Source organism: Heterodontus francisci, unplaced genomic scaffold (genome assembly GCF_036365525.1).
Source record: "Heterodontus francisci isolate sHetFra1 unplaced genomic scaffold, sHetFra1.hap1 HAP1_SCAFFOLD_51_2, whole genome shotgun sequence".
NCBI classification, from domain to species: domain Eukaryota; kingdom Metazoa; phylum Chordata; class Chondrichthyes; order Heterodontiformes; family Heterodontidae; genus Heterodontus; species Heterodontus francisci.
The window spans coordinates 5,096,045-5,168,133 of NW_027141369.1; the positions used below are offsets into that span (position 1 = coordinate 5,096,045).

The window sequence follows — 72,089 nt, forward strand, 5'->3', positions numbered from 1 at the left end:
GCAGAAAGGAATTTTTCCTCAAGTTCCTTCTGGTTTTGTGAGTCACCTTAAATCTGTAACTTTCGTTTTGGACCGTTCAGCAGTTAGAAACAGTTCTTCAGTATTTACTCCACCTCAAACCTTCAAGGAAGCACTGTAAAGTAACTGAAAATCAAGTTGTCAGAAGTGGGATTTAAACACATGCCTCCAGTTAAAGCTGCAACCTGAACAGAGAAGCTGTAACCGCTCAGTCACCTCAACTGTTCAGACCTTTTTGACCTCGTCATCACTTCTGTACTTTGAAAGTTCACTCAGTTCAGTAACTTGTTCAATGTTACTGGAATGCTCAGTGACTGGGATATTAACTCCCCCGGGTTTTCCTGAGCTTGTTCTCGGTGTATGGGGATGTTTGTCCTGGGCTGTGGAATCTTGCATGCCTGTAATGGACATTAACCCACTGATTGAATCTGTATTCACTGCTTTCCGCTGGTGCTGGGTAATTGCAGAGTGTGGGGCTGGAATGTTGCTGCTTGTCCCGGCCTCACTCACTCTGGGAAAGAGTGAATAATTGATGCGTCTGTTTCTGTATCTGAAATGTGACTTCGATCTGCTGTTATTAACCGAGGCAGCGCTGCAGAAGGATACGTTAATAATCTCTCACTAATCAACTGCAAACAGTCAGAATGTGTAACTTTGAACAGCGCTTTCTGCACCGTCAGGGCTGGAAAGTTGAGGGAGGGAGAGACACTGACAATATCTGAGTGTATACAGCACTGGACAGAGAAAGAATCAATATAACGGGGCTGAGACACAGTGCATCTTTTCACATTTAATCACAATAATATCCACAGTCAGGAGCTGAAAAGGATGAAAAACCGAATAGCAAGAGCAAAAGTAAGAATACTAAGCAATTATAGATTAGCTGATAAGCTTTCACTGTGTTACCTGGTCGTCTACTGTTTTATATTCAATGCTTTCTCCACTGTGGCCAGGGAATGGTTTCTTCTCAAGGGCTGAATATTAACAAAACTTCTTAGAATTAAAATCTTTTAAAATTAATTCCATGGAGCTAATGGGGAAAAGTCAAATAACTGCATCAATGATAGGCGAGTTGGTTGGTGATGACGTGGATGTGTCTGCAGTGTGCAGGACCAGACTGTTTCTATAGATTCACAATGAATGTTCCATCTTTATTTATAACAGTAAAACTGATAGTGGACAATGGCTATTCTGGTTGCAGCAACTTGAAGATTTAACTCATTAACACCCTGCTTGAGGGTAATTTAGAAAGCACAACATGCAGCTCTGTCAGTTAGTGTGCTTGTCTGTTCACCCACAATTTGTTGGTTTGAACACAAAAAAGGATGAGGCTTTATTAACTTAAACTCTTCTACATCTGCTGTATTACTCTTGCTGTTGATTCTTCAAAGATAAGGTTAATCAAGTCTTTCTTTGTGAAATCTATGCTGACTGTGCTTTATTATATTTTCATTTTCATATGTATTTTCTACTTTTGGGAATTATTGTCTTTTTTATTGATTTTATTTTTATTTATTGCCCATCCCTAATTCCCTGAAGAAAGTGGTGGTGAGCTGCCTTCTTGAACCACTGCAGTCGATGTGATGCTGCTCGGAAGGGAGTTCCAGGATTTTGACCCATCAAAAGGAAGAGAACAGTGATATATTTCCAATTCAGGATGTTGGATGGCTTAGAGGGGAACTTGCAGGTGGTGGTGTTCCCATGCATCTGCTGCCCTTGTCCTTCTAGGTAGTAGAAGTCACGGGTTTGGAAGGTGCTGTCGAAGGAGGCTTGCTGCCTTGCTGCAGTGCATCTTGTGGATGGTGCACACTGCTACAACAGTGCATCGGTGACGGAGAGAGTGAACATTGTGAATGAGGTGCCAATCAAGTGGGCTGCTTTGTCCCAGATGGCGTTGAGCTTCTGAAGTGTTGTTGGAGCTGCATCTATCCAGGCAAGTGGAGAGTATTCCATCACACTCCTGACTTGTGCCTTGTAGATAGTGGACAGGCTTTGGGGAGTCAGGAGGTGAGTTACTCGCCGCAGGATTCGTAGTCTCTGACCTGCTCTTGTAGCCATGATATTTATATGGCTACTGCAGTTCAGTTTCTGGTCAATGGTAACCCCCAGGATGTTGATAGTGGGAGATTCAGCAAACGTAATGCTGTTGAACGTCAAGGGGAGATGGTTAGATTCTCTCTTGTTTGAGATGGTCATTGCCTGGCACTTGTGTGACTCGAATGTGAAATATCCTTATTGTCGGGTATTGTATTGTACTGTACAGTGAGAACACTTGGAAAGTCCTTCATTGGCTGTAAAAGGCTTTACAAAGTCCTGTGGTCGTGAAATGCATGTGTTGCTTTTTCCATTGTTATCAGTGTCATTTTGATCAAAAGATAGGATTCATGAGCACAAAGGTTAAATCAATGTTGATTCAAATAATGTAAAAGCATCTATATTTTTGCACCATACTTAATAATCACCATCTTCCCATCCTTACAGAGTACAATGTCTTTGACCCTGAAATTGATTCCACAATCGCAGTCCCTCAGACAATTTCAGCCCAGTTCTGATGAAAGATCACAGATCTGAAACGTTAACTCTGTTTCTCTCTCCACAGATGCTGCCAGACCTGCTGAGTATTTCCAGCATTTTCTGTTTTTATTTCAGAGTTCCAGTATCTGCAGTATTTTGCTCCTGTGTTACTTTGAAAGTTAAAAGTGACCCACCTGTCTACAATTCACACTGGGGTCTCCCATGAAATGATTCTGTATAATGTTGATGTAAGGAATACAGACTCCGAGCACAGAGCTTCCTGTGGGGAATTGGGGATATGAAAACCAGCAGACTCTGCAGGAATTTCCACTGGGAGCACAAATTCACAAAATCTACCTTTTACATATCGATTCATTTTGATTGTCCTTCTTGAAAATTATTTTGAAACAATTTAAACATCAACCCACAGCTCCATGACTTGGTCAATTATGAGGTCATCCTCTGACAGGTCATGTGACAGCTGGAGCCACAAGACATCAGAACCAGATTTGTGATGGATTAAAACCCGGAATCCTGTCCCAATGGCTTTTCAAATAAAGCTGTTGCTGTTTGAAAACACAGCAGTGAAACTTTCTGCCTGACCATGAGGGGAGCTCGGGAGAAATTTACAAAACTCAATCCTTCAACAAAATAGTTCATAAACCATTAATATCGAAATCATGTGAGGATTCATATGCAAGAGAAACAAGCAGAATACAGAAAGTACAGAGGAGAGCTGAAAAAGGAAATGAGATCAGCAAGAGAATGTATGAGAAAAGATTAGCAGGTCACAGAACTGGGAACACTGAAGTCTTTTACCAACATATGGACGATCAAAGAAAGGGTGGGTCAATTAGGAGATCCTGTGGAGGCAGAGGTTGTAACTGAGGTACTAATTAAGTACATTTCATCTGTCATCACAAAACAAGCAGATTGTGCAAATGTCACAGTAAAGGAGGAGGTTGTGGAGAAATTGGAGGGGATGAAAATAGATAAAGAGGAGATAATTACAAGGTTAGCAGTGCTCACAGTAGAAAAGTCACCCGGTCTGGATGGGCTGCATCCTGGGTTGCTGAGGGAAGTAAGGGTGGAAATAGCAGAGACTCAAACCACAATCTTTCAATCCTCCTTGAATATGGGAATGATGCCAGAGGACTGGAGGATGCAGGTAAGCTTAGGTAGTTCGATCTCAGTTTAACTTGACCATTTTTATAATGTATCTGTTGCAATAACTAATAAGGTCAAGGAAGCCATTTTACAATTAACACATGACCAAAGGAGCCATTTTGTGTTCAGTACTAACGTTTATATCCTGTATAATTAATGCGTAGCTACCCAATGAAAGCAATGTGAGATCAATGATACATTGCTTTCATTGATCTCACCAAAGCCTTTGACCTCGTCAGCAGACGTGGTCTCTTCAGACTACTAGAAAAGATCGGACGTCCACCAAAGCTACTAAGTATCATCACCTCATTCCATGACAATATGAAAGGCACAATTCAACATGGTGGCTCCTCATCAGAGCCCTTTCCTCTCCTGAGTGGTGTGAAACAGGGCTGTGTTCTCGCACCCACACTTTTTGGGATTTTCTTCTCCCTGCTGCTTTCACATGCGTTCAAATCCTCTGAAGAAGGAATTTTCCTCCACACAAGATCAGGGGGCAGGTTGTTCAACCTTGCCCGTCTAAGAGCGAAGTCCAAAGTACGGAAAGTCCTCATCAGAGAACTCCTCTTTGCTGACGATGCTGCTTTAACATCTCACACTGAAGAATGCCTGCAGAGTCTCATCGACAGGTTTGCGTCTGCCTGCAATGAATTTGGCCTAACCATCAGCCTCAAGAAAACGAACATCATGGGGCAGGATGTCAGAAATGCTCCATCCATCAATATTGGCGACCACGCTCTGGAAGTGGTTCAAGAGTTCACCTACCTAGGCTCAACTATCACCAGTAACCTGTCTCTAGATGCAGAAATCAACAAGCGCATGGGTAAGGCTTCCACTGCTATGTCCAGACTGGCCAAGAGAGTGTGGGAAAATGGCGCACTGACACGGAACACAAAAGTCCGAGTGTATCAGGCCTGTGTCCTCAGTACCTTGCTCTATGGCAGTGAGGCCTGGACAACGTATGCCAGCCAAGAGCGACGTCTCAATTCATTCCATCTTCGCTGCCTTCGGAGAATACTTGGCATCAGGTGGCAGGACTATATCTCCAACACAGAAGTCCTTGAAGCGGCCAACACCCCCAGCTTTTCCACACTACTGAGTCAGCGGCGCTTGAGATGGCTTGGCCATGTGAGCCGCATGGAAGATGGCAGGATCCCCAAAGACACATTGTACAGCGAGCTCGCCACTGGTATCAGACCCACCGGCCGTCCATGTCTCCGTTATAAAGACGTCTGCAAACGCGACATGAAATCGTGTGACATTGATCACAAGTCGTGGGAGTCAGTTGCCAGCATTCGCCAGAGCTGGCGGGCAGCCATAAAGACAGGGCTAAATTGAGGCGAGTCGAAGAGACTTAGCAGTTGGCAGGAAAAAAGACAGAGGCGCAAGGGGAGAGCCAACTGTGCAACAGCCCCAACAAACAAATTTCTCTGCAGCACCTGTGGAAGAGCCTGTCACTCCAGAATTGGCCTTTATAGCCACTCCAGGCGCTGCTTCACAAACCACTGACCACCTCCAGGCGCGTATCCATTGTCTATCGAGATAAGGAGGCCCAAAAGAAAGCTACCCTTCATGAAACAGATGTTTGTAAAGGTAATGGACCTTGATTGAGTTATAAATAATGAATCAATAAACATTTTAGAGAGAATGGGTTTTCATTTAAAGTTAGTTCAATCTAATTACTGTGAGTTTCTGTGTCTGTGTGGGAAAGGGCAGTTTCAGCGAAACGTATTCAAACAATGGACCTTTCTCAGACCCCTGATAAAACCCATGGTCTGGTACATCGTGACCGTCAAGAGTCTCGATTCAATGAATAGGAAACTTGTTTCAGATCAGATTGGGAGACAGTGTGAAACCACTCCATTGTACTCATGTCTGAGATTCTGAGGACAGGTGACTGTTAGTGGAAGACATCATTAAGAACTTATTAAATGTACCTAGCAACAGCTCGGACCAAATATTATTTTGCAAGGTGGTGTGATGGCAATCCAGGGGTTAAAAGTAGGGATTTTGTAAGGTTTCAGTGCGCAGGAACACTAGAAGATCTCAGGGGTAAAGGCTCAGATCATCAACCAAGTTCTCCACCTGATGAGGGATCTAGACTGGACAAAGAGGACCGTGACACTCTGAGACCAAGCTCGACCAGTCCACACACCTGCTGGAGCAGTAAAGTTATATTGTCCAAGTTGTTAACGATAATTTTGCTTTCAATTATTAAGCACTATTTTACTCTCAATAAAAGTTCTGGACTTAGTAATCAAGTATCCTGTTGCTTTAATTGGTTAAAGTCATGCCCAAAGAGATTGTCCACAATAGACTTTCCAGAACTGAAAGATAAGTCTGCAAGGATTGCTAATTTTACAGCCCTGTTTAAAAAGAGAGATAAACCCAGGAACTAAAGACCAGTTAGTCTAATGTCGGTGGTGGGGAAACTTTTAGAGACAAATATCCAGGAGAAAATTAACTGTCACTTGGTAGAACATGGGCTAATAAATGACAGCCAGGACAGATTGGTTAACAGAAGATTGTGTCTGAAATAATTAATTAATTTCTTTGATGAAGTTTCACAGAGAGTTGACCAGGGTGGTGAGGTTGATGGTGTGCGTCTGGACTTCAAAATTGTGTTTGAAAAAGTACCATAAAATAGACTTGTTAACAAAATTCGAGCAGATGGGATTAAAGAGGCAGTGGCAGCGTAGATACAAAATTGGCTGAGGGACAGAAAGCATAAAGTAGGGTGAATGCTTGTTTTTCAGAATGGAGGGACTAATACAGTAATGTCACTGTTGTTGCAGTGTGTGCAGTGTCTGACCCTGAGCTGTCCTCGGGAGGGGGCTGTTTGTGATGTTCCTGTGGGGTGCATTATCATCAGGGTATCTCTCTGAGCTGTCACAGGGATGGGGCAATGTGTGATATCCTTGCGCATGTCATGCAGGCCCACTGGCGTGTGGTTCCATCCTCATGCCAAGAAACAGAGCCCCATCTGTGGGCAAAAAATCTCACTTCCCTGTGGATGGCTTGAGAGAGAAGAAGGCTCAGGGAGTAAACCTGGACAGTAAATCTGGATTGGAGTCCCTAAGGCAGTTACCTGTTACTTATCAGGTAGTTTTCCAGCAACTCCTACAGCAGAACAATACCAAACAGGACTGTATTTTTCCTTTCCTTTGGACAATACTCGCAATGCTGAGAGGGTGTCCTGATGCTCAGTGTCTCCATACTATTTGCCCAGGCCTGTGCCCTGGAGAGTATACTCCAGCTTTGTGTTTAAACATTAGCACAACACGGGAATAAACAGTTGCTGATTGTAAGCTCTCACTCAATTGGTGTAGAGTATGAGCACCAGGGGTTACTTCTGACAGAGGGAGAGATCATCATGTCTCATTGGATAGCTACCACCCACTCAGTTAACTGCTGTCCTGCCACGACCTACTTGCTTCAATGGGTGCTTGGAGCTGAGAGAGTCATCTCTCAACAGGCAGTTCGATAATCTATGCACCAGGCAAGACAGACTTAACAAAGAAGACACCAGTCCTTCGCATCGCAAGCTGGAATGTGAGGACCATGTGTCCTGGCCTTACTGACAACCTTCTGCAGGTTGATGACACACACAAGACAGCTGTGATCGACAAGGAGCTCACAAGGCTCAATGTGGACATTGCTGTGCTGCAAGAAACTAGACTCGTTCAAAGTGGATCCCTCAAAGAGAAACACTGCACCTTCTTCTGGCAGGGGAAAGCCCAAGAGGCAACTCATGGGTTTCACAGTAAAAAACACGCTACATGTGATGAGTGAACCACCCACAGTAGGCTCAGAGAGACTTCATACTCTTCACTTGTCAACAAGCGTGGGCCCAGTTAATCTCCTGTGCATCTATGTCCCGACACTCAACACCACCCCAGATGTCAAGGATCAATTCTATGAAACACTTGACGCTGCCATCAGTAGAATTCCCAGCACTGAGGGATTGTATCTTCTAGGAGATTTCAACGCAAGTGTGGGTACTGACTATCGCTTGGCCAACGAGCAAAGGGCACCAGGGGATTGGCAAGATGATCAAAAATGGACAGAGGTTGCTGGATCTATGCTGTCACCATGGACTCTATGTGACAAACAGCTACTTCCAGTTCAAGCTGTGCCACAAGGTGTCCTGGAGCCATCCAAGATCACGCCACTGGCACCAGCTAGAACTTAACATCACCAGATGTACCACCCTCAGCAGTGTCCTCATCACTCACAGCTATCACAGCGCTGTCTGTGACACTGACCACACAATGGTGCGTAGCAAGGTCAGGCTTCAGCCAAGGAAGCTTCACCCATCCAAGAAGAAAGGTCCTTCATGGATCAACACTTGCCGAACCACTGATCCAGAAAGGACCCAGGAGTTCCTCAACATCATTGATCAGGCTCTTTCAGAAAACACCCAAGGCGTCAGTGCGGTGTCAAAGTGGAATCATCTGCACGCCACCATCTATAACTCTGCACGGGAAAAGAGATGGGAGGAATGCTGACTGGTTTGAGGCTTATTGGACTGAAATGGAGTCAGTTACTGTAACTAAGAAGAGAGCCCTCATGAACTACAAACCAGACCCCAGCAGACAAACTCTCGACACTCTCAGAACTACCAGAAACAAGTCTCTGCAGACTGCTCGGCACTGCACCAATCAATACTGGTTAAAACACTGCAACAGTATTCAATCTGCCGCTGAATCTGGGGGATGCTAGAGGGACATGTGAAGGAATTCAACACACCAAGGTTCCTTAGACAGCACCTTCCATACCCGCAACCTCTACCAACTAGAAGGACAAGGGCAGCAAATTCATGGGAACACCACCACCTGCAAGTTCCCCTCCAAGCCACACACTATCGTGACTTGGAACTATATCGCCTTTCCTTCACTGTCGCTGGGTCAAAATCCTGGAACTCCCTTCCTAACAGCACTGTGGGTGTACCTACCTCACATAGACTGCAGCGGTTCAAGAAGGCAGCTCACCACCACCTTCTCATGGGAAATGAGGGATGGGCAATAAATGCTGGCTTAGCCAGTGATGACCACATCACATGAATGAATAAAAAAAAAAATTATGGAAGCAACCGGCCCAGCACTAACTAAATCAGCACCTTTGAAGACAAAGACAGGGACAATCATCACTGAACCTAACAAGCAGATGGAAAGGTGAGTGGAGCATTACCTTGAACTCTACATAACGGAGAACATTGTCATTGAAGTAGCTGTCAGTGCCATTCCAGACTTCCCTGTCATGGAGGAGTTGGACAGTGAGTCCACTATAATAGAGCTCAACAACGCCATTGACCGTCTTGCCAGTGATAAAGCCCCGGGAAATGATGGTATACCACCTGGAATCATCAAAAGCGGAAAAGCGGCACAGTTGTAGCATCTCCATGAACTTCTGTGTCTCTGTTGGAAGGAGAAATCTGCGCCTGAAAACATGCGTGATGCAAACATTGTCACCTTGTACAAAAATATAGGAATCACAGTGACTGCAACAATTACCGAGGCATCTCCTTGCTAAGTATTGTGGGGAAGGTCTTTGCTCACATTGCTCTGACCAGATTGCAGACCCTGGCATCACACATCTATGCTGAGTCTCAGTGCAGCTTCAGAGCTGGTAGATCGACAGTCGACATGCTTTTCTCACTTCGGCAGTTACAGGAGAAGTACTGTGAACAGTACAGACCACTCTACATTGTCTTTATAGACATCACCAAGGCCTTTGATCTTGTCAGCAGAGACGGACTCTTCAAGCTGCGATGGAACATAGGCTGCCCTCCTGAACTCTTGGGCATCATCTCTTCTTTCCACGAGAACATTCACAGTTCCATCAGTTACCATGGAGCAACATCAGATGCTTTCAAGATCAGCAGTGGGGTAAAGCAGGGCTGTGTCCTGGTGACAACTCTCTTAGAAACAGAGGAACATAGGAGGAGGCCATTTAGCCCGTCGAGCCTGCTCTGCCATTCAATTAGATCATGGCTGATCATCTGCCTCAACGCCCCTTTCCCATGCTATCCCCATATCCCTTGATGTCATGAGTATCAAGGTCTCTACCAATTTCTGTCTTGAACATGCTGAAAGACTGAGCTGCCACAGACCCCTGTGGTACAGAATTCCAAAGATTCACCACCCTCCGAGTGAAGAACTTCCACCCTATCTCAGTTTTAAATGGCCCTTTAAATGAAACTTTAAGGAATGCAAGCCCAGTTTCCTCATCCCAGGGATTAGTCTGGTGACCCTCCATTGCACTCCCTCTATGGCATGTATATCCTTCTTTAGATAAGGAAGCCAAAACTGGACACAATACTCCAGCGCGGTCTCACCAAGGCTCTATACAATTGCAGCAAGACATCTTTATTCCTGTACTCATGACCCCTCGTGTTCAGGCCAACATACCATTTGCCTTCCTAATTGATTGCTGCACCTGCATGCGAGCTTTTAGTGTCTCATGAACAAGGACACCCAGGTCCCTTTGGACATCAACACTTCCCAAACTCTCACCATTTAAGAAATACTCTGTCTTTCTGTTTATTCTACCAAAGTGGATAACTTCACACTTCTTCATATTATATTCCATCTGTCATTTCATTCACTTATCCTATCCAAGTCCCCTGGAAGCCTCCTTATAACCTCCTCACAGCTCACATCCTTTACAATTAGCATAATCTTCTCCATGCTGCTATTGTACACTTTCAGTGACTCAGATGGGGGTGTCCACCTGCATACCAGAGCTGATGACAAGCTGTTCATCTTGGCAAGACTGCACACCAAGACCAAAATGAGTCAGTTCCCAGTCTGTGAGTTGCTGTTTGCTGATGACGCTGTGCTGACATCCCATAATGAAATTCACTTGCAGCAGTTTGTATATCGGTTCTCCCTGGCCTGCAAGGAGTTTGGACTGACGATCAGCATCAAGAAGATCAAAGTTATGGGCCAGGACGTAGAGACTCCACCTTCCATCAACATCGACAACCTCACTTTGGAGGATCAACAATCACCAGCAATCTGTCCCTTGATACTGAAATCAGCACCAGGATTGTCAATGCTGCAGCTGTCATGTCAAAGTTGAGAAGACCAATGTGAACCAACAGCAAACTGACCAAAAATACAAAGCTCCACATGTACCAGGCTTGTGTTCTCAGCACCCTCCTTTATAGTAGAGAAGCATCAACAACTTATACAAGCCAAGAAAAGCAGTTGAACAGCTTCCACCTCCGCTGTCTCAGATGGATATTGGGCATCTCCTGGCAGGACAGAGTGCCGAATGCAGTAGTACACCAGCGTGCAGGGATCTGCAGCATGTTTGTCCTCTTGAGTCAGCGGTGACTCTGTTGACTGGGTCATGTGTGCTGAATGGATGACGGTCACTTTGCCAAAGACACGCTCTTTGGTGAGCTTGCTATCAGCATGAGACCAACAGGTCACCCACGTCTGTGATACAAGGACATCTGCAAGCGAGATATCCAGCAGACTGGGAGTGTAGTCGATGCATGGGAATTCCTTCCTGCTGACTGGAATTCCTGGAGAAAGGCATTCAGGAAGACCATGGGAAAAGCAGAGGACAAAAGAAATGACCAGTTGGGGGGAAAGAGAGCTCAGAGGAAGGAAAAATTGTCAGTCGACATCGGACCAATGATATTCATCTGTACCAGCTGTGTAAGGGATTGTCACTCACGTGTCGTCCTCTACAGCCACAACAAACGATGTTTAATACAGAAGTGACGTACACCCCGGGCGTAGCCCATCGTCTTCCGAGACGGACGGTTGCCTATTACTATTACAGCTACAGCTACAACTACAAGAGCGGGTCGGAGGCTGGGAACTCTGCGGCAACTAACTCACCTCTTGACTCGCCAAAGCCTGCCCACCATCTACAAGGCACAAGTCAGGAATGTGATGGAATACTCATGCCTGGATGCTTGCAGCTCCAACAACACTCAAGAGATTGACACCATCAGGTCAAAGCAGCCCACTTGATTGGCACCCCATCCACCACCTTACACATTGATTCCCTCGAGCACCAGTGCAGAGTGGCAGCAGTGTGTAACATTTACAATACGTACTGCAGCAACTTACCAAGCCTCCTTCAACAGCACCTTCCAACCCACAAACTCTACCACCTAGAAGGACAAAGGTAGCAGACGCATGGGAACATCACCACCTTCAAGTTCCCCTCCAAGTCACACACCATCCTGACTCGGCATTATACCGCCATTCCTTTACTGTTGCAGGGTCAAAAACCAGGAACACCCTCCCAAAAAGCACTGTGGAGGTGCCAGAGGACTGAACAGTGGCAAATGTGACTTCCTATTTCAACAAAGGGTGTAAGGATCGTCCGGGTAGCTACAGGCCAGTGTGATTAACAGCAGTGGTGAGTAAGGTTTTAGAAACAATATTAGGGAAAAAATCAACAGTCACTTGGAGAGATTTGAGTTAATTGAGGAGAGTGAGCATGGATTTCTAAATGGGAGTTCATGCTTGACTAACTGCATTTTCTGATGAACTAACAGGAAGATGATGCAGCGAATGTTGTTGATATGGATTTTAAGAAAGGATGGATGGATGGATTAAGAATGGATTATGAGGTACCACATAAAAGGGCGGTTAACAAAATTGAGGTTCATGGAATAGGAGAGTCACTGTCCAATTGGATAGAAAATTGCCTTATGGACAGAAAATAGCGTATCGTAGTAAATGGTTCTTTGTCAGACTGGAGGATAGTCGACAGTGGGTGTTCTCCAGTGGTCACTGCGAGAACCACAGCTTTTTCTGCTATTTGGAAATGACTCGGATCTTGGAATATCGAGTAGAATATCAAAATATACCGATAACACCAAACCTGGAGGAGTGGTAAACAGTGAGGATGATATGACCTGCCTGCAACAGGACAGTGAAAGGCTAGCAGAATGGGCAGACAGGTGGCAAATAGAATTTAATAGCGACTAGTGTGAGGTGATGCACTATCGCAGAAGGAATTGGGAGAGACAATATATACTTAATGGCACAGTTCTAAAGAGAACTAAAAATAATGCACCTTGTAAGTGGCTTGCTGGTCCAGGGGTATGATTCCCGCTTTGGGTGTCTGATTGGTTAATATGCGAGAGGTTAACAGACTAGCCCTTCTTCATTTGTGTTTTTAGTTGAAGGTCATCAATTGGTTGCAGCCTTATAGAAAGCGAAATTGACGTTCATACAGATCCTGTTTGAGGACCAGAGAACTGGATTCAAAGAGCCTGTCGACAAAATTGAAATGAACAAAATGCGCAGGTCGCCAAGTGGGTGTCTGAAGGTGGAGCAGTAACTGAGAGCTGGATACAAAAACAACACGACTAGTATCTAGTATGGAATGGAATTCTTCTGTGTTTCTGTTGTTTGGTTCGGATTAGGGCAGCACAGTGACGCAGTGGTTAGCCCCACAACCTCACAGTCTCAGGGGCCTGGGTTTAATTCTGAGTACTGCCTGTGTGGAGTTTGCAAGTTCTCCCTGTGTCTGTGTGGGTTTTTGCTGGGTGCTCTGGTTTCCTGTCCCCTCCAAAGACTTGCAGATGATAGGTAAATTGGCCATTGTAAATTGCCCTTACTGTCGGTAGGTGGTAGGGAATATGGGATTCCTGTAGGGTTAGTATAAATGGGTGGTTGTTGGTCGCCACAGACTTGGTGGGCCGAAGGGCCTGTTTCAGTGCTGTATCTCTAATAATAATAACTCATCGATTTTCTTGTTTTTCTCTTTTTTGATGCGTTTGAATAATTGCGGATCCTTCTTCAGGGTGTTTCCATTCACCAGGAAGTTCTGACCTCTGATGATGTTGATTGTAATAAGCTTCTGATAGTTTTGGAACTGAGCAAATTTGCTTTGCTTGAGTCTGCAAGATGTAACTCAGTCTGACAAGGGAGGATTTGAAAGCCACCCCTGCATTGGAGCATACAGTTGTATCCATCCAATAAGAGACTGAGAAGAAGTGACAGTTCAGTCAGTCGAATATGAGACTTTTAATCTCAGGGTTGTGAGTTTGAGTGCCATTCTATATTTCCCTTTTTTTAGGCTTCATTAGCAGAGAGTACAAGGAGTGTTTGAAATGAAATTCAACAACAGTATGCGCAAGTCTTGCTTTGATTCAGGACTCATCTCTCTGCAGCATCTTGCGATGAAAGATTGAATTTTATCTCATTTAATTCTCAGCTGGGGGTCTGTGCGTCTCAGTGGGACTTCTGGCTGTCTCCCGCTTCACAATCCATCAGAGCTGAGAAAGCAATGGGGAATATTACTCCCATGTTGTGTTCTGTAACCTTTCAGAAACAATTGAATGTATGTATTTTCTTCCAAAACAAGGACACAAAGACATTAACAATGTGGGGCTGAAATAGCTCAGTTGGGGGAGTGTTAGATTGAAGATCTAAAGGCAATTTCAATTCTTTATGCGTCCCATGCTTTTGTTCTGATTTTCCAGTTGTACAATTTACTTTGAAATTATTTACCAAACACCAGTGGATTGGATTTGAGAAACAACACAGAGTCATTTACAGCATAGAAGGTGGTCGTTTGGCCCATCATGTCCATGCTGGCTCTCCCCGGAGCAATCGAGTCAGTTCCACTCACCAGCTCAATCCCTTTCCTCCTGCAAGTTTCTTTCCTTCAAGTATCCATTCAATTTCCTTTTCAAATCATTGATTGTCTCTGCTTCCACCACACTCGTGGGTCAGGACATTACCACTCACAACATAAAAAAATTCCACCTCACCCAAGGATGGGAAATATTTATATCTTCTATATTTAGCTTATTCTTTATTTCTATGAGAAGAGAATGGCAGTCAACATGAAAGGGCACCCAAAGATCTTTGAGCAGTAGATAAGTAATCAGTGGGTAGCAAGAGGTGGAGTGGGCCTTATTAAGGACAAAGAGGATAGTATATGCTCAGAGGTGCTGGGCAATGTTAATATATTTAATCAGTGCTTTATATCAGTGATCACTAAGGAATTGGAATCTGACAAAATATCAGTAGAAGCGGAGAGAGTAGAGGCAATGGATAGGGTACAAATTGAGAGAGGGAGCTACTAAAAAGGCTGGCTGTGCTTCGGGTAGATAAATCACCTGGTCCAGTTGGCTTACATCCCAGATTGCAAAAGGAAATGCGGATGCAGATAACGGAAGGGCTTGTTATAATCTTCCAATCTTCCCTGGATACGGGGGAGGTGCCAGAGGATTGAACAGAGGCAAATGTGACACCCTTATTCAAGAAAGGGTGTAAGGACAGTCCGGCTAACTACAGGCCTGTTAGATTAACAGCAGTGGTGGGTAAGCTTTCAGAAACAATAAACAGGGAAAAATCAACAGTCACTTGGAGAGGTTTGAGTTAATTAAGGATAGTGAGCATGGATTTATAAATGGAAGTTCATGCTTGACTAATCTAACAGCATTTTTTGATGAACTAACAGAGCAGGTTGATGAAGGGAATGCAGTGGATGTTGTTTATATGGATTTTATGAAAGTATTTGATAAGGTACCACATAAAAGGGTGGTTAACAAAAATGAGGTTCATTGAATAGGAGGATCAGTGTGCAATTTGATAGAAAAGTGGCTAAAGGACAGAAAACAGTGAGTCATATTAAATGGTTCTTTGTCAGACTGGAGGATAGTCGACAGTGGTGTTCCCCAGGGGTAAGTGCTAGAACCACTGCTTTTTTTGCTACAGATAAATGACTTGGATCTTGAAATATAGAGTAGAATCTCAAAATATGCCGATAACACCAAACCAGGATGAGTGGCAAACAGTGAGGATGATATGAATTGTTTGCAACAGGACAGTGATAGGCGAGCAGAATGGGCAGACAGGTGGCAGCTGGAATTTAATAGTGATTGATGTGAGGTGAAGTATTTTAGTAGAAGGAATAGGGAGAGACAATATATACTCAATGCTCCAGTGGTGAAGAATGTGCAGGAGTAGAGGGACTTGGGTGCATGTCCATCAATCTTTGAAGTTGGCAAGACATATTGTGAGAGCGGTTAGCAAAGTGTGTGGGATCTTGGGCTTTATAAATAGAGGCATTGAGTACAAAAGCACGGGAATTATGCTGAACCATTATAAAGCTCTGGTTTGGCCCCAATTGGAGTGTTGCGTCCAGTTCTGCTCACCACACTTTAGAAAGAATGTGCGGATCCTTGAGAGGATGCAGAGGAGATTTACCAGAATGGTTCGAGGGATGGAGGATTATAGTTTCAAGGTTAGGCTGGAAAAGCTAGGGTTGTTCTGCCTGTATCAAAGGAGATTGAGGGGAGAATTGATAGAGGTGTATAAGGCTATGACAGTTTTAGATAAGTTGGCAAGGAAAAACTGTTCCCATTAACTATTGGTACAAGGACTAGGGACACAGATTGAATGTTTTGGGCAAGAGATGCAGGGGGGATGTGCGGAAGAACCTTTTTACACAGTGATTGGTGATGATCTGTAACTCGCTGCCCATGAGGGTGGTGGAAGTGGAAACAATCGATGATTACAAAAGGAATTTGGATGGGCCCTTGAAGGAAATAAATTTACAGGGCTACGTGGATCGAGCATTCGAGTGGGAATGACTGGATCGTTCCCTGGAGAGCCGCCATGGACTCGATGGGGCGAATGGCCTCCTTTTATCCCACAAATGACTCAGTGACTCAATGACTCCAGGTCACTCGCAGAGTCAAGAAAACAGAGTGATGGATTTAACACAACATTATAAGTTATGTTTGTTTTGACAAAATGCAATAATAACTCGTCTCCACTCCTCGTGTTTCGAAATCCCACACATTCACTATAATGTGAACAATTATTTCCTGTTGTGTCTCTCTCAGATTTGTGAACTTCACTGTTTTGGAGTGAGGTGACATCTACTGGCAGGAAACAAGAACTGCAATCAAGCAGCAGAAACTCCACAGTCTGTCAGGGTTAAAGAAACATTGCAATATGAGGACACAGCGAAGTGGTTTGATTGGGTAGATGGAGACATGATTCCACTTGTGGTGGTGTCCGAAGCAAGGGCCGGAAATACGAAATTGTCATTCATAAAAGAAATGAGGAATTCATTAAAAATGTAATTATGTAGTGAATGGTTAGAATGTGGATAGAATAGAAAGTGAGATTGGATGGACAGAAGCAGTCTGAAAGGATGGCTGAGACAAAAGGTGAACACCCTGAAACGTTAACTGTGTTTCTCTCTCCACAGATGCTGCCAGAGCTGCTGAACATTTCCAACACTTTCTGTTATGATTTCAGCATTTACAGGATGTTGCTTTGATCTGAAAAAAAATGGATGAACAGCTTTTCCAAAGGAGCTAAAAACACATGCATTGTAAGTGGCTTGTTGGTCTAGAAGTATGATTTTCGCTTTGGGTGTATAATTGGTTAATATGCGAGAGGTGCGGGGTTCAACTCCCCGACGAGCCCATTGTCTTCTGTGTTTTTAGTTGAAGGTCATCGATCGGTTGCAGCCTGACAGCAGGCGGAATTGACTTTCATGCGGAGCCTGTTTGAGGACCAGAGAACTGGATTCAAAGAGCCTGTCGACAAAATTGAAATGAACAAAATGTACAGATCACCAAGGGGGTGTATGAAGGTGGAGCAGTAACTGAGAGCTGGATACGGAAACAATACGACTTGTATCTGGTATGGAATGGAATTCTTCTGTGTTTCTGTTGTTTGTCTTGGATTAACTCATGCATTTATTGGTTTTTCACTTTTTTGATGCGTTTGAAGAATTGTGGATCCTTCTTCAGGGTGTTTTCTTTCACCAGGTAGTTCTGACCTCTGATGATGTTGATCGTAATCAGCTTCAACTCACTGATAGTTTTGGAAGTGAGCAGATTTCCTTTGCTTAAGTCTACAACATGTAACTCAGACTGACATGTGGATCCATGGGAGGATTTGAAAGCTGCCCCTGCATTGGAGCATACAGTTGCATCCATCCAATAAGAGACTGAGTAGAAGTGACAGTTCAGTCAGTCGAACATGAGACTTTTAATCTCAGGGTTGTGAGTTTGAGTGCCATTCTGTTTTTCCCTTTTTTGGGGGCTTCATTAGCAGAGAGTACAAGGAGTGTTTGAAATGAAATTCAACAACAGTATGAGAAAGTCTCACTTTGATTTGGGACTCCTCTCTCTGCAGCATCTCGCTGTGAGAGATTGAACTTTATCTCATTTCTTTCTCAGCTCGGGGTCAGTGCGGCTCAGTGGGACCTCTGGCTGTCTCCCGTTTCACAATCCATCAGTGCTGAGAAAGCAATCTGGAATATTACTCATATGTTGTGTTCTGTAACCTTTCAGAAACAATTGAATGTATGTATTTTCTTCCAAAACATTCATTCTCAGTACAGAGAAAAATAGAGTATATGATTGCCTGTCTCAGTAAGTGGGAAATATTTAAAATATGTTGTGACCAGTGGAGAAATGGGATGAGAATATAGTGCCCTCTTCTGATTTCAACTGTAGAAGAATTTGTTGTTTGGCTCTGTAGCTTAGTTGGCTAAAACACCTGCTTATTAAATAGGAGATCCTGGGTTCAACTCCCAGCAGAGCCTTCTGTCATTATTAGCAACATGCTTTAGAAGTTCACATCTGCGTCTTGTGAGCTTGAACTCATAATTCAATTTACATGATGAATTTCAGTCACAGGAGAAAACAACCTTTGTGAAGGATGTGAGTTTGGAATGGCTGTTCCTCCTTGTCCAGAAATTCAGTCCTGATATTTCAAAGGTAACTTCTTTGATCGAAATTTGTTCACCGTTCCATTCAACCTGGAAAACAGCTTGACATTAATCTCACTGAAGGAACGTGTGACCGCGTTCTGTGTTGCAGAGTGTTTGTGTCATTATGTGTTGCTTTTAACCGAGACTGGGACATGACGCAAGTGGGAGGGTTTATCTGAGGTTTGGAATATTTGTCAGTCAGGAACAAGAAAAATCAAAGTAACCAGATAAGAAAACCTATGTCTCGTGGTGACCGAGAAAATGTCACAAGATATTAAACTTTGTTCTATTCAATAGAACTGTGTGAACTTTGACCTTTCCTGCCTTTTATAAACAGTATTTGAAGTGTCTCAGTAAAAATGTTCAGTGTTGATGAGAGCGGGGTCTGGGTGAGCATCTGCTGAGTGTGACAGGGTCAGGACTGGATGCAGGAAGTTCTCTGACAGTCTCTCTCTCTCTCTCTCTGATGGGTTGAGTTGATTTTCAACTGGCAGCTGTTGGTGTTTCGATCAATCAAGTTCCCTCCACTGATTTTTTTGGACAGACAGTGCAGTATAAGGATGTAAAGGGTTAATGCTGAAGACAGTGGGATCAACCCCTCCCACTGTCAGAGTGATGATGTAACAGTCACATGGGATGAGGTTTGGGAGAAGAGAGAGCAGCACCAAGGATGCGAGCTTAGGAGGCTTGATGAGTGTGTATATAGTATTGAGTAAATTAGAAAAGAGTTCTTAGTTCTTTCAGCAGGAAATTTGTCCCGAAAATATCGAGAAACTCACAATTTTATTATTCAGGAGTCGGAACACAGATATTACACCAAGTGACAGTTCTGGGTTCATTAACAAAACAAAGGTAGCGAATAATATTTCTCACTGATTGAAATCCCCCAGTGAGGAGACAGTTAAACAGGTGATCTGTTGGGACATCCTTCGATCCAAGCTTTCAGCAGCGTTTAATCTCCCTTTTTGGTGAAATTCTCTGTTATTTGCAACTTTTTTTAATCCAGCTTTGATGGGCGAGTGAAAAAACAGAAAAAAATTGAACAGTTCCATTCTTTCTTTTCTTCCTTCTTCCCTTCTTTCCATCAGTTTCGCTTTTCTCTCTCAGATCAATATAGTGATGAGAATCCCAATTTAATCTGTTGTTTCTGGTGTTTTATCCATTCCAATCAGAATTCAACATTCCAATCTAATATATTTGTTATTCCACAGTGTCTCTCCATGTGTTTTATTCTGTTGCGTTCTCTCACAGTCTGTTTGATGATCAATGTTATATCTCACTCTCTGTTCTGGTGAAGATCAGAAGCAGTGATATCTGTTTACACCACCCGACAAGTCGGTCTGAGGCTGTGCCTCGCTGATCATGTGGGGTTCGGAACATAGGAACAGGAGTCGGCCATTCAGCCCATCGAGCCTGCCCCGCCATTCAATATGATCATGGCTGATCATCCACTTCAATGTCCTTTTCCCCACACTTTCGTCATATTCCCTTATGTCATTTGTATTTAGAAATCTGTCAATCTCTGCTTTAAACATACTCAATGACTGAGCTTCCACAGCCCTCTGGGGTACAGAATTCCAAAGATTTACAACCCTCTGAATAACAAAATTTTTTCACATCTCTGTCCTAAGTGGCTTCCCCCTTATTTTGAAATTGCATCCCCTGGTTCTCGACTCCCCAACCAGGGGAAACATCTTAGCTGCATCTACCCTGACTGTCGTTTAAGTATTGTGTAGGTTTCAATGAGTTCACCTCTCATTCTTCGAAACTCTAGAGAATACAGCCCCAGTTTCCCAATCTCTCTTCATAGAACAGGCCCACCATCCCAGGAACAAGTCTGATGAACCTTCGTTGAACTCCCTCCATGGCAATAATATCCTTCCTGAGGTAAGGAGACCAAAACTGCACACAGTACTCCAAGTGCGGTCTAACCAAGGTTCTATACAATTGAAGCAAGACTTCACTACTCCTGTACTCAAATCCTCTTGTGATAAAGGCTAACATACTATTAGCCTTTCTAATTGCTTGCTGCACCTGCATGTTCGCTGTCAGTGACTTATTGACATGGATACCAGGTCACCCTTATACTTTATACCTCATTTTAGTACCTCCCTCTCTCAATTTGTACTCTCTCCATTGCCTCTCTGATATTTTGTCAAATTCCACTTCCTTTGTGATCACTGATACAAAGTACTCATTAAGTAGATTAACATTGCCCTGCACCTCTCAGCCGATATTATCCTTTTTGTCCCTAATAGGCCTTACTCAACTTCTTACTCCCCACTTATCATTTACATGCTGCTCGAAGATTTTTGGGTTCCCTTTCATGTTGACTGTCAGTCTATTCTCATAGAAATAGAGAATAAGCAAAGAGAAGATATAAGTATTTCCCATCCTTGATGAGGTGGAACTTTTTTATGTTGTGGGTGGTAATGACTTGGCCCACGAGTGTGGTGGAAGCAGAGACAATCAATGATTTGAAAAGGAAATTGGATGGATACTTGAAGGAAAGAAATTTGCAGGAGGAAAGGGATCGAGCTGGTGAGTGGAACTGATTCGAGTGCTCCGGGGAGAGCCAGCATGGACGTGATAGGCCAAATGACCACCTTCTGTGTTGCAAATGACTCTGTGTTGTTTCTCAAATTCAATCCACTGGTGCTTGGGAAATAATCTCAAAGTAAATTGTGCAACTGGAAAATCACAACCAAGGCAAGGGACGCAGAAAGAATCGAAATTGCTGAAACCCGGGATTGAAGCAGGGACCTTTAGATCTTCAGTCTTACGCTCTCCCAACTGAGCTATTTCAGCCCTACATTAACAACGGCTTGGTGTCCTTGTTTTGGAAGAAAATACATACATTCAAGTTTTCGAAAAAATTAAAGAACACGACATGTGAGTAATATTCCCCATTGCTTTCTCAGTACTGATGGATTGTGAAGCGGGAGACAGCCAGAAGTGCCACTGAGCCGCACAGACCCCGAGCTGAGAATGAAATGAGATCAAATTCAATCTTTCATGGTGAGATGCTGCTGAGATGTAAGAGTCCTGAATCAAAGCGAGACTTGCTCATTTCAAACACTCCCTGTACTCTCTGCTCATGAAGCCTTAAAAAAGGGAAAAACAGAATGGCACTCAAACTCACAACCCTGCCATTAAAAGTCTGATATTCGACTGACAGAACTGTCAAATCTACTCGGTCTCTTATTGGATGGATGCAACTCCAACGCAGGGATGGCATTCAAATCCTCCCATGGGTCCACGTGTCAGACTGAGTTCCATGTTGTAGACTCAAGCAAAGGAAATCTGCTCACTTCCAAAACTATCAGCGAATTGAAGCTGATTACAATCAACATCATCAGAGGTCAGAACTACCTGGTGAAAGAAGACACCCTGAAGAAGGATCCACAATTATTCAAAGGCATCGACAAAGTGAAAAACAAGAAAATCAATGAGTCAATGCAAGCCAAACAACAGAAGCACTGAAGAATTCCATTCCATTCCAGTCCAGAACACAGTCCTGTTGTTTTTGGAGTCAGGTCACAATTACAGCAACAACTTTATATTCCCACTTGGCTATCTGTACATTTAGTTAATTACAATTTTGTCGACAAGCTCTTTGAATCCAGTTGTCTGGTCCTCAAGCCAGCTCCGTTTGGAAGTCAATTCCACCTTCTGCAAGGCTGAAACCAATAGATAAACTTAATCTAAAAACGCCAGCAGACCAGGGCTCGTCCAGGACTTGAACCCGGGATCTCTCGCATGTTAACTAACCATACTCCCAAAGCGAAAAATCACACCCCTAGACCAACGAGCCACTGCCAAGTCAGGCTTTATTAGCTGCTGTGGAATTTCACTGGAACCCCCCAGCCAATCATCCATTTTTTTTCAGATCAAAGCAACATCCTGCAAATGCTGAAAGAAAAACAGAAAGTGCTGGAAATGTTCAGCAGCTCTGGCAGCATCTGTGCTGTGAGAAACACAGTTAACGTTTCAGGGCACTCACCTTTTGTTTCAGCCATCCTTTCAGACTGCTTCTGTCCATCCAACCTCACTTTCTATTCTATCCACATTCTAACCATTCACTACGTTGCTACATTTGTCATGAATTCCTCATTTCTTTTATTAATGACAATTTTGTATTTCTGGCCTTTGCTTCAGACACCACCACAAGTGGAATCATGTCTCCATCTACCCAATCAAACCACTTCGCTGTTTGCTCACATTGCAATGTTTATTTAACCCTGACAGACTGTGGAGTTTCTGCTGCTTGATTGCAGTTCTTGCTTCCCGCCAGTAGATGTCACCTCACTCCAATACAGTGAAGTTTACAAATCTGAGTGAGACACAACAGGAAATAATTGTTCACATTATAGTGAATGTGTGGGATTTAGAAATACTAGGAGTGGAGACGAGTTATTATTGCACTCTGCTATTACATCTTTTATAATGGACTCCAGCATTTTCCCCACGACTGATGTCAGGCTAACCGGTATATAATTCGCTGTTTTCTTTCTGCCTCTTTTTTTAAATCGCGGAGTTACATTAACTACCGTCCAATCCATTGGAACTGTTCCAGAGTCGATAGAATTTTGAAAAAAGACCAGAAATGCATCTGCTATTTCAAGGGCCACTTCCCTAAGTACTCTGGGATGTAGATTATCAGGCCTTGGGGATTTATCGGCCTTCAATCCCATCAATTTCCCAAACATTCCCTACTAATACTGATTTCATACAGTTCCTCCTTCTCACTAGACCCTATGTTCCCCAACATTTCTGGGAGATAATTTGTATCCTCCTTTGTGAAGACAGATCCAAAGTATATATTTAATTGGTCTGCCATTTCTTTGTTCCCCATTATAAATTCCCCCGTTTCTGACTGTAAGGGGCCCACATTTGTCTTCACTAATCTTTTTCTCTACACATATCTACAGAAGCTTTTACAGTCAGTTTTTATGTTCTCTGCTAGCTTACTCTCATACTCTATTTCCCCCTTCTTAATCAATCCTTTTGTCCTCCTCTGCTAAATTCCAAACTGCTCACAATCTTCAGGTTTGCTGCTTGTTCTGGCCATTTTATATTTCTCCTCCTTGGATCTAATACTTTCCTTAATTTCTTTTGTAAGCCACAGTTGAGCCACCCTTCCTGTTTTACTTTTGCACAGACAGGAATGAACAATTGTTGTAATTCATCCATGCGCTCTTTAAATGCTAGCCATTGCCTATCCACTGTCAACCCTTTAAGTAACGTTCCCCAATCTATCATAGCCAACTCCCGCCTCATACCTTCTTAGTTTTCTTTGTTTAGATTCAGGACCCGAGTCTCGGAATCAACTCTCTCACTCTCCATCTTCATGAAGAATTTTATCATATGGGCGCACTTCCCCAAGGGACCCCACACAACAAGATTGTTAACTAATCCTTTCTCATTACACAATACCCAGTCCAGGATGGCCTGTTCCCTCGAGGTGTTATACACCTCTATCAATTCTCCACTCAATCTCCTTTGAGAAAGGCAGAATAATCCTAGCTTTTCCAACCTAACCTTGTAACTAAAATCCCCCATCCCTGGATCCATTCTGGTAAATCGCCTCTGCGTCCTCTCAAGGACCCTCACATTCTTTCTAAAGTCTGCTGAGCAGAACTGGAAGCAACACTCCAATTGGGGCCTAACCAGAGTTTTATAATGGTTCAGCATAACTTCCCTGCTTTTGTACTCAATGCATCTATTTATAAAGCCCAAGATCCCATATGCTTTGCGAACCACTCTCGCAATATGACTTGCCTCCTTCAAAGATTGATGCACATGAACCCCAAGTCCCTCTATTCCAGTACACTCTTTAGAACTGTGCCATTAAGTATATCTTGCCTCTCCCTATTCCTTATGCCAAAATACATCACCTCACACTTGTCACTATTAAATTCCATCTGCCAACTGTCTGCCCATTCTGCTAGCCTATCACTGTCCTGTTGCAGGCAGTTCATATCATCCTCACTGTTTGCCGCTCCTCCAAGTTTGGTGTCATCGGCATATTTTGAGATTCTACTCTGTATTCCAAGAGCCAAGTCAATTACCTTGAGCAAAAAAAGCAGTGGTTATTGCACTGACCCTTGGGGAACACCACTGTCGACTGTCCTCCAGTCTGACAAAGAACCATTTAATAAGACTCGCTGTTTTCTGTCCTTAAACCAATTTTCTATCCAATTGGACACTGACCCTCCTATACCACGAACCTCAATTTTGTTAACCGCCCTTTTATGTGGTACCTTGTCAAACATTTCCTTAAAATCCATATAAACAACATGCACTGCATTCTCTTCATCAACCTGCTCTGTTAGTTCATCAAAAAATGCAGTTAGATTAGTCAAGCATGAACTCCCATTTATAAATCCATGCTCACTCTCCTTAATTAACTCGAACCTCTCCAAGTGACTGTTGATTTTTTACCCTGATTATTCTTTCTAAAACCTTACCCACCACTGCTGTTAATCTAACTAGCCTGTAGTTACCCGGACTGTCCTTACACACTTTCTTGAATAAGGGTGTCGCATTTGCCACTGTTTAATCCTCTGGCACCTCCCCCGTATCCAGGGAAGATTGGAAGATTATAGCAAGCCCTTCCGTTATCTGCATCCGCATTTCCTTTCGCAACCTGGGATGTGAGCCATCCGGACCAGGTGATTTATCTTCCCTAAGCACAGCCAGCCTTTTTAGTACCTCCCTCTCCTAATTTGTACTCTCTCCATTGCCTCTACTTTCTTCACTTCAACTGATATTTTGTCAAATTCCACTTCCTTAGTGATCATTGATGCAAAGTACTCATTAAGTAGATTAACATTGCCCTGCACCTCTAAGCTTATATTATCCTTTTTGTCCCTAATAGGCCCGACTCAACCTCTTACTACCCACTTATCATTTACATGCTGCTCGAAGATTTTTGGGTTTCCTTTCATGTTGACTGCCAGTCTATTCTCATAGAAATAGAGAATAAGCAAATGTAGAAGATGTAAGTATTTCCCATCCTTGATGAGGTGGAATTTTTTATGTTGTGGGTGATAATGTCTTGGCCCACGAGTGTGGTGGAAGCAGAGACAATCAATGATTTGAAAAGGAAATTGGATGGATACTTGAAGGAAAGAAACTTGCAGGAGGAAAGGGATCGAGCTGGTGAGTGGAACTGACTCGAGTGCTCCGGGGAGAGCCAGCATGGACGTGATAGGCCAAATGACCACCTTCTGTGTTGTTTCTCAAATTCAATCCACTGGTGCTTGGGAAATAATCTCAAAGTAAATTGTGCAACTGGAAAATCAGAACCAAGGCAAGGGACGCAGAAAGAAGCGAAATTGCTGAAACCCGGGATTGAAGCAGGGACCTTTAGATCTTCAGTCTTACGCTCTCCCAACTGAGCTATTTCAGCCCTACATTAACAACGGCTTGGTGTCCTTGTTTTGGAAGAAAATACATACATTCAAGTTTTCGAAAAAATTAAAGAACACGACATGTGAGTAATATTCCCCATTGCTTTCTCAGTACTGATGGATTGTGAAGCGGGAGACAGCCAGAAGTGCCACTGAGCCGCACAGACCCCGAGCTGAGAATGAAATGAGATCAAATTCAATCTTTCATGGTGAGATGCTGCTGAGAGGTAAGAGTCCTGAATCAAAGCGAGACTTGCTCATTTCAAACACTCCCTGTACTCTCTGCTCATGAAGCCTTAAAAAAGGGAAAAACAGAATGGCACTCAAACTCACAACCCTGCCATTAAAAGTCTCATATTCGACTGACAGAACTGTCACTTCTACTCGGTCTCTTATTGGATGGATGCAACTCCAACGCAGGGATGGCATTCAAATCCTCCCATGGGTCCACATGTCAGACTGAGTTCCATGTTGTAGACTCAAGCAAAGGAAATCTGCTCACTTCCAAAACTATCAGCGAATTGAAGCTGATTACAATCAACATCATCAGAGGTCAGAACTACCTGGTGAAAGAAGACACCCTGAAGAAGGATCCACAATTATTCAAAGGCATCGACAAAGTGAAAAACAAGAAAATCGATGAGTCAATGCAAGCCAAACAACAGAAACACTGAAGAATTCCATTCCATTCCAGTCCTGTTGTTTTTGGAGTCAGGTCACAATTACAGCAACAACTTTATATTCCCACTTGGCTATCTGTGCATTCAGTTAATTGCAATTTTGTCGACAAGCTCTTTGAATGCAATTGTCTGGTCCTCATGCCAGCTCTGTTTGGAAGTCAATTCCACCTTCTGCAAGGCTGAAACCAATAGATAACCTTAATCTAAAAATGCCAGCAAGCCAGGACTCATCTGGGATTAGAACCCTGGATTTCTTACATGTTAATCAAACACATTCTCTGAGCGAGATCATACCCCTAGACCAACGAGCCACTGACCAGTCAGGTTTCTTTAGCTGCTGTGGAATTTCACTGGAACCCCCCAGCCAATCATCCATTTTTTTTTCAGATCAAAGCAACATCCTGCATATGCTGAAATAAAAACAGAAAGTGCTGGAAATGTTCAGCAGCTCTGGCAGCATCTGTGCTGAGAGAAACACAGTTAACGTTTCAGGGCACTCACTTTTTGTTTCAGCCATCCTTTCAGACTGCTTCTGTCCATCCAATCTCACTTTCTATTCTATCCACATTCTAACCATTCACTACGTTACTACATTTTTCATGAATTCCTCATTTCTTTTATTAATGACAATTTTGTATTTCTGGCCTTTGCTTCAGACACCACCACAAGTGGAATCATGTCTCCATCTACCCAATCAAACCACTTCGCTGTCTCCTCACATTGCAATGTTTCTTTAACCCTGACAGACTGTGGAGTTTCTGCTGCTTGATTGCAGTTCTTGCTTCCCGCCAGTAGATGTCACCTCACTCCAATACAGTGAAGTTTACAAATCTGAGAGAGACACAACAGGAAATAATTGTTCACATTTTAGTGAATGTGTGGGATTTAGAAATACTAGGAGTGGAGACGAGTTATTATTGCACTCTGCTATTACATCTTTTATAATGGACTCCAGCATTTTCCCCACGACTGATGTCAGGCTAACCGGTATATAATTCGCTGTTTTCTTTCTGCCTCTTTTTTTAAATAGTGGAGTTACATTAACTACCGTCCAATCCATTGGAACTGTTCCAGAGTCTACAGAATTTTGAAAAAAGACCAGAAATGCATCTGCTATTTCAAGGGCCACCTCCTTAAGTACTCTGGGATGCAGATTATCAGGCCTTGGGGATTTATCGGCCTTCAATCCCATCAATTTCCCAAACATTCCCTACTAATACAGATTTCATACAGTTCCTCCTTCTCATTAGACCCTATGTTCCCCAACATTTCTGGGAGGTAATTTGTATCGTCCTTTGTGAAGACAGAACCAAAGTATGTATTTAATTGGTCTGCCATTTCTTTGTTCCCCATTATAAATTCCCCCGTTTCTGACTGTAAGGGACCCACATTTGTCTTCACTAATCTTTTTCTCGACACATATCTAGAGAAGCTTTTACAGTCAGTTTTTATGTTCTCTGCTAGCTTACTCTCATACTCTATTTCCCCCTTCTTAATCAATCCTTTTGTCCTCCTCTGTTAAATTCCAAATTGCTCACAATCTTCAGGTTTGCTGCTTGTTCTGGCCATTTTATATTTCTCCTCCTTGGATCTAATACTTTCCTTAATTTCTTTTGTAAGCCACAGTTGAGCCACCCTTCCTGTTTTACTTTTGCACAGACAGGAATGAACAATTGTTGTAATTCATCCATGCGCTCTTTAAATGCTAGCCATTGCCTATCCACTGTCAACCCTTTAAGTAACGTTCCCCAATCTATCATCGCCAACTCCCGCCTCATACCTTCATAGTTTCCTTTGTTTAGATTCAGGACCCTAGTCTCGGAATCAACTCTCTCACTCTCCATCTTAATGAAGAATTTTATCATATTATGGGCGCACTTCCCCAAGGGACCCCACACAACAAGATTGTTAACTAATCCTTTCTCATTACACAATACCCAGTCTAGGATGGCCTGTTCTCTCGAGGTGTTATACACCTCTATCAATTCTCCACTCAATCTCCTTTGATATAGGCAGAATAATCCTAGCTTTTCCAACCTAACCTTGTAACTAAAATCCCCCATCCCTGGATCCATTCTGGTAAATCGCCTCTGCATCCTCTCAAGGACCCTCACATTCTTTCTAAAGTCTGCTGAGCAGAACTGGAAGCAACACTCCAATTGGGGCCTAACCAGAGTTTTATAATGGTTCAGCATAACTTCCCTGCTTTTGTACTCAATGCCTCTATTTATAAAGCCCAAGATCCCATATGCTTTGCGAACCACTCTCGCAATATGACTTGCCTCCTTCAAAGATTGATGCACATGAACCCCAAGTCCCTCTATTCCAGTACACTCTTTAGAACTGTGCCATTAAGTATATCTTGCCTCTCCCTATTCCTTATGCCAAAATACATCACCTCACACTTGTCACTATTAAATTCCATCTGCCAGCTGTCTGCCCATTCTGCTAGCCTATCACTGTCCTGTTGCAGGCAGTTCATATCATCCTCACTGTTTGCCGCTCCTCCAAGTTTGGTGTCATCGGCATATTTTGAGATTCTACTCTGTATTCCAAGAGCCAAGTCAATTACCTTGAGCAAAAAAAGCAGTGGTTCTAGCACTGACCCTTGGGGAACACCACTGTCGACTGTCCTCCAGTCTGACAAAGAACCATTTAATAAGACTCGCTGTTTTCTGTCCTTAAACCAATGTTCTATCCAATTGGACACTGACCCTCCTATACCACGAACCTCAATTTTGTTAACCGCCCTTTTATGTGGTACCTTGTCAAACATTTCCTTAAAATCCATACAAACAACATGCACTGCATTCCCTTCATCAACCTGCTCTGTTAGTTCATCAAAAAATGCAGTTAGATTAGTCAAGCATGAACTCCCATTTATAAATCCATGCTCACTCTCCTTAATTAACTCGAACCTCTCCAAGTGACTGTTGATTTTTTACCCTGATTATTCTTTCTAAAACCTTACCCACCGCTGCTGTTAATCTAACTAGCCTGTAGTTACCCGGACTGTCCTTACACACTTTCTTGAATAAGGGTGTCGCATTTGCCACTGTTTAATCCTCTGGCACCTCCCCCGTATCCAGGGAAGATTGGAAGATTATAGCAAGCCCTTCCGTTATCTGCATCCGCATTTCCTTTCGCAACCTGGGATGTGAGCCATCCGGACCAGGTGATTTATCTTCCCTAAGCACAGCCAGCCTTTTTAGTACCTCCCTCTCCTAATTTGTACTCTCTCCATTGCCTCTACTTTCTTCACTTCAACTGATATTTTGTCAAATTCCACTTCCTTAGTGATCATTGATGCAAAGTACTCATTAAGTAGATTAACATTGCCCTGCACCTCTAAGCTTATATTATCCTTTTTGTCCCTAATAGGCCCGACTCAACCTCTTACTACCCACTTATCATTTACATGCTGCTCGAAGATTTTTGGGTTTCCTTTCATGTTGACTGCCAGTCTATTCTCATAGAAATAGAGAATAAGCAAATGTAGAAGATGTAAGTATTTCCCATCCTTGATGAGGTGGAATGTTTTATGTTGTGGGTGATAATGTCTTGGCCCACGAGTGTGGTGGAAGCAGAGACAATCAATGATTTGAAAAGGAAATTGGATGGATACTTGAAGGAAAGAAACTTGCAGGAGGAAAGGGATCGAGCTGGTGAGTGGAACTGACTCGAGTGCTCCGGGGAGAGCCAGCATGGACGTGATAGGCCAAATGACCACCTTCTGTGTTGCAAATGACTCTGTGTTGTTTCTCAAATTCAATCCACTGGTGCTTGGGAAATAATCTCAAAGTAAATTGTGCAACTGGAAAATCAGAACCAAGGCAAGGGACGCAGAAAGAAGCGAAATTGCTGAAACCCGGGATTGAAGCAGGGACCTTTAGATCTTCAGTCTTACGCTCTCCCAACTGAGCTATTTCAGCCCTACATTAACAACGGCTTGGTGTCCTTGTTTAGGAAGAAAATACATACATTCAAGTTTTCGAAAAAATTAAAGAACACAACATGTGAGTAATATACCCCATTGCTTTCTCAGTACTGATGGATTGTGAAGTGGGAGACAGCGAGAAGTCCCAGTGATCCACACTGACCCTGAGCTGAGAATGAAATGAGATCAAATTCAATCTTTCATAGTGAGATGCTGCTGAGAGGTAAGAGTCCTGAATCAAAGCGAGACTTGCTCATTTCAAACACTCCCTGTACTCTCTGCTCATGAAGCCTTAAAAAAGGGAAAAACAGAATGGCACTCAAACTCACAACCCTGCCATTAAAAGTCTCATATTCGACTGACAGAACTGTCACTTCTACTCGGTCTCTTATTGGATGGATGCAACTCCAACGCAGGGATGGCATTCAAATCCTCCCATGGGTCCACATGTCAGACTGAGTTCCATGTTGTAGACTCAAGCAAAGGAAATCTGCTCACTTCCAAAACTATCAGCGAATTGAAGCTGATTACAATCAACATCATCAGAGGTCAGAACTACCTGGTGAAAGAAGACACCCTGAAGAAGGATCCACAATTATTCAAAGGCATCGACAAAGTGAAAAACAAGAAAATCGATGAGTCAATGCAAGCCAAACAACAGAAACACTGAAGAATTCCATTCCATTCCAGTCCTGTTGTTTTTGGAGTCAGGTCACAATTACAGCAACAACTTTATATTCCCATTTGGCTATCTGTGCATTCAGTTAATTGCAATTTTGTCGACAAGCTCTTTGAATCCAGTTGTCTGGTCCTCATGCCAGCTCTGTTTGGAAGTCAATTCCACCTTCTGCAAGGCTGAAACCAATAGATAACCTTAATCTAAAAATGCCAGCAGGCCAGGACTCATCTGGGATTAGAACCCTGGATTTCTTACATGTTAATCAAACACATTCTCTGAGCGAGATCATACCCCTCGACCAACGAGCCACTGACCAGTCAGGTTTCTTTAGCTGCTGTGGAATTTCACTGGAACCCCCCAGCCAATCATCCATTTTTTTTTCAGATCAAAGCAACATCCTGCATATGCTGAAATAAAAACAGAAAGTGCTGGAAATGTTCAGCAGCTCTGGCAGCATCTGTGCTGAGAGAAACACAGTTAACGTTTCAGGGCACTCACTTTTTGTTTCAGCCATCCTTTCAGACTGCTTCTGTCCATCCAATCTCACTTTCTATTCTATCCACATTCTAACCATTCACTACGTTACTACATTTTTCATGAATTCCTCATTTCTTTTATTAATGACAATTTTGTATTTCTGGCCTTTGCTTCAGACACCACCACAAGTGGAATCATGTCTCCATCTACCCAATCAAACCACTTCGCTGTCTCCTCACATTGCAATGTTTCTTTAACCCTGACAGACTGTGGAGTTTCTGCTGCTTGATTGCAGTTCTTGCTTCCCGCCAGTAGATGTCACCTCACTCCAATACAGTGAAGTTTACAAATCTGAGAGAGACACAACAGGAAATAATTGTTCACATTTTAGTGAATGTGTGGGATTTAGAAATACTAGGAGTGGAGACGAGTTATTATTGCACTCTGCTATTACATCTTTTATAATGGACTCCAGCATTTTCCCCACGACTGATGTCAGGCTAACCGGTATATAATTCGCTGTTTTCTTTCTGCCTCTTTTTTTAAATAGTGGAGTTACATTAACTACCGTCCAATCCATTGGAACTGTTCCAGAGTCTACAGAATTTTGAAAAAAGACCAGAAATGCATCTGCTATTTCAAGGGCCACCTCCTTAAGTACTCTGGGATGCAGATTATCAGGCCTTGGGGATTTATCGGCCTTCAATCCCATCAATTTCCCAAACATTCCCTACTAATACAGATTTCATACAGTTCCTCCTTCTCATTAGACCCTATGTTCCCCAACATTTCTGGGAGGTAATTTGTATCGTCCTTTGTGAAGACAGAACCAAAGTATGTATTTAATTGGTCTGCCATTTCTTTGTTCCCCATTATAAATTCCCCCGTTTCTGACTGTAAGGGACCCACATTTGTCTTCACTAATCTTTTTCTCGACACATATCTAGAGAAGCTTTTACAGTCAGTTTTTATGTTCTCTGCTAGCTTACTCTCATACTCTATTTCCCCCTTCTTAATCAATCCTTTTGTCCTCCTCTGTTAAATTCCAAATTGCTCACAATCTTCAGGTTTGCTGCTTGTTCTGGCCATTTTATATTTCTCCTCCTTGGATCTAATACTTTCCTTAATTTCTTTTGTAAGCCACAGTTGAGCCACCCTTCCTGTTTTACTTTTGCACAGACAGGAATGAACAATTGTTGTAATTCATCCATGCGCTCTTTAAATGCTAGCCATTGCCTATCCACTGTCAACCCTTTAAGTAACGTTCCCCAATCTATCATCGCCAACTCCCGCCTCATACCTTCATAGTTTCCTTTGTTTAGATTCAGGACCCTAGTCTCGGAATCAACTCTCTCACTCTCCATCTTAATGAAGAATTTTATCATATTATGGGCGCACTTCCCCAAGGGACCCCACACAACAAGATTGTTAACTAATCCTTTCTCATTACACAATACCCAGTCTAGGATGGCCTGTTCTCTCGAGGTGTTATACACCTCTATCAATTCTCCACTCAATCTCCTTTGATATAGGCAGAATAATCCTAGCTTTTCCAACCTAACCTTGTAACTAAAATCCCCCATCCCTGGATCCATTCTGGTAAATCGCCTCTGCATCCTCTCAAGGACCCTCACATTCTTTCTAAAGTCTGCTGAGCAGAACTGGAAGCAACACTCCAATTGGGGCCTAACCAGAGTTTTATAATGGTTCAGCATAACTTCCCTGCTTTTGTACTCAATGCCTCTATTTATAAAGCCCAAGATCCCATATGCTTTGCTAACCACTCTCGCAATATGTCTTGCCACCTTCAAAGATCGGTGCACATGAACCCCAAGTCTCTCTATTCCAGCACACTCTTTATAACTGTGCCATTAAGTATATATTGCCTCTCCCTATTCCTTATGCCAAAATACATCACCTCACACTTGTCACTATTAAATTCCATCTGCCACCTGTCTGCCCATTCTGCTAGCCTATCACTGTCCTGTTGCAGGCAATTCATATCATCCTCACTGTTTGCCACTCCTCCAAGTTTGGTGTCATCGGCATATTTTGAGATTCTACTCTGTATTCCAAGATCCAAGTCACTTCCCTTTAGCAAAAAAAGCAGTGGTTCTGGCACTGACCCTTGGGGAACACCACTGTCGACTATCCTCCGGTCTGACCAAGAACCATTTAATATGACTCGCTGTTTTCTGTCTTTAAAACAATTTACTATCCAAATGGACACTGACCCTCCTAATCCATGAACCCCAATTTTGTAAACCACCCTTTTATGTGGAACTTTATAAAATGCTTTCCTAACATCCATATAAACAACATCCACTGCATTCCCTTCATCAGTATTCTCAGATAGTTTATCAACAAATGCAGTTAGATTCGTCAAGCATGAACTCCCATTGATAAATCCATGCCCACTCTCCTGAATTAACTCAAACATCTCCAAAGGACTTGATTTTTTTCCCTGACCTGTTGATCTCATGCTGATAGCAAGCTCACCATCGAACATGTATTTGGCAATGTGACCGTCATCCATTTGGCCCAGTCAACAGAGTCACCGCTGACTCAAGAGGGCAAACATGCTGCGGATCCCTGCACGCTGGTGTACTTCCGCATTCGGCACTCTGTCCTGCCAGGAGAGGCCCAGTATCCATCTAAGGCAGTGGAGGTGGAAGCTGTTCAGCCGCTTTTTTTGGCTTGTATAAGTTGTTGATGCTTCTCTACTATAAAGGAGGGTGCTGAGAACATAAGCCTGGTACACGTGGAGCTTTGTATTTTCGGTCAGTTTGCTGTCGGTTCACACTTGTCTTCTCAACTTTGACATGACAGCTGCAGCATTGGCAATCCTGGTGCTGATTTCAGCATCAAGGGCCAGATTGCTGGTGATTGTTGATTGAAGGTATGTGAAGCTGTTGACAACCTCCAAAGTGAGGTTGTCGATGTTGATGGAAGGTGGAGTCTCTCCGTCCTGGCCCGTAACTTTCATCTTCCTGATGCTGATTGTCAGTCCAAACTCTTTGCAGGCCAGGGAGAACCGATCTACAAGCTGCTGTGACTGAACTTCATTATGGGATGTCAGCACAGCATCATCAGCAAATAGCAACTCACAGACTAGGAACTTACCCACTTTGGTCTTGGCGCACAGTCTTGCCAAGTTGAACAGCTTGTCGTCAGCTCTGATGTGCAGGTGAACACCTATATCTGAGTAATTGAAAGTGTACAATAGCAGCATGGAGAAGAATATGCCAATTATAAAGGATGTGATAACTAGACAGTTCGAAAATGATGACATGATTGAGCAGAGTCAACATAGATTTATGAAAAGGAAAACAGGTTTGAAAAACCTGTTGAGATTTTTGAGGATGTTACCTGCAGAACAGATAAAGGAGAACCAGTGGATGTGTGGTATTTGTATTTTTTTTTGGTAAGGTCCCACAGAGGAGGTGAGTAAACAAAATTAGAGCACATAGGCTTGGGGATAATATACTGATATGGATTGAGAATTGGTTAACAGACCGAAAACAGAGAGCGGGAATAACGGGTCCTTCTCAGGATGGCAGGCTGTTACTATTGGGGTACTGCAAGGATCAGTGTTGGAGCCACAGCTGTTAACAACCTATATAAATGATTTGGATGTGGGGATTAAATGTAATATTTCCAAGTTTGCAGATGACACAAAGCTCGGTGAAGTGTGAGTTGTGAGGAGGATGCAGAGAGGCTTCCAGGGGACCTGGAGAGGCTAAGTGAATGGGCAAGAACATGGAATATAATGTGAATAAGTGTGAAGTTATTCACTTTGGTAGGATAAACAGAAAGACAGAGTATTTCTTAAATGGTGAGAGGTTGGGAAGTGTTGATGTCCAAAGGGACCTGGGTGTCCTTGTTCCTGAGACACTAAAAGCTCTTGTGCAGGTGCAGCAATCAATTAGGAAGGCAAATGGTATGTTGTACCCACACGAGGGGTCATGAGTACAGGAGTAAAGATGTCTTGCTGCAATTGTATGGAGCCTTGGTGAATCCGCACTGGAGTATTGTGTACAATTTAGTCTCATCTTATGAAGGATACACTTGCCAGAGAGGGGGTGAAACAGAGGGTCAACAGACTAATCTTTTTTTTGCATTTATTTCATTTCATCTCAGTTTGTTCAGTTTGCTTACCTACTGTTTTTTTTCAGGTTTGTTCTTCCTGCTGTTCAATATTCAGTCCATTAACACCTAATCTGTACGAATGCTTTGTCTTTCAACACACCATTAACATATTGTTTGCCTTTGCTGCATGACCTTTTGGTCAGCTATGTGGCCTTGTCCAATCTACACCTTCTCCTTTGTTATCTCCTGCCCCACCCCCACCCCACTTGCTTATAACCTGTGACTTTTCTAATATATGTCAGTTCCGAAGATGGGTCACTGACCTGAAACGTTAACTCTGCTTCTCTTTTCGCAGATGCTGCCAGACCTGCTGAGTGGTTCCAGTATTTCTTGTTTTTATGTCACCAGACTAATCCCTGGGATGGTGGGATTGTCTTATGAGGAATCTGGGCCTGTATTCCTTAAAGTTTCGAAGAATGAGAGGTGATCTGATTGAAACTGACAAAATTCTTACAGGGCGTGACAGTGTGGATGTAGACAGGATGTTTGCCCTGGTTGGTGAGTCTAAAACCAAAGGACATCGTCTCAGAATAAGGAGTAGGCCATTTAAAACTGAGATGGGTGGCATTTCTTCACTCAGACGGTGGTGAATCATTGGAATACTGTGCCCCAGAGGGCTGTGGCAGCTCAATCATTGAGCATGTTCAAGACAGAAATTGATAGAAATCTTGATACTCATGACATCAAGGGATATGGGGATAGCATGGGAAAGGGGCTTTGAGATAGGTGATCAGCCATGATGGAATTGAATGGCAGAGCAGGCTCGATAGGCTGAATGGCTGACTCCTCTGTTCCTCTGTTCCTAAGAGAGTTGGCGCCAGCGCGCAGCCCTGCTTTACCCAACTGCTGATCTTGAAAGCGTCTGATGTTGCTCCATTGTAACTGATGGAACTGTGCATGTTCTCGTGGAAAGAAGAGATGATGCCCAAGAGGTCAGGAGGGCAGCCGATGTTCCATTGCAGTTTGAAGAGGCCGTCTCTGCTGACAATATCAAAGGCCTTAGTGATGTTAATAAAAACGTGTGAGGCTCTGTGGCGCAATGGATAGCGTGTTGGACTTCTAATTAATAATTAAGATGATATTCAAAGGTTGTGGGTTCAAGTCCCACCAGAGTCAGATTTTGGACCAGAAACAGAGGAGCACAACGGAACAACACATGAAAAAATGTGCCAAAAGCACAGACTCGGTGACAGAGCGAGAGAGAGAGGAGCAGAGCAGGGGACAAAAATCGAGGAGTGACGTCACAATGGAGAGTGAGAGCAGGGAAACAGAGAGCCGCTGGGGTGAGGATACAGGATTTGGTTCTTTCTTCGGTGCAGTGGAAGGAGCTGTTTGGTGAGGATCTGGTAAGCTGTGACTTCGCAGGCAAGCAGGTAGTTGATTGGTTTGGAAGAACCGACCTGCTTGATGCGCATCTGGTAAGTGATTAAGAACCATTTTAGTCCTAACGTTTAAAATAGTAAACAAACTAGTGGTAAGTTTAATAAAATATGCAATAAAATGAATAATTGAATAAAATATTTAAGTAGTTAATTGAAACACGTTAAGGATGACAGGACAGGTGATGTGTCAAAGCTGCAGCATGTGGGAGTTCCTGGATGCCAGTGTGATCCAGGGCAAACACGTCTGCAGTAAGTGTTTGTGGCTCAAAGAGGGAGAAAAAAGGAATGTAGTGGTAGTAGGGGACAGTATAGTAAGGTGGATTGACTCTGTTCTCTGCAGCAAAAGCAAGAGTCCAGCCGGCTGTGTTGCCTGCCGGTGCCAGGATTCAGGACATCTGCTCAGGGCTGGAGCGAAACATACAATGGGAGGGGGAGGATCCAGTCGTCGTGGTCCATGTCAGTACCAAAGACATAGGCAGGACAAGGATAGAGGTTCTGCAAAGTCAGTATGAGGAACTAGGCACCAAATTAAGAAGCAGAACCTCAAAGTTAATCATCTCTGGATTATTACCTGAGCCATGTGCAAATTGGCATCGGACAAATAAGATTAGAGAAAGCAATGTGCGGCTGAAAGACTGGTGTGGTAGTAGTGGGTTCTGGTTTGTGGGGCATTGGCACCAGTACTGGGGAAAGAGGTGGCTGTACCGTTGGGACGGTCTACACCTGAACCGTGCTGGTGCCGGTGTTCTAGCGAGCCACATAACGAGGGACGGAGAGACGGTTTTAAACTGAATAGTGGGGGCAAGGGATCAAATTTGGGAAGATATGGTGAATCAAGGAGGAGAGACAAGGCAAGAGAGAAAGGTATAAATATGGGAAATGATAAACAGACTGTGACAGGAAGGGACAGAATGTACAAATCTAAGAGTAAATCGACAGATAAGGCTAGAGGTGACAAAAATAATAAAAGGACAAAACTAAATGCTCTGTATCTGAATGCATGGAGCATTTGAAACAAAACAGATGAACTGGGAGCACAAATAGAATAAATAAGTACGATCTGATAGTCATTACAGAGACATGGCTGCAGGGCGACATGGATTGGGTTGAGAATATTGGAGGTGACATGGCATTTTGGAAGGACAGGAAGCTAGGAAAATGTGGCGGGGTAGCTCTGTTAATTAATGATGGTATTAGCGTAATAGAGAGGGATGACCTGAGTTCTGGAGATCAGGATGCAGAAGCAGTTTGAGTACAAATGAGAAATCATAAGGGCAAGAAGTCACTTGTGGGAGTGGTGTACAGGCCACCTAACATTAACCACACTGTCGGATGGGAGATAAAGGAAGAAATAATGGCAGCTTGTCAGAAAGGTACTGTGATAATTATGGGGGATTTTAATCTACATATAGATTGGAAAATTCAGATGGGCAGAGGTAGCCTAGATGAGGAATACATAGAATGTTTTGGGGATAATTTCTTGGAACAATACATTCTGGAGCCAACCAGAGAACAGGCTATAGAATTAGAATTAGAATTAGAATATTACAGCGCAGTACAGGCCCTTCGGCCCTCGATGTTGCGCCGATCATCTGACCTACACTATTCCATTTACATCCATATGTCTATCCAATGACCACTTAAATGCCCTTAAAGTTGGCGAGTCTACTACTGTTGCAGGCAGGGCGTTCCACGCCCTTACTACTCTCTGCGTAAAGAAACTACCTCTGACATCTGTCCTATATCTTTCACCCCTCAACTTAAAGCTATGTCCCCTCGTGTTTGCCATCCTCATCCGAGGAAAAAGACTCTCACTATCCACCCTATCTAACCTTCTGATTATCTTGTATGTCTCTATTAAGTCACCTCTCCTCCTCCTTCTCTCTAACGAAAACAACCCCAAGTCCCTCAGCCTTTCCTCGTAAGACCTTCCTTCCATACCAGGCAACATCCTAGTAAATCTCCTCTGCACCCTTTCCAAAGCTTCGACATCCTTCCTATAATGCGGTGACCAGAACTGCACGCAATACTCCAGGTGCGGCCTCACCAGAGTTTTGTACAGCTGCATCATGACCCCGTGGCTCTGAAACTCGATCCCCCTACTAATAAAGGCTAACACACCATATGCCTTCTTAACAGCCCTATTAACCTGGGTAGCAACTTTCAGGGATTTATGTACCTGGATACCAAGATCTCTCTGCTCATCTACACTACCAAGAATCTTCCCATTAGCCCAGTACTCTGCATTGCTGTTACTCCTTCCAAAGTGAATCACCTCACACTTCTCCGCATTAAACTCCATTTGCCATCTCTCAGCCCAGCTCTGCAGCCTATCAATGTCCCTCTGTACCCTACAACACCCTTCGACACTATCCACTATACTAGACCTGGCATTGTGCAACGAGATAGGATTAATTAATGACCTCATAGTTAAGGTGCCCCTAGGTAGTAGCGATTATAATATGATTGAATTTTACATTCAGTTTGAGGGAGAGGAGAGTGAGTCCCAGACTAGTATTTTAAATTTAAATAAGGGCAATTATAAGGTCATGAAAGCAGAGCTAGCTAAAGTGAACTGGCAAATTAGGTTAAGGGATAAGTCAATAGAGATGCAGTGGCAGACATTTAAGGGGATATTTCAGAATACACAGAATAGATGCATTTCAACGAGAAAGAAAAGTTCCAAAGGTGGGACTCACCATCCATGGTTCACGAAAACAGTTACTATCAAACTTAAAGAAAAAGCCTATAATTGTGCAAAGGTGGGAGGCAGGTCAGAAGATTGGACAGAATATAAAAAAAACAGCAAAGAATGACTAAAAGATTGATAAGGAAGGTAAAATTAGAGTATGAGAGAAAGCTCGCAAGAAATTTCAAGACAACTGGTAAGAGTTTCGATAGATATTTTAAAAAGAAAAGAGTTAACAAAGCGACTGTTGGTCCAATAGAAAGTGTGTCTGGGGAATTAATAATGGATAATTAAGAGATGGCAGATGAATTGAACAGATACTTTGCATCGGTCTTCACTATTGAGTATACAAATAACATCCCAGTATTAGCCGTATATCAGGAAATTGAAGGGATGGAGGAACTCAAGAAAATTACAATCACCAGGGAAGTGGTACTAAACAAATTGTTGGAGCTGCGGGTTGACAAGTCGCCAGGTCCTGAATTGGCTAGTGAGATAGTTGATGCGCTGGTTTTAATATTCCAAAATTCCCTAGATTCGAGAAGGTTCCGTTAGATTGGAAAAGAGTGAATGTAACTCATTTATTCAAAAAGGGAGGGAGACAGAAAGCAGGAAACGACAGGCCAGTTAGCTTAACATTTGTCTGAGGGAAAATGTTTGGAGCTATTACAGAGGATGTTATAGCAGGGCATTTAGAAACAATTAAGGTAATCAGGCAGAGTCAACATGGTTTTTTGAAAGGGAAATCATGTTTAACCAATTTATTGGAGTTCTTTGAGGGAGTTACATGTGCTGTGGATAAAGGGGAACCAGTGGATGTATTGTATTTTGATTTCCAGAAGGATAAGGTGCCATATCAAAGGTTATTGCAGAAAATAAAAGCTCATGGTGTCGGGGGTAACATATTGGCATGGATAGAAGATTGGCTAGCTGACAGGAAACAGAGAGTCAGCATAAATGGGTCATTTTCTGGTTGGCAAGAAGTAACGAGTGGTGTGCCACAGGGATCTGTGCTGGGGCCTCAACTTTTTACAATTTATATAAATGACTTAGATGAAGGGACCGAAGGTATTGTTGCTAAATTTGCTGATCACAAAGATAGGTAGGAAAGTAGGTTGTGAAGAGGACATAAGGGGGCTACAAAGGGATATAGATAGGTTAAGTGATTGGGCAAAGACCTGGCAAATGGAGTATAATGTGGGAAAGTCGGAAATTGTCCACTATGGCAGGAAGAATAAAAAAGCATATTATCTAAATGGTGAGAGATTGCAGAGCTCTGAGATGCAGAGGTATCTGGGTGTCCGAGGGCATGAATTGCAAAAGGTTAGTATGCAGGTCCAGCACGTAATTAGGAAAGCTAATCGAATGTTATCATTTATCATCATGGGAATTGAATACAATAGTCCGGAGGTTATGCTTCACCTATACAGGACATTGGTGAGACCTCTTCTGCAGTACTGAGTACTGTACTGGTCTCCTTATTTGCGGAAGGATGTAAATGCATTGGAGGTAGTACAGAGAAAGTTTACGAGACTAATACATGGAATGGGTGGGCTGTCTTACGAGGAAAGATTGGACAAGCTAGGCTTGTCTCCGCCAGAGTTTAGAAGAGAAAGAGGCGACATGATTTGTTATTTAATTTATTAATTAACAAATTAGCTATCCTCCAGTCTTCCGGTACCTCACCCGTGGCTAACGATGATACAAAAATCTCTGCCAGCGCCCCAGCAATCTCCTCCCTTGCTTCCCATAGCATCCTAGGATACATCTGATCAGGCCCTGGGGATTTATCCACCTTAATGCGCTTCAAAACCTCCAACACCTCCTCCTTTGTAATGTTGATATGCTGCATGATATCGCTGTTCCCTCCCTTGAACTCACTAGCTTCCATGACCTTCTCCACGGTAAATACAGACGAGAAATATTCATTTAAGACCTCGCCCATTTCGCGTGGCTTCACACATAGATTGCCACACTGATCCTTAAGGGGAGCTACACTCTCCCTAGCTACCCTTTTACTCTTAATACACTTATAGAATCTTTTAGGATTCTCCTTTATCTTATCTGCCAGGGAAATCTCATGGCCCCTTTTCGCCCTCCTAATTTCCTTCTTAAGTATACTCCTATATCCCCTATACTTCTCGAGGGACTCGCTCAATCCCAGCTGCCTATACCTGACGTATGCCTCCTTCTTTGTCCTGACCAGACCCTCAATATCCCTCGTCAACCAAGGTTCCCTAAACTTGCCAGTCTTGCCCTTCCATCTAACGGGAACATGCTGGCCCTGAACTTTTCCTATCTCACTTTTAAAAGCCTCCCACTTGCCAGACGTCCCTTTACCTGTAAACAGCCTCTCCCATTCAACTTTTGAGAGTTCCTGTCTGATGCCATGGAAATTAGCCTTCCCCCAATTTAGGACTTCAACCTGAGGACCAGTCCTATTCTTTTTCATAACTATCTTGAAGCTAATAGAGTTATGGTCACTGGTCCAAAAGTGCTCCCCCACTGCCATATCAACCACCTGCCCATCCTCATTTCCTAAGAGGAGATCGAGTGTAGCCCCTTCTCTAGTCGGGCCATCCACGTACTGCTTCAGAAAACTATCCTGGACTCACTTAACAAATTCTTCCCCATCTGATCCCTTAGCACTAAGGCAGTCCCAGTCAATATTAGGGAAGTTAAAATCACCTACTATTACAACCCTATAATTCCTATACCTATCTGTGATTTCCCTACATATATGCTCCTCCACTTCCCTCTGACTATTGGGGGGCCTATAGTATAATCCCATCAAAGGGATCACCCTTTTATTATTTCTAAGTTCTACCAGTATGGTCTCACTGGACATTCTCCCCGGGATATCCTCTCCAAGTACTGCCGTGATGTCCTCCCTAATCAATAGTGCAACTCCCCCTCCTCTCTTACCTCCACCTCTGTCACGCCGGAAGGATCAGTACCGCGGAACATTGAGCTGCCAGTCCTGCCCATCCCTCAACCACGTTTCCGTAATAGCTACAATACCACAATCCCATGTACCGATCCATGCTCTGAGTTCATCTGCCTTACCTGTAAGGATACTTGCATTAAAGTAAATGCAGTTTAGCCCACCAGACCTTCCACGCTCCCTGTCCTGCCCCTGCCTGGCCTGCCTACTGGACTTGCTTGCTTTAACCTCTCCATTTGCCTCAACTATCTCATCGGAGAGACTACTACTTTGGATCCCACCCCCGCTGCAAGACTAGTTTAAACCCTCCAGTGTATTACTATAAAATCTCCCTACAAGGATATTGGTCCCCTTCCAGTTCAGATGCAACCCGTCCCTCTTGTACAGGTCACCTCTGCACCAGAAGAGATCCCAATGATCCAAGTACCTGAAGCCCTCCCGCCTTCGCCAGTCTTCAGCAATGCATTCATTTGCCGAATCCTCCTATTCCTACCCGCACTAGCACGTGTCACAGGGAGTAATCCTGAGATTACAACCCTAGAGGTCCTGCTCTTTAACCTTTTGCCTAACTCCCCATATTCACTTTGCAGAACCTCCTCTCTCTTCCTGCCTATGTCGTTCGTACCAATATGGACCACGATCTCTGGCTGCACACCCTCCCCTTTCAGAATTTCCGGCATCCGAAACATCCTTGACCCGAGTATTAGGGAGGCAACATACCATCCTGGAGTCTCGTTTGCGGCCACAGAAACGCCTATCTGCACCCCTTATGATAGAATCCCCTATCACAATAGCTCTTCCTCCCCTTTTCATCCCCTGCTGTGCAGCAGAGCCCTCCGTGGTGCCACGGACCGCGCTGTTGCTCTTTTCCCCTGGGAGGTCTTCCCCCCAACAGGAACCAAAGCGGTGTATCTGTTTGAGAGGGGGATGGCCACAGGGGACTCCTGCACTACCTGCCTGCTCCTACTATTCCATCTGGTGGTCACCCATCCCTTTTCTGCCTGTGCATCCATTACCTGCGGTGCGACCACCTCACTAAACATGCTATCCATGACACCCTCAGCTTCGTGGATGCTCCACAGTGAAACCACCCGCAGTTCCAGCTCCATAATGCGAGTAGCCAGTAGCTGCAGCTGGATACACTTCCTGCACACATGGTCGTCATGGAGACTGGGAGGGTTCCTGAATCCCCACATAGCGCAGGAGGAGCATATCACGGGGCTGAGCTCTCCTGCCATGACTTACCCTTAGATTAATTGGTTACTCCCTTAATTAAAAAATACTAATGACACTAGGGGCCTTGTTCTACCCACTACAATCTAAAGTCCTTCATAAGCTACACTGAATAAAAAAACACTTTAGTAGTACTCATCTTATCAGCAGAGGTTTTTTTTTCAAGTAAAAAACTTTGCCCTTTTCTTCAAGATATTTAAATACACTAACAGCAGTGACCAACCAACCAATCACCTTGCAGCTCTCCTCTGACATCACAGTTGGCTTCTTTTTTTCAAAACTCCAGCACACTGGAAGATCTCCACTCCACTCCTGGAAGGGAAGAGACTGGGCCTCGATCCTCGGATTGGATTTATAGGCTCCGCTCTCAACATTCTCCTCATATCGGTCCATATAGGTCTGCTCCGCTCCGCTCCTCTCCGCTCCCGGAAGGTAATTCACCAGCTTTTGCAGAAAAGTAGGTCTTAAGCTGTTGCAGTACCTGTTAGAAAGATAGTCTAAGCTATTCTGAAGTCATCTTCCAATGTCATCTACATGGAAGCAGGATTTTAAAGGATAAGATGTAGTTTTTTAAAGTCACTTCAATCTTGTTAATAAAAAGTCAGATGTAAATTTAAGAACTCTGATCAGGCTATGCTAAAAAGTTACACACAATTAAGAAATAAAATACAACATTTAAAAGCTCTGAACTCCCTCTGAAAGTTGACCACTGCTGCTGCCGGTGTCTTCCTGGAATAGTGGAGCTGTTGTGTCAACAGAAAAGTCCTTCCCGAGCAGCCCTGAGCCTGTTGGTACCGGCTTTCATCCAACCCAGGTAAAAATCAGGGTACATTGTGGGCAATGAGCCCAAATTGCTGAACTACAGGTCCCTGTCACTTTCAAGAGTGGGCTGGTGCGATTATGATCAGAGGCTCCTTCGAAGCACATTTCTCACCACCACAACTTCCAGATGCTGGTGTTAGTGTGTGCATGTACCAGCAGTTGCAGTGCTGTTCAGACCCTCAATAGCAGTGAAAGTCTCAGAATTCACCGCTATTGGGGCTGTAAAATCCAGGCCAATATCTCACAGTCCTGTTAGATTTGCTCTCCCTCTGTACAAAATCAAACTCCACACATTGTCTTTCACTCACTCCTGTTTCCAGCCCTGATGGTGCAGAAATCCCCTCTCAAAGGTACACAATCCAGTTGATTTCTGATCAAATACCTCCTTCCTCATTCAATAGAGGAAACAGAGACATGAACAGGAGTCAGGTGCAAGAAAGTTTCACCAACAGAGCAAAGAAAGGCACCAACAAAAGTCACACCTACTTTCCAAATCATTTCACTGGAATATTCTTTCACTTGTTTTGTCGGATGACTGCAATAAATCTGAAAATGAGCACCATGAAGTTTGTGTTCACGAGTCACTTGTTCTCCTGTGTTTGTCTGTCAGGTTTGTAATTCAGTTTGTATTGGATATTGAAGAGAATCTCTTTTCAAGATGATTACACATTGTACTGTGTTTAAAGCAACCAACTTGGAAAATGGCAGAAAATGAATGTTTCAATACCTGTGTGACCAGATTCTTCCAATGCTTTTCAACAGTTAGATTGATGATGCTTGTAATCTGTATCCTGTGGAGAATGGGAGAGGAGAATAAAAACATGGTGCATGAAAAGGACAGACTGTGTAAAATGGGAGCACAGAAATACTGCCACCTCATTGAAAGTTAATGAGATTTATTCGAAGTCAGACACCTGTCCACAATGAACAAGTGAATACATTAATTGTCCACTTTCAATCTAAATGGGACTGAGGTTCCAACAGAGAAGTTTTCTGGAAAATACCTGCTGCAGTTTTAAAATTGATGAACTGGAACATCTTATACTAACTTTCAAATAACTGTCGTGATTGTATAGTTCCCATAGTGGAGAGAAGGAGTTGTTTATAAATATAAGCAGAAAGACACATTTGTGGATTGGCGAATGAACTTTATCTTTCTGAAATGTATTTGTCCATTGGTTGCAGGTCACTGGAAATTCTTTTTTACATTTCAATTGCAACAGCAGCAGTTAGCAGCAAAATGTCTGATTAATCAGAGTAGTGGGTCTGGGAAACACTTAAACAGCCGAGACCCTGTAAAACAGAACTCCAAGTAATAGTTTAAATAAGGCACTGAACTGACAGAGCAGTAAAGGCCTGCTCAGGTCAGGAAAAAAAACCCGACACGAACCTGACAGAACCACATTAGACCCGAGCCTGACCCGGCCCGAGTATCTCCATTTATTCCCACGCCCAAACTAACCCGAGCCTTACCCGACCACCGGAATGTTCACTTTATCTACCTCCCGATTCCGTATCTACAGGAAGCTGCAGCATGAGCGCAATGACGTCATAGAGATGCTCACTTGCTCACTGCGCAGACTCAGAGTTTCCCTCCTTAATGACCCGGACTCCCGGCTTTGGTTGGCTTTTCAACTTTTGACACTTATTAAACTCAACTTCCCAGCAAAGTTAAATGTAATACTTACTGTGTGTGTCCGACACGGACTCAGACCAACCTGGACCCAGCCTGACCTGAACCTGACCCAACCTGACCCGAGCCCGAAAGCCAGAACCGGAAGAGCGACCCGACATGACCCGAACCCGACACAGGTCGTCGGGTTCAGGTCGGATTGCAGGCCTTCACAGTGTGGAGGTCAGATGAGGATTGAATTAATTTCAATCACTGAATCTAAACAAGAAGTAAATCTGTCAGGAATGGAACACTTTGCTTTATCTGTGAGCTTGTGGCACAACGGTGGCGCGTCTGACTCCAGATCAGAAGGTTGCGTGTTCAAATCACGTCAGTCTCATTTGTGTTTTACAGCAGCTCAAGTTCCTGGATTTTATATCAGAAGAGAGTTCGATCGATTGGAATGTTCAGTGAATGGTTGAATTTCAAGATCAACTTTAATAGATTAAAGTCCTGATTTCTGGTTCCGTTCCATTTCCATGCTCAGTTCTTATTTCACACTGTTTTATATCAGAACAATGTTTCAGGGATGTGATGTGTCCATTGTTTGTACAATCGCTCTGTCACCCAGTGTGAGAAATAAAACACAAACCGCCCAGCGTGCGGCTCAAACCCATACCTGGCTCTGTCTATCGGCCGCTTAGTTCAGTTGGTTAGGACGCAGTGTTGATAACAACAAGGCTGTGGATTTGATCCCCATGTGCGCTGTCACATGGTCAGTCAATAATTTGACACATTTTTGTTACACTTAAAATCCAACTTTTGGATGCAAACAAGTTTACATAAAATGTCAAAGGGAATTTATTTTGAATACCATCCATTGTATCTTTGTCACTGGTCTGGAGTAACACAGAATTCTTTCCAATTATCTTCCATTTGCTGATAAACGTTGAACTCGTGGCCTGTTCTCGTTAATGGTCACGAGCAGCAAAAACAGACAGAGCGAGTCTGACCACCCAGAGATGTGGAAAAGGCTTCAGTTTGGGACAAATGCAGCAAATCAAATGTTCACCCGGCCCCGAAAGATTCAAAAACTGGGGAAAAGGACACAGGGAGATAGAGAATAAGCTAAAGCAGACAATGTAAATATTTCCCATCATTGATATCTCTCTATTCCAATCCAACCTTCAGAGTTGGGTAAATAATTTCAGTGTAAATTGTGCAGCTCAAGAGTCAAAACCAAAGGGTGATGCAGAATAAAGGAGAACTGCCAAAACCCCAGATTGAACCAGGGATCTTCAGTCTAACACACTCCCAACTGAGCTATTTCAGTCTCACAGGCTTGGGATGATAAGTGGCAAGTAACATTCGCACCACACAAGTGCCAGGCAATGACCATCTCCAACAAGAGAGAATCTAACCATCTCCCCTTGACATTCAATAGCATTACAATCACTGAATCCCCCACCATCAACATCATGGAGGTTACCATGGGTAGCCATACAAATAACGTGACTAGAAGAGCAGGTCAGAGGCTTGGAATCCTGAGGTGAGTAATTACAGTGCACCTGTTGGCTCCACCCCAGGGGCTGAATTTGTTCTGTAAACCATGAAGCAGCTTCCTCTCAAATCCCAGGTTTATTAATAAATCCTTTTACAAAAGCCCCAAAGTGTGATATATTCCTCTCACTCATCCATGACCCCTGACTCCCCAAAGCCTGTCCACCATCCACAAGGCACAAGTCAAGAGTGTGATGGAATATTCTCCACTTGCCTGGATGTGTGCAATTCCAACTCAAGAATCTCAACACCGCCAGGACAAAGCAGCCCGCTTGATTGGCACCCCATCTGCAAACATTCACTCCCTCCACCATCGACGCACAGTTGCAGAGTGTGTACCGTCTACAAAATCCACTGCAGCAATGCACCACAACTCCTTAGACAGCACCTTCCAAACCAGTGACCTTTACCACCTAGAAGGGCAAGGGCAGCAAATACAGGGGATACCACCACATGCAAGTTCCCCTCCAAGCCACACACCATCCTGACTTGGAACTATATCGCCGTTCCTTCACTGTCGCTGGGTCAAAATCCTGGAACTCCCTTTCTCACAGCACTGTGGGTGTACCTACGCCACATGGACTGCAATGGTTCAAGAAGGCAGCTCACCACCACCTTCTCATGGGCAATAAATGCTGGCCTAGCCAGCGATGCCCACATCGCATGAATGAATGAATAAAAAAGTGAAGTATCCCTTGTGTCATTGTTTTGGTAGAAAATATAACCCTGGTGGAATTGCCCCTCCCAATCACACCTCACTTCATAGAACATAGAACATGGAGAAAATTTATGGCACAGACTGAGACAATTTAGCAATCGTGTCTGTGCCAGCTGAAAAAGAGCGATCCAGCCCAGTCCCACTTTCCAGGTCTTGGGAATGGGATCTGAACAGATCTCAGAGCTCACATTATGTGAATGTTCTGTTGAAGTATTGGTGAGCTGATATACCAGGGGAGATTCACACTGTTAGACACAGTGTGAAATACATTCAAGTATTTATAAAACATTACAACATGTGAGTAATATTCCCCATTGATTTCTCAGCACTGATGGATTGTGAAGTGGGAGACAGCCAGAAGTCCCAGTGATCCACACTGACCATGAGCTGAGAATGAAATGAGATAAAGTTCAATCTTCAGCAGCGAGATGCTGCAGAGAGGTAAGAGTCCTGAATCAAGGAGAGACTTTCTCATACTGCTGTTGAATCTCATTTCAAACACTCCTTGAACTCTCTGCCGAGGAATTCAGAGCTGGAGAATGGCTGTAAAATCAGCCTAAAAAGGAAATAAAAGACACCCACCGTGAGGCTCAAACTCAAAAACTTGAGATTCAGAGTTTCATGCTTTCATCGACTGAGCTCACCAGGCCTGAGACAGTGTCCCCATCCTGTCTGTTATTGGACGGTGCAGCTGTTGGCTCCACCCCAGGGACTGAATTTGTTCTGTAAACCATGAACCAGCTTCCTCTCAAATCCCAGGTTTATCAGTAAATCCTCTTAAAAAGCCCCAAAGTGTGATATATTCCTCTCACTCAACCAGAATAAAAGTTACATCTTTTGCTCTTTTTACCTTCCAAACATTGACTTCTATTTTTCTCAGCATTTATTTCTCTCTCTTTTTTATATTGTGCATTTCCTAATAAACATTTCATTTCAATTATTTATGAGGGATGAAATGAACAGAAGAGATTTTCTGCAATGATACCAGGGGTGTGGGACAGAGTGCGTGGTTCGGATCTGGAATACACTGCCTGAGAGTGTGCTGGAGGCAGATTCAATCATGGCTTTCAAAAGGGAATTGGATAAACACCTGAATAGAGAAAATTTGCAGGGTTACAATGAAAGGGCAGAGGAGTGGAATTAGCTGATTTGCTCTTGCAAAGAGCTGTCATGGACATGATGGACTGAATGGTCTCCTTCTGTACTGTAACCATTTGATTCCTTGATTCTAACTCTGTCAAAGTTGTTCTGAACTTGCTCTGCTCCAAGGAGAACAACCCCAGCTTTTCCAGTCTCTGCACATAACTGAAGTTATGAGGAACCATGGGGAACCCACTGTAAACCTTCCTCCAGACAGAAATACAACTATTCACCACCACACTGTGACCCAGCTGTTCACAATATATATCAATGATTCGGAGGTGGGAACCAAATGTCGTATTTCCAAGTTCGCAGATGACACAAAACTAGGTGGGAATGTGTGTTGTGAGAAAGATGCAAAGCAGCTTCAAGGGGATTTGGACAGACTTAGTGAGTGGACAAGAAAGTGGCACACGGAATATAATGTGTAAAAATGTGAGGTTATCCACTTTGGTAGGAGAAACAGATGTGCAGATTATTTCTTAAATAGTAAGAGATTATAAAGTGTAGATGTACAAAGGGGCCTGGGTGTCCTTGTCAATAAGCGACTGAAAGCTAACATGCAGGTGCAGCAAGCAATTCAGAAGACGAATGATATGTTCGCCTCTATCACAAGACGATTTGAGTACAGGAGTAGTGAAATCTTGCTTCAATTGTATATAACCTTGGTTGGACTGCACTTTGGAATACTGTGTGCAGTTTTGGTCCCCTTACCTGAGGAAGGATATCATTGCCATCGAGGGAGTGCAATGAAGGTTCACCAGACCTGTTCCCGGGATGGCAGGACTGTCCTATGAAGAGAGATTGGGGAAACTGGGACTGTATTCTCTAGAGTTTCAAAGAATGAGAGGTGATCTCATTGAAACTTACAAAATATTTAAAGGGATAGACAGGGTAGATGAAGTTTTTCCTCCGGTTGAGGAATCTAGAACCAGGGGACACAATTTCAACATAAGGGGAAAGCCACTTAGGACAGAGACGAGTAGAAATGTCTTTACTCAGAGGGTTGTGAATCTTTGGAATTCTCTACACCAGAGAGCTGTGGAAGCTCAGTCATTGAGTATGTTTAAAGCAGAGATTGACAGATTTCTAAATACAAATGACATAAGGGATATGGAGATAGTGTGGGAAAAAGGCATTGAAGTGGATGATCAGTCATCATCATATTGAATGGTGGGGTGGTCTCGATGGGCTGAATGGCCTACTCCTGCTTCTATGTTCCTATCAGTCTGCAAACTTCATATGCATGCTGTCATTGTCTCTTTTCTTCCATGGGCTTCAGTTTTCCTGGCAGTCTAGTATGTGACATCATCAAGAAGGTTTTCAATAAGTTAAATAAGGAGAAATTGTTTCCAGTGGCAAAAGGGTCAGTAACCAGAGGATGTATTTATCAGGTAATTGAGAAAAGAACCAGAGGCGAAATGAGGAATGATTTTTTATACAGTGATGTGTTGTGATCTGGAATGCACTGTCTGATCAGGACTTGAAAGCAGATTCAGTCATAACTTTGAAAAGCAATTGGGATAAATACTGGAAGGAAAAATGTACAGATTACAGGAAAAAGCTGAGCAGCAGTTCTAATTGGATAACATAACCAAAGAGACAGCACTGACACAATGGACCAAATGGTCTCCTTCTTTGGGTATCATTCTATGGTTTTATGAACATAATGTTGATACAATTCGCTGAGTTGGAAGAGAAGTGAAACCAGATTCCGGGTATTCTGAACACCAGACCCAAACCAACTGAACAAGCCTGTTGTTTAATCTCTGTTTTTCACACCAGCTTCTCCTCGCTCTTTTTGTGTTTCCTGCCTGGTCTGTTCCTCTGACCTTCATTCCTGACACTCTATTGAGAATGGCCAACTCACTGCACCTCTCACTCACACCATCACTCCACCCCTTCACCCACTTCCAAACCTCTCTGTTGAACAGCAACTCACCTCTGCTCCATTAATATAACAGGAAAACATTTTCAAACAGACATTTCCAGACAGTGAACGTTCCAGTAAGACAAGGTAAAGAGCAGATTCATTCACTTTGAACACAGAGAGAGCAGCTCTCCCTGTTCAGGCTAAGGAGCAGATGTAGTTTCACTCCCATTAGTCTTAGAGACATGGGCCAGAATTTTAAGGGACCGTTGGAGACGGGAATGGAGGCTGGGGAGGGGGAGGGGGGTGTATAAAATAGGGATGGAAGACGTCGGACCGGATTTTTCTGTCGGCGGCTGACATGGAGGGCAGACTTCGCACATCCACTCGGCAAGAAGGCATTTAAAGTATTTATGAGTCCAATTGTCAGCAATTTTATTCACTGGATCCAATTGAACTAATAGTGCACGGGAACCACGGGGCTTCAGAGCCTCGCCTGGTTAAAGGAGGTGACTGGGAGGTGGGACCTGAGTGTTGGCTTCACTGGGAAGCAATCGGGTGAGGCAGCGTAACTTGGCAGTAAGGGTGGAGGGGGAAAGGGCATCGGGAAACACTGTCAGGAGTGGGGGCCAATGTGCCAGCTCTGCAGGGGGAGCCACACCAGGGTACCATTGGTGCAGTGCCACCTCATTGAGGGTGACAAGTGAGGTAAATGTGGCTGGGTGTTGTTTACTGTGAAGGCCTTGCACTCAGGGAGGGGCAACCTGTCATGGGCCTCATTCAAGGCTCACATTGAGGAGGAGGAGGAGTAGAGAGGAAGGGAGGGAGGCGCAGGCACCAGCAGGGGCACCACAGCAGGTTGGGGGCCCACAGGAAGGCCAGCCTCGAACAGGAGGCTGGAGAAGGAGGCAGAGGAACACGTCAGCTGAGGTTCAACTACCTGCAGATGTCCGAGTGACAGTGTCTCCACAGACTGCGCCTCTGCACGGAGGTCGTCACTGATCTCTCTGCCATGATGCAGCTGTGCCCCATGGGACTTGGTGGGCACCTGATACCAGTGTCACTGAAGGTCACTGTGCCACTGAACTTCTGCACCAGCAGATCATTGCAGGGATCCACTGGAGATATGTGTGGAATCTCACAGTCTTTGATGAATCAGTGCATCAAGGAGGTCACCAATGTCCTGTTCAGGAGGGCCGGTGACTATGTGCAAAGCGATCCAAACAGTCAAGCTGAGCGGACTATAGGATTCGGGGCCATCACTGGATTCCCCCAGGTGTAGGGTGTCACCCCATGTGACCATCAAGGCTCCTTCAGACCAGCCAGCAGCCTTCAACAGGAAGGGCTTCCACTTGCTCAGTGTGCAATTGGTCTGCAACCACTGCAAATGGATCCCATAGGTGTGTGCACAAATCCCGGGAAGCAGCCACAACGCCTGCATACCAAGGCACTCCCAGGTGCCAGAACCTTTCCGCGGCCCCATCCGCTTTCAGAGATGGATCCTTGGAGACAAGGGCTACCCACTGAGGACATGACTACTGACCTCTGTGAGGAACCCACGCACGGATGCAGAGGAGAGGTACAACACCTGCTGCGGGTCAACCCGAGCGACCATCAAGGAGGCCATTGGTCTCCTGAAGATGAGATTCAGGTGCCTAGATCGATCCAGTGGAGCCCTTCAGTATGTCCCGGCGAGGGTCTCACATATCGTGGTGGTTTGCTGTGCACAGCACAATCTGGCATTACAGAGGGGTGAGGTGTTGACAAGTGAGGATATCGTGGAGTGTGATGTCTCCTCTGATGATGAGGATGTGGAGGAGGATGCTGCCCAAGCTGTGCCTGATGAAGAACCTCAGGCACAGCAGGAAAGGGGCAATGAGATACACACAAGGGAGACATGAGACACCCTTATACATTCAAGTTTCCTTTGAGGCTTACCACCTTCTGGAACCACAGCAATAAAGTCTTAGCTTTAAGCAGCCCTGTTGTCACCTGCTTCCTTCTGCACTGCAGCGTCCAGGTACACATCGCACAGTGACAAGACCGAAGCTTTGTGAACTCAGGGCTTGGTCCCTCACTTCCAGCCCCTTGGGAGGAAGGGTTTAAATGAAGTCCCAAAGGGCATCAACAATAGGAAGGAGACATAGTGTGAGAACATCATTTCTTTCTTCCGTGTGACATCAAATGCAACCCTATCCATCTGGAATGCACATTCACCATGAACCCAAGTGAATCTAGGTGCTCTTCTGAAACCTTTTCCGCATGCTCCTACGTGGTGCTCCCCCTGCTCTGTCAACTGAGGTGGAGACAGGCTGCTGACCTTGCTGCCCCATGGCTTGGGATGACATTGGTGGCCGTCCTCTTGCTGCCTGAGGCCTGGAGGGCCCCGGCACACTGAGGGCCTCCTGCACAGGTACAGGGACCCCCCCTCTGTCATCGAGGGTGATGGAGGCAGGCACTGGCATCACTTGTGTCACTCGCAGAGGGGCTTTGGAGCTACTGTCCACACGAGGAGCACCCTGAGAGGAGACCCCAGATGTAGCAGCCAGCTGCTCCTCCCCCTTATAAGACACACTTGTACCTCGCTGCTGACCTGAGAGGGATGTGGACCTGGTGAAGAGTTCAGGTGTCTCGTCCCCCCTCTCGCCTTGTCACCGCTGGATGGAGCTCATGGACAAAGCGATGGAGAGCAGGTCTGCACACATCTCCGGCAGCCACTGATTGGTCGGCTGGATCTGGCTCTCCATCAAAGTCACCAATCTCTCAAGGAAGGAAGCCAGACACACCCCCATCAGAGACAGTGCAGCATACAAGGCCTGGATGGACTCCTCCATCATCCGAACTTGGGTACATATAACCTCCGGCAACTCTGCCAGATGTTGCCTGACCTCTTGCTGCAGCTGCAGCATTTCCCGTGTTGCTGGTGACACCAGAGGCACGTCATCAGCCTGGGACTCAGCATGGGCCTGGCCTCCCACAGACTTCCAACTGCCAGTGGCCTCGGCTGTCACAGCCTCCGTCAGCTGCCCGGGCCTGTCTGTGACGTGCTCACCAGCTTGTGTGCCCAAATCTAACAGCGAGTGGATACCCACCGAGTGAGGATTTCTGTGCTGGTGGAGGGTGCAGGGGAATGATGTGACGCTGCACCCTCTGAGGCTCCCTCCTCCTCCTCAGAGGTGTCTGGCTGTCCCCCAGTCTCTCCAGCTCTTCGCTCTTGTCGTTCATCCTAGCCTGCATGTGAAAACAGGGAAATTGAAGGGTTAGAGTCTGCCCATCGTGACATTCCAACCACCCCTACTGTGCAGCTCCATTGATGCAGTGGTGAACAGATGAGCAGTGTGGCTCCTTTGCAGCAGATGCACCCTTGTGCCCCAGGAAATGTTCACTCACTCTCTTAGGTAGGTGTCCCTGTCTCTCCATCAGCTATGGAGCAGCTGCTTTGCTGCCCGGCCTGTTCCATGGCCTCCTCCTCCATCGGGATGAGGACATGGAGATAAGGCATCCACTGCCAGTCTTGACACGCTCTTTCCGATTGTGGGCTGTCTTCTATTGCAGCCACTATGATCAACAAAGTTCGTCTCCCAGCGGGGACAAGCCCAACATCTCTGATGGTGATAATCCAGCAGTCCTTGATGTGGACTCACATATTCCTCCTGCATGTGGCCCCTCTCGAGGGGCTGTGTGAGTTTAGACAATGACTGACGTGCACCTCCCACCGAGATGCAGCCAAGCCTCAGGCAGCGTGTCCTGCTGCCCTTCCCCAATACACATGACTGGTTGGTCACTCCCTTTCCACCAAACACTCCCTCTCACTCTGCCATGCGCAATGTCCAAAGGGTCCAAAGTGTTTTGAGTTTGCGCCTGAGCAGCCCGGATCCGGTCATTGACCCACTTCTTGCACTGGATCCATGTCTTGGGGGTGACCCCACGGCTGCTGACTTCACCTACTATCTCAAAGCAGCTTTGCTTGGTCAGGTGGACAGGTCTCCACCTCCCATCCCTGGGGAAGAGGATCTTCCACCTATCTGTTGTCACCTGGAGGCGAACCTGCAGGAAGGCATCACCAAACCATTGGACCATGGTCACTGCACGCTCACATTCAGCTCCTTACCTATCAGGCAGCAGAGACAGCAGAACGGGTCCTGGGGCATCAGTGACAGCACAACGGGTACTGGGCAGCAGAGGCAGCAGAACAGGTCCTGGGGCAGCAGATGCAGCAGAACGGATCCTGGGACAGCAGAGGCAGCAGAACAGGTCCTGGGGCAGTAGAGGGCTCTCAGGAAGACACTCCTTTAAGCCAGGCAGCAGTGAATGCAGGTCTGGCAGTCCTTTCAATATGGTGCCAGCACCTGCCGTTGTGTCAGATGTCGGTGCCATCGGTGCCTCGTTCCCTACCTCTGGTCCTTGTTTACATGGGCCCCACGCCTCCCCTTCATTAATTGGTCGGCTGCTCCGTGATCGGGGTCGGCCGGCCACATTTCACTCGTGTGGTGATGACACCCGCTTCCGGTGCCTCTGCCGAGAGCCGCACCGTTAGTTTAAAATTCAGCCCATGGGGTCAAGAGTGGAAAATCTCCCCTCTGATTCTCTCTACTTAAACTGATGGAGACACCAAATTAAAACTGATGAAACCAGGGATTGTATCCTGGTTCTTCAATCTAGTGTTCTCCCAACTGAGCTATTCCATCCTCACTGTGAACTCATCTTCATTGGAGACAAATATAACTCCAGGTGGAATTTCCCCACCCGTTCATTCCTCACTTCAGGGGAATGGGACCCGACCAGATCGCGGAACTCAGATTATGTTAATGTTCTGCTCGATATCTTAATATTATCTTGCGTTTGAGACACTTTTAATCAGGTTCACGGGCAAATTCTTCCATCATCCCTTCTCCCACATTCTCTCTCTCTCATTCATTCTTTATTCCTCACAGTCCAGAAAGGGTTAGGAATCAGAGCTCACCCCCAAACCCTCTGCACACAGACCTCTGTCTGTTACCCTGGTTGATCCAAGAGACCAGTCAATAAATTACACTCTTTATAAACACAGAAAGCTGCCTCACAGTGTTGGACAGAGATAAATACACTGAAGTCTTTTGAAAAAAGTTCATCTTACGGATTGTTACTGAGCCCACAGAGCAGGACTGGCCCAGGCTCCAGCCCCAGCCTTTGCTGTGTTAGCTGATGCCACCTGGTGTGATACTGAGCCACACGGAGCAGGAAAGGGCCTGGTTGTATTCATGGCCTGTGTTGAGTTAACTGATCCCACTCAGTGTGGTAGGAGCCACACAGAACAGAATGGGCCCAGGCTCCTTCCTCAGCCTGAGGGATGATAGTTCTTCTCACACGTTGTTGCACAGAGCCCCACACAGAACAGGGAAATCTCAGGCTCCATCCCCGGCCTGTGGTATTTTACTTCATCGCACCTGGTATGGTACGGAGTCCCAAGAGCAGGAAAGGTCCAGCTTCCATCTCCGGCCTGTGCTGAATTAGCTGATCTGACCTGGTGGGCACTGAACCGCAATCGGGGAAGGATGGGCCGAGACTCCATGGCCTGTCTTGTGTTAGTTATTCTCATTTGGTGAGGTACTGAGCACCATATAGAGCAGGATGGGCCTGTGCTCAGTGAGCTGATCTCACCTTGTGTGGTCCTGAGACCCACACACAAAGCAGGACAGGCCTAGGCCTCATCCCCGGCCTGTGTTCAATTAGCAGATCTCAGCCAAAAGATTTTGATAAGGTTCCACACAAGACGCTTCTCTATAAGATTAAAGTCCCTGGTATCAGTGGTAATATATTGATCTGGATTGGGAACTGACTGGCAGATGTAGGCAGAAAGTAGTTACAGATGGATCTGGATCTGTTTGGAGACCACTTACCAGTGGTGTCCCACAGGGATCGGTGTTGGGTCTGTTGCTCTTTACTATTTTTATTAATGATCTGGATGTAGGTGTAGGGCGCACCATCTGTAAATTTACAGATGATTTGAAGATCTGTGCGAGTGTTTAGACTGTAGACGATGCTCGACTGTTTCAGGCTGATCTTAATGTGTTGGGAGATTGGGTTCATGACTGGTAAATGATGTTTAATTTGGGTAAGTGCAGTGTTATTCATGTGGACTGGGCGAATGCTCAACATTCATACACCCTTCAGGGAAAATCATTAAAGTAGGTGGAAAAAAGAAAATAATTTTGAGCAGAGATCTGGATGTTCTCGTGCACAGATCTCTAAAGTTACAGCAGCAATGCTGTGAAGTGATAGCTGGAGCAAATAGAGGATTGGACTGCATTCAGAGGACAATTGAGTATAAAATGAGGCATATTCTTTCATGGGATGTGAGCGACACTGGCAAGGCCAGAATTTGTTCCCCATCCCTAATTGTCCTTGACAAGGTGGCGGTGAGCTCCCATCATGAATTGCTGCACTCCATGTGGTGTAGGTACACCCACAGTGCTGTTAGGAAGGGAGATCCAGGATTTTGACATAACATCAGTGAATGAACAGCGATATATTTGCAGATCAGATGGTGTGTGACTTGGAGGGGAGCTTGCACATGGTGGTGTTTCCATGCATCTGCAGCCCTTGTCCTTCAAGGTGGTGGAGGTCTTCGGTTTGGAAGGTGCTGTCTGCGGAGCCTTGGTGAGTTGCAGCAGTGCATCTGGTAGATGGTACACACTACTGCCACTGTGTGTCAGTGATGAAGGGAGTGAATGTTTAAGGTGGTGAATGGGGTGACAATCAAGGTGGCTGCTTTGTCCTGAACAGTGTCGAGTTTCTAGAGTATTGTTGGTGCTGCACTCATCCTGGTTTGTGCCTTGTAGATGGTTGACAAGTTTTGGAGAGTCAAAAATCACAAAATTATTGAAGTGCAGAAGGAGGCCATTTGGCCCATTGTGTCTGCATAGAATCATAGAACATAGAAAGTTTACAGCACAGGCAGGCCAAAAAACGAGCCACCCAGCTGAATCCCATTGTCCAGCATTTGGACCGTAGCCCTGCAGGTTCAGGTACTTGAGGTGCACATCCAGACTCATTTTAAATGAGTTGAGGGTTTCTGCCTCAGCTACCCTTACAGGCAGTGAGTTCCAGACTCCCACAGCCCTCTGGGTGAAAAAACCTTTCCTCATCTCCCCTCTAATTGTTCAACACATCACTTTAAATCTATGCCCCCTAGTCACTGACCTCCCTACTAAGGTAAATAGACCCTTCCCATCCATTCTATCCAGACCCCTCACAATTTTGTACATTTCAATCAAATCTCCCCTCAGCCTCTCCTATTCCAAGGAGAACAACCCCAGTCTATCCAATCTTTCCTCATAGCTGCATTTTTCCAGTCCTGGCAACATCCTCGTAAATCTCCTCTGTAACCTCTCTAGTGCAATTACATCCTTTCTGGAATGAGGTGACCAGAACTGCACACAGAACTCAAGTTGTGGCCTAACTAATGATTGATACAATTCCAGCATAACCTCCCTGCTCTTATATTCTATACTTCGGCTAATAAAGGAAAGGATTCCATAAGCCTTCTCAACCAACTTATCAACCTGTCCTGCTACTTTCAGGGATTTGTGGACATTCACTTCAAGGTCCCTCACTTCCTCTACACCTCTCAGCATTCACCCATTAATTGTGTATTCCTTTGCTGTGTTTGACCTCACCAAAGGCATCACCTCACACTTCTCCAAGTTGAGTTCCATTTGCCACTTTTCTGCCCACCTGACCAGTCCATTTCTCCAGCTCTCCGAAAGAGCATTTCACCACGTGCCTTGAGCTGAGTTACTCATCACAGAATTCCCACTATCTGATTTACTCTTGTAGCCAGAGTATGTATATGAATGGTCCAGTTAAGCTTTTGTCAATGGTAACCCCCAGGATGTTGATGGTGGGGGGATTCAGCGATGGTAATGCTGTTGATCGTCAAAGGGAGATGGTTACATTCTCTCTTGTTGGAGATGGTCATTGCCTGGTACTTATGTGGTGTGAATGTTACTTGCCACTTAGCAGCCCAAGTCTGAATGTTGTCCAGGTCTTGCTGCTTCTGGACACGGACTCCTTCAGTATCTGAGATGTCCCGAATTTGTCCTTTTATGAAACCTTGGTCAGGATTCACTTGGAATATTGTATCCAGTCTTGGTCTCCTCACATGATGGGTGATATTGAGGCTTTGGAAAGGGTACAGAGGAGAGACATTCGACGAATTCCCAGTATAAGACATCTTGGTTATCAAGTTAGACTAAAAGAGTTGGGACCCTACACCTTAGAGAAACCTAGACTGAGGGGTGATCCGATTGAGGTTCATAAATAATGAAGAGTCCAATTTAGCATGGGAGAGGAGTCATAACTTGATATTGGAAAAGGCCAGATGGCACCCGGATCACATTAAATTTCATTTTCAGTGGTGGGTTAATGTACCAGGATGGCCGAGTGTTTCAGGCGTTGGACTTAAGATCCAATAGACATGTGTCTGCGTGCGTTCAAACCCCACTCCTGGTATCTGTGCTTATAAAATGTTACTTATTCTTTCCCTGACTTTTGCCTTGCACCATCATCTCTTCTGTCATTTAATCACTCTTGCCTTCCAACTGATCACAGCTTCCTATTATTTGATCTGCCCCAGCACCGTTCCTTGGCTCTGCGCTTGCTTATAAACTGGTAAATTTTTAACTTAATCTCCTCTGTACCCTGACAATGACCTTCTCATCCTTCCTGGATTGTGGTTCCTCACAGGATCCGCTGCCTCTCCGACTCCCCTCCAGGTAACTGAAGGCCCTGAGCCTTGGTCTCGCTTTATACGCTAGCTGGTAGTTGATTCCTTGCAGGTCTGCCACCGCTCAGGAGAAGCTCAAGACCCAGATCAAGCAAAGTATCAAGAGGAATGTGAACAAAGGCTCCCTGGTGCAGAGCAAGGGACAGGGCGCCTCCGGCTCCTTCAAAATCAGCAAGAAGGAAAACCCAGGGAAAAGTGGGAAAGAAGGTGAAGAAACCAGCAGCCAAGAAATCTTTAGTGAAGAAACCAGCAGACAAGAAATCTTCAGTGAAGAAACCAGCAGACAAGAAATCTTTAGTGAAGAAACCATCAGACAAGAAAGTGACAACAAAGAAAGTAACAGCCAAGAAAACGAGCAGCAAGGCGGCGGCAACGCCAAATAAGGCGGTGAAGAAAGCAGTGCTTCAGAAAAAGTCTCCTGCGAAGAAGGTCAAAAAAGGCAAGAGTGCGGCGGGCGGAAAGGCGCTGAAGAAAGTGCAGACATGGAAGAGCAAGGTCAAGCCGAAAGCAGCGAAGTCTCAGAAAGCAGGGTCTGGAAAGAAGTGAAAGCGCGGGAAACTTGTAAACATCTGAACACAAAGGCTCTTCTCAGAGCCACCCACATCTCTCAGGAAAGAGCTGATCCCCTGATCAAATGATCCCTATCCAGGCCCCACCTGCAGATTCCACATGGAAATGATTTGGAGTAAATCCAGGATCCCTGGTGACTCCCCTCCACCCAGCCCTTTCCCCACTCTCTGTAATAAAACAGAGGGATATCCGGCCCTCACTCTAACTGGGGATGTGTTCGGTGCAGTCTCAGTTCACAAATTCAGGGGGAGAGTCTGTAAGACAGTAACACTGGCGGAGAAACCCCACCTCACAACTCAAACCCCAACACATGAGTTTCTCCAATTCAGCTGGAGTCGGGTGACAACAGGAGCTGGGATAGGCTGTGATCGGGAATGTTAGGAATGGATTTGTTCAGGGAGGAATGTACCTGGAATCTCCGAAAATAATAGTTCCTTATTTCCCCAGATGACACATTCTGCAGTGAGAATGAAAAGTCTCTTCACTGCTTCACATTTACTAATTGTTTGGTTCGAGATGAATAATGAGTCAGAGAGTAATGACAGGATCTGAAGCTTCTCTCCCACCAGCCCTTGAATGACTCCGTGTGAAGTGTCCAATGTGTGAAGCTACTGCCAGGGTTTGTCAATCTGAACAGTTTCAGCTCAGTTCCTGGGGGCCTGGAATCCCCGCAGTTTGACTCTGTCTCTGATTGGTCACCCGCTTCTCAATCCAATTCTTAACCAATAGGAGAATCACATATAAGTAAATAGAAGTTCTCATTGGCTTAGAATTTCCAATTGGAAAAAGCCCGGCAATTCCAGAGCAGGAAGGAATTGAAGTGATGGAAAATTTCAATTTTCAGGCAACAATTTTAAAACCTCTCATTTTATGTTCTGTTAGACTGTATTTACCGTCACAAAATCCTGACGCGATTTTAGGAATCGTTTTCATTTGTCAATCTGTTAACTGTAAGCGGCGGGAGGAAGGTCCGGTTCAGCAATTTAAAACGGGACAAATATCAGCTTCCACTCTGTAAAAGGAACAAATTAGCGACTAACCGCTTCTCACAGGCTTCTCGGGGACTGACAGAAACGAGCGGTTTCTGATCTTTTCTCCTGAAAGAGGCGGATAATGCTGCAGGGAGCAATGAACTGCCCTTCACTTTCTGGCTGCTAATACACCACTGACTTTAAACAGTTCAAACAGCGACTGATGCTTCTGCCGGAAAATGAGCAGATTCACCAGAATGATCCCGGTCCATCATGGCCAAAGAGATCCAGCTGGCCCGCCGCATCCGCGGGGAACGCACCTAAAACCCAGCTTCAGTAACAAGTGTAACAAGGGCTCTTTTCAGAGCCACCAAATCAGCAAAGGAAAGAGCTGCCATCTCTGTTCATCATCAAACCCATGAGATTGGAGGGGCGGTCACATGGTTTCTGTTTTGTCACATCACTTTCCCGAAAGGCCTGTCGGACTGAGAGCTGATCTGGAATTTAGAAAGCAGCATTACCGGAGACTCATTGCTGCTCAGCACAATCTCAACCCCGCTCCTGGGATCCGTTATCTGGCATTTGGGGAAAAGAAATGGATCCCAGTTTTATTTGGAAGGCATTAATGGAGCCGGGTCCGTTCACATGAGGGTTATTTACAAACATTACCCAATGAGTTCACTAATATTTGAATCCATTGGAGATTAGTACACAGGATATGTAAGGCAGCTCGGTCACTCTGACTGAAACCGCCAGTTCCCCGGGGTTGCAGACCCTGACACTGCGGGGAGAGAATCCCCGACTCTCTCCCGCCGCCGGGGGAAACAGACAGCTCTGTGTCCGGAGAATAGGGAGGGCCGGGGAGAAGGTACATATTAAAGCGCTGCAGGAGACTCTGCTCCTGTGTGTGCACAACTCGCACTGATTCCGTCCTCTGGGAACAGTGCGGTCTAAACAGATCAGGTTAGGAGAGAAACACACAGCCCGAGAATGGCCTCTTGCTTCCTGCATTTACTCTGTTCCGGGAGCAGATTCTCATTGAGAAGCGGCGCTCAGATCACCAGAGAGAAAAAAAACACAATTCAAACTGTCCAAATGAAAAACAGAGAATTAACCCAGACACTTCCATTATTAAATTAATTCATCAGCTCCGAACCAGTTCCCGTTAATGTGCCGGGATAATCTCGGGATTTATCAAATCGAAGGCAGCGGGATTTATTAAATTGTTGATTCTGACACCCTGTAGTTCACTTCTTCACTTAACTAGAGGGGGAGATGTGTGAGCAGAGAAACAGAGCGAAATCCAGAGAGGGAACTGAAAACACACCTGGACAGATGTGAAACAGGTCAATCCACTGTTCCAATAACTCCATCTCTGACTCCCTCCTGACAGTAACCAGCCCTTTCACAGAGACTGTGAGTGGCTCTGAAAAGAGCCTTTGGTTTATTAGATGACATTTTGGCCGCTTTACTTTTTCTGGGAGCTCTTGAGTGCTGGTTTTCTTGGGCAGCAGCACGGCCTGGATATTAGGCAGCACCCCGCCCTGAGCGATGGTCACTCCTCCCAGCAGCTTGCTGAGCTCCTCGTCGTTGCGGACGGCCAGCTGCAGGTGTCTGGGGATGAAGCGGGTCTTCTTGTTGTCCCGGGCCGCGTTACCGGCCAGCTCGAGGATTTCAGCGGTCAGATACTCGAGCACAGCAGCCAGATCGACCGGGGCTCCGGCACCCACACGCTCAGCATAGTTACCCTTTCTCAGGAGCCTGTGAACACGGCCCACCGGGAACTGCAGTCCAGCCCGGGAGGAGTGAGACTTGGCCTTGGCCCGAGCTTTCCCGCTGGTCTTTCCTCTTCCAGACATTTCCACAATCTCACAAATACTTTCACAAAGAATGAATAATTTCCTTAGCATTGATAGCATAACGCAGGCAGTCAAGATGGCCGAGCGGTCTGAGGTGCTGCGTTCAGGTCGCAGTTTCCAGTGGAGGCGTGGGTTCGAATCCCACTTCAGACAAGTTGTGTTTTGACTGAACTGGAGGCGTTTGGGAGCAGCGGCAAAAAGCAAAGAAAAAGCAGGAAAGAACATGGACAAACAAAATAACAATGGACCCAAAGATGTTGCATTAAAACATTCGAGTAAGAGGCAACTAAACAAACAGCAGGGCACATAAAAGATCAAAAATGTAACCTTTGTTTCGGGGTGGAAGATGTTGCCAATATCCTTAATGAATACTTTACTGTTTTCCCGAATGAGAGGGTGATGCAGATATTGTTATTAAGGAGGAGGAGTGTGAAGTATTGGACGTGATAACTTAAGGAGAGAGGAAGTCTTAATGGGATGAGCATCCTTGAATGTGGATAATTCATCAGGACCAGATGAAATGTACCCCAGGCTGTTGAAAGAAGCCAGGGAAGAAATAGTGGAACAAAAACAAGAAATGCCGGATTCACTCAGCAGGTCTGGCAGCATCTGTGGAAAGAGAAGCAGAGTTAACGTTTCGGGTCAGTGACCCTTCTTCGGAACTTCGGAGTTCCGAAGAAGGGTCACTGACCCGAAACGTTAACTCTGCTTCTCTTTCCACAGATGCTGCCAGACCTGCTGAGTGAATCCGGCATTTCTTGTTTTTGTTTCAGATTTCCAGCATCCGCAGTATTTTGCTTTTAAGAAATAGTGGAAGGTCTGACCATAATTTTCCAATCCCTCACTGGATACAGGTGTGGTGCCAGAGGATTGGAGGTCTTGTAACGTTGCAATAAAAGCAAAATACGAGGCAGATCAAGCATGGCTGATCCTTTCGAGTAGAGAAACAGGGCTGAATTACCTGAACCAGTGCTGCAGCTTTCAGAATAGAAGGAGCCTATACACACCTGATGGGTTCCACTTAAACAAAAGAGCTGGAGGTGTTGACGGTCAGAACAGATAAAATGTGGAGGAGTGTTTGAAGCAGATTCTGTGTGGTTACTGTAGTTGTACTATGGAGTTATTTCAAGGAGGTGATTCTGAATGTCATGGATCAACGTGGACCCGTCCAAGGCAAAGGTTCTAAGCTTCCCTGTGGTCCAGCCTGGTTGAATGGAACTGAAGCAAACAAATCATCCAGAAGAGGAAAAGATATGTAAGGCCATGAAAGCACAGAATTCAGATGGATGCAATACCAGATGGTATGGCAAGAGTGTAAAACAGCAACGGACTGGTGAATAAAACTTTCCCATTGAATGAGACAAGAGAAAGGAAGGGTAATAATAGTGTCAGGTGAGTTGTGACACTATTCACATTCCACCTTGATCTGAATAGGACTGTTGAAGGGAGTGATTGAGAAGAATAGAGGAGAAATGAAAAGAAAGGAGAAATAAACAAAAGATCTTTTGATTTTAGAATGCTTGTTTTTGGAAATGACAGACTGTAAAGTGTGTGTGTCAAGATATAGAGCGAAGTTGGGTATGACAAGATCACAGGAAAGTTGTGCCCTGAGACAAGGTGTGTGTTGACAGGAAAGCTGCTCTCTTTTGCACAATATGTATTTTATTCATATAATTTGTGCAATTACATTGCAAAGCAGTTCAAATTTAATATTACATAAGGTACAATACAGATCAGTTTCCTTCAATAATGTACATGATGTATCTCACTATCCCTGCCTGCACAGGTTATATTTACAGTATTTACATTACACATCAAACATTCTCTGGTGCAAACAGCCCGAGGGGTTTTACACAGGTTCCAGCCCCTCACTGTCCTCTGGCCTACTAGGGCCTCAGACTGCAGCCTTTCCCCATTGAGTCTCCATGGTGGCTTCCCCAAGCTTTAATGCCGTCCCACAGCACATAGTCTTGGACGTTGCAATGTGCCAGTCTGCAACACTCGGTCATGGACAGCTCTTTGCACTGGAATACCTGTCCCACGGCCGGGCTCGTTCTCAATAGAGATCATTTCAAATGAGCATTTCCTAAATCCGTGCTTTCTCTCTCGCAAAAAAGAGAACAGGATGTCTGGAAGATTCAGTGTGAGACGATAACACTGCCGGGTAAAGGCCGCTTTCCAACTCCAATCTTAACACAGGAGATTCCCCAAACAGCTGCAGTAAGGTGTTTGTGAACTGCAGGAAGCGGATGTGTGAGGAAATGGTGATGTTACTGAGGAGGTTTCTTAGAAAAGAATGGACTGTGTTTAGGTGGGAATATTACTGAGTGTTAATTGCACCGGGACCATATTTAAAAGCTCCGGCTTTCTGGAAAGTCTTGACTATGAAGGCCGAGTCTGGAAGGGTTTGTGTGGAGAGCTGGGTTTTGGTTCTACTGTTAATAAAGGGTTTGAAATTGGCAGCCCGGAGGAAACTGGAGGTGGAGCTGAAAGATGAGGGGCCGTTCTCTCTCTGTCTGTCACTCTGGGTGTCTCCTCCATCCAGCTCTCTGTTTAATCTTCACTCTTGTCTCCTCCCCTCCCTGCTCTCACTGTGCCTTTCTCAGCCAAGTCCAGGTGGCCTGTATAAAAAGGAGCCTGACAGAATCAGTCTCTTTTATTGTGCACTGATTTGAGGAAAGAATCAACATGTCTGCCAGTAAACAAGAGTATGCTCCAGGCTGGCAGCATGTTAGAATCCATCAGGAAAGGCATCATCACCCTCATCGACAAGCAGAAGGGGCAGAGGACAGAAATCAGAAATTGGTGGCCCAATTTCTGCTTAATGCTGACTACAAGATTCTGTCAAAAGACATAGCCAGTCGATTCAAGTCTGCTCTGGAGTTGGTGATTCACCCTGATCAGACCTATACTATACCAGGCAGGACAATCTCTGATAGCTTTGCGCTACTCAGGGATATGATCACCGATGTACGGGACAGGAGGATGGACACCTGCCTCATCAGCCTGGACCAGGAGAAGGCTTTTGACAGGATATCGCACACTAACATGATGGATGTGCATTCCAAAATGGGGTTTGGGGAGGGAATCTGCAATTGGATCAAACTACTCTCCACAAACATCAGTAGTGCAGTCTCAATCAATGGGTGGGAATCAGAAAGTTTCCCGATCCAATCTGGAGTCAGACAGAGCTGTCCTCTCTCCCCTGTCTTGTTTGTTTGCAGTATTGAACCCTTTGCTGAGTCTATTAGGAAGAATGCGAGCATCAGAGGGGTGACAATCCCAGGCAGCGGAGGCACTCAGATTAAAACCTCCCTGTACATGGATGACGTCGCCGTTTTATGCTCGGATCCACTGTCTGTGCGCAGAGTGATGAGCATCTGCGACCAGCTCGAACTGGCCTTGGGAGCCAATGTTAAACACGGCAAGAGCGAGGCCATGTTCTTTGGGAACTCGGCTGACCGATCCTTTGTCCCCTTCACCGTTCGGTCAGATTACCTGAAGGTGCTGGGGATATGGTTTGGAAGGGCTGAGACGTGCACCAAAACCTGGAAGCAGCGAGTAGCCAGGGTACAACAGAAGCTGAGCATGTGGAAGCAGCGATCTCTCTCCATTATGGGTAAGAACCTGGTCATCAGGTGCGAGGCGCTCACATTGCTGTACGTGGTGTAGGTCTGGCCCATACCGCATTCCTGCGCTGTGGCGATCACCTGAGCCATTTTCCGCTTCATCTGGGGATCCAAAATGATCCGAGTCCGGAGGGACACGATGTTCAAACCTCTGGATAAGGGCGGGAAAAATGTACCCAACGTCGCCTTCATCCTTATGGCTACCTTTGTGTGCGGCTGCATCAAGCTGTGTGTAGATCCCCAGTTTGCAAACTTCAAGTGTCACTACGTGCTGTGGTTCTATCTGTCCCCAGTGTTGCAAAGGATGGGCCTGGTCATATTGCCGCGGAATGCTCCATCCAGTTGGACTGTGCCGTACTGCCTATCCTTCAAGGAAAAGTTTCTGTGGAAAAACACCTTTGACCACCAATCCATCAGGCAGTGGTCTGCACGGAATATCCTCAAGGTCCCACGGGAAAAGGAGATGGTGGATCCTGTCGGATGGTCCCCTGGCAGAATGCCTCATCACCAGAACTTTCAAACAAGCACCAAGATGTAGCCTGGCTGATGGTGAGAAGAGCCCTCCCTGTCAGATCCTTCCTGCACACCCGAAGTCTCACCCCATCCACACGCGGCCCTCGAGGTGGCTGTGGTGGAAAAGAGACGTTGCCCACCTCTTTCTGGAATGTGTCTTTGCAAAGCAGGTGTGGAAGAGATGCAGTGGTTTTTGTCGAGGTTCATCCCAAGCAGCTCTGTAGCACAGGAGTCTGTGCTCTATGGGCTGTTCCCAGGGACGCACACCGAGATAAACATCAACTGCTGCTGGAGGACTATTAATTCGTTGAAAGACGATCTTTGGTCTGCCCGAAACTTGCTAGTCTTCCAGCACAAAGAGTTGTCCATGACCGAATGTTGCAGACTGGCACATTCCAAGGTCCAGGACTACGTGCTGAGGGACGCACTAAAACTTGGGGCAGCCGCAGCAAAGGCTCAATGTGGAAAGACCACAGTGTAAGGTCCCCTCACCAAGCTGAACGGATTAGCTGGATCCATGGGAAACCACTCGAACTGTAGCCAGAAAATATTTGTTTGCTGTAAAATGTACATGGCATGACAATGAAATGGAAGGGTTGTGAGGCAACTCACTCCTGTATTGAAGGAAACTGATCTCCTTTGCACTCTTTGTATTGTTTGACTTGGTGCTTTTTGGAACTGTTTTGTAATGTATTTTTTTTTTACTGATTTTTATGAATAAAGTATATTTTGGAAATTAATAAAAGAATGTCTGGCAGAGGTAAAGGAGCGAAAGGACTGGGCAAAGGCGGAGCAAAGCGGCACCGCAAAGTGCTTCCTGATAATATCCAGGGCATCACCAAACCAGCAATCCGCCGCCTGGCTCGCCGTGGTGGGATCAAGCGGATCTCGGGTTTGATCGATGAGGAGACTCGCGGGGTGTTGAAGGTTTTCCTGGAGAATGTGATCAGGGATGCGGTCACCTACACTGAACACGCCAAGCGCAAGACGGTCACTGCCATGGATGTGGTGTACGCTCTGAAACGGCAGGGCCGCACTCTCTGCGGATTCAGCGGCTGAACAACTCGACCCTTTCCAGCAAACACAACAAAGGCTCTTCTAAGAGCCACCCACCGCCTCACAGAGAGAGCAGTGACCTAGAAACGGGAGCTGGGATAGGCTGTTTAGAACTGTCTGGAATAAATCTGTGCTGTTTTCGAGATACAAAACTAGAATCCCCAAATTTGACATTTCATTTGCAGCAAGGATGTGCAGTGGATTTGATTTTCTAAACGGGCTGTGTAAACAGCGCCTGAGGCTCTACAGTTAGTTATTTCCCCAGTCCACACATACCCTCAGTGAAAAGCCACATCACTCCTCCAGAATCACTCATTGTTTTCAAAGAATTTCAAAATGATTTCGCTGCAATGAGGGAATCCGGGAGATTTGCAGCAGCCGTTAAATCGGTCACTGGAACCAGACCCACTTGTGATGTTATTTCCCCCGAGACGGTGTTTCCTGCACTGAAACTGACAGGGTTTGTGAAACTGATCAGTTTCAGCTCATTCATTCAGGGACCTGGAATTCCCGCAGTTTGAGCCCGCGCTATCCAGAGCCCACTTCTGAGTGGTCACCCTCTTCCCATTCGTTTGTCTTAACCAATTGCCGAGCCTCGAATTAGAAAATACAGCAAATCATTGGCTTAAATTGTCGTCCTGGCAGAAAGGTTGAATTCAAAAAAGCCGCCAATTTCAGTGTTGGGCAGAATCGAATTACTCAACGAATCTCAAAAACGAATTGGCAGCACATTTTATACTTTCCCCGATTTTCCTTTCCATCGATTGGGGTGCTAATTCACTCGGGTGTGTTTGCTAATACTAACTGTAATCCTCAGATCCATTTAACATTTCAGTAATCCTATTAAATACAAAAGGAATTTTATGATTGAATTTCCATTGGAAGATAGTGAATTAGCACCCCGCTCGATGGAAAGGAAAATCGGGCAGAGGATAAAATGTGATGCCAATTCGTTATTGTGATTTGTTTATATAACTGACCAGGACTGACTTCACCCGAACGCAGCTACTAGCTCCCACCCCACTGACCACTCTCCCCCCTCTGCAACTCGCTTTCTCCACCTCCTCCCTACTGGCGAAATTCTGCACTCTGGCTGTTCGCTCTCCGCACCCCCACCCCCCACCCTGTCCCAGCCCAGCCCACAGCTGCTAGCTCTGGCCGTGACACTCGCTCCCACATTTCTTCACCAGGCGCCACCTGTCGAAGCAGGAGGGCCGCAAGGAGTGACAGGGCGACGTAGGAGTGAGTGGCTGAGAGGAGGGAAGCGGCACGGCCTGGAGCGAGTGGCCAGAGAGTGGGGTGGTGCGAAGCGAGGAACAACTGGCCAGGGGAGTGTGGGGGGTGGGGGAGCAGCGAGGTCTGGAGCGAGCGGCTGAGGGGGGGGGAATCGTCGAGGCCTGGAGTGAGTTGCCGAGGGGGGAGAGCTACAGCTTCAAAATCTCCCATTCAGCCACTTCCTCCAGCCAAGTGGTGGGGGGATGGGGTGGCTAGATACCCAATGACGCTTTCTCACGCATGCACGAAGATGGATTTGTTGCGGAAATGTGATGATGTTGGCGCTGCAAAATGCGCGAGTATCTGACCGCTGAAATCCTCGAGCTGGCCGGTAAAGTGGCCCGGGACAACATGAAGACCCGCATCATCCCCAGACACCTGCAGCTGGCCGTCGGCAACAACGAGGAGCTCATCAAGCTGCTGGGAGACGTGACCATCGCTCAGGGCGGGGTGCTGCCTAATATCCAGGCCTTGCTGCTGCCCAAGAAAACCAGCGCTCAGAGCTCCCAGAAAAAGTAAAGCAGCCAAAATGTCATCTAATAAACCAAAGGCTCTTTTCAGAGCCACCCACAGTCTCTGTGAAAGGGCTGGTTACTGTCAGGAAGGAGTCAGTGATGGAGTTATTGTAACAGTGGATTGACCTGTTGCACATCTGTCCAGCTGTGTTATTTAATTTGCTCTGTTTTTCTGCTCACACATCTCCCCCTCTAGTTAAGCGAAGAACTGAACTACAGGGTGTAGAATCAACAATTCCCAGGATCGGGGGTGAGATTGTGCTGAGCAGCAATGAGCCTCCAGTAATGCTGCTTTCGAAATTCCAGATCAGCTCTCAGTCCAACAGGCCTTTCGTATTTTAAATATCACAACAGAGCTGAGCGGGGGTGAGCGCAGCCTCAGCTGCACCGAGTCTCAGGGGCTCTCACGACCCCAATCAGAGCTGCCAGGCCTGGCGGACGTGCAGCAAGGACCCAGGGGGAGGGAGGGAACACCATTAAAGTGATGGTGCAGCACCTCCCCCATCCTCGCCGCCACTTCCCGGTTTCTTCTCCCGTTTATCTCAACATTAAGAAGACGCTTTTGCTCTGGACTACACTGGTTATAAAGTAAGACCCAACTTTGTCTCTGAAAGTGATGAATAGCAGCAACAACAGCAGAATCCAACCCCTGCAGTTACATGTCAACTTGCTGATGTTGCAGCAGATTGAATGACTGAGTGAATCCCTTCCCACACACATGGCAGGGGAACGGCCTCTCCCCAGAGTGAATGTGTTGATGTTTCAGCAGATCATTACTGCTTTTCAAGCTCTTCTCACAGTCAGGACATTGAAAAGGTCTCTGATCAGTGTGAACAAGTTGATGTTCAGTGAGGTTGGATGACTGAGTGAACCCCTTCCCACACACGGAGCAGGTAAATGATCTCTCCCCAGTGTGAACTCACTGGTGTTTCAGCAGGTTGACTCTGGCTGGGTTCAGTTCTACACTCACTGGTTCCTCTCTCTCTCCTCCCCTGAAGGTGCTGATTCTGACTGTATGTACATGGTCTCTCCCCCTCCGACCCTCCCTGTCCAATGTAGTATCTCCCAGTTTTGGTGATGTGCTCTCCCTGACCTGTCTCCATTTCTCCTTCTTTTCCAGACTTGCCCTGACTGTCACTATTTCATAGAATCATACAGCCCAGAAGGAGGCCAATCGGTCTTTTCTGCCTGTGCTGAATCT

At 45.1% G+C, this 72,089-nt stretch overlaps 2 non-coding genes across 2 annotated transcripts; both read left to right on the plus strand.

Annotated features, from left to right (window-relative positions):
- The first annotated feature begins 36,788 nt into the window (after positions 1-36,788).
- On the plus strand, positions 36,789-36,879 carry trnar-ucu (transfer RNA arginine (anticodon UCU)). Its single transcript is given in 2 exon segments — positions 36,789-36,825; positions 36,844-36,879. It is a non-coding gene; the product is annotated as a tRNA-Arg (tRNA).
- Positions 36,880-60,143: 23,264 nt separating this feature from the next.
- Positions 60,144-60,226, plus strand: trnal-uaa (transfer RNA leucine (anticodon UAA)). The gene has a single exon. It is a non-coding gene; the product is annotated as a tRNA-Leu (tRNA).
- The last annotated feature ends 11,863 nt before the right edge of the window (positions 60,227-72,089 follow it).